The sequence below is a fragment of the Anticarsia gemmatalis genome, chromosome W (assembly GCF_050436995.1).
Source record: "Anticarsia gemmatalis isolate Benzon Research Colony breed Stoneville strain chromosome W, ilAntGemm2 primary, whole genome shotgun sequence".
NCBI classification, from domain to species: Eukaryota; Metazoa; Arthropoda; class Insecta; order Lepidoptera; family Erebidae; genus Anticarsia; species Anticarsia gemmatalis.
In genome coordinates this window covers 12,082,950-12,155,038 of record NC_134775.1, presented here as the reverse complement: position 1 = coordinate 12,155,038, position 72,089 = coordinate 12,082,950, and positions in this window count along the sequence as shown.

Here is a 72,089-nt window from a genome sequence, read left to right as displayed (position 1 = left end):
ATGTAGTGTAATCTCAACATTAAACACCACCTGCCAGTTATACATCTGCACTCAACAAAATCTGCAAGTCACATCACAAAATGTCTCAACTTAGTGACATACAACTAACACAGACAAAGCTGGAGGAGAACTTTAACAAGAGGATGGCGGAGCTGGAGGCACAGTTGCAGACTGGTGCAGCCAAGGACACGGTAGCGAAGGTGGCTGAGGAGTTCCGGACCTTCCGGGAGCTTATGTTCAGTGTACTCAGCTTGCTTCGGCAGCAAATAGGCGAATGCTTGCGGTTGGTTGACTCCATGGAGACCAGACACCGGAGGAAGGATTTGCTGTTCCTGGGGATACCGGAGACCACCAAAGTGGACAGTCATTCTCTTGCCATTGACATCCTACACGGCAAGATGGGAATGACCAACATCGCGTCCACGTCAATCAGAGTCTGCCATCGGATTGGAGCTCCCGGAGGTAAACACCATCGTCCCGTCCTGGTACGTTTTGCAGATGCCGAAGTCCGGTCTTCAGTATGGAGAGCCAAGGCAAAACTGCGAGGGACGTCAGTATCCGTGAAGGAGTTCCTGACTAGGCCCCGCCAAATCACCTTTGCCAAGGCGCGGCAGCATTTTGGTATGCGAGATTGCTGGACGCAGGATGGCACAATTGTCGTCAAAGTGGCCGATGGAAGTCGACACAAAGTCACCACAATCGACGAGCTGAATGCCCTGATTTCTAGGCATCCAAAGGCGGCTGGTGCTATTCCATCCCAGGCTAAGACCGGTGGCAGCTCGAAATCGCGCAAGTGAGTGATGTACTGATTGCCATTGTGTTTGTGTCACCGTAAATCACCTCAATCTTGAGACTATAATGTGTGTTTGTTTAATGTTTACCCTCTTTATATTTTTGTTACTTGGCCGATTGACTGACAGACAGACTGACACATGACAGCTGTCAACTTGTGAGCGGACATTCTCGTTCGCAACGTTGACAGTGTTGCCATGTAAATTACGTTTTATTCTTGTTTGTTTTTTTTTCACTTTAATTGTGCTTGTATTTTTTTTTTTTTCTCTTTCTTTGTATCTTTTTTTTTTCTCTATAATGTGTACGTTGGCTGGCAGGTGGTGCAGAGATTTGCACTGCTACAATTATTTTTATTTCCTCCTTCTTATATTATTTTTGTTAAGTAGTTTTTTTTTATTTTTTTATTCTAGTATATATATATATATTTTTTTTTTTCTCCCATGCAAAGTGATGATGATAATTCATTTGTATCTGCTGGTAGCTCTTGCTCTTCCCCGAACGACAGCTTCTGCTCGGCAACAGGAACTCTGGGTGATTTTGTTCGGCAGACGTTTGATTTGTCGCTTGACAAACATCTGTTCAACGTCTGTCACTTAAACGCTCAGAGTATTCCTAGCCACCACAGTGAACTACAGGAAGCTTTCAGTAATAGCAACGTTCATGCCGTCCTGATTTCGGAGTCTTGGCTCAAACCTCACCTCTCTTCTTCTTCTTACCCTCTTCCTGGATTCACCCTCATTCGCAACGATCGTATTGACAGGAGGGGGGGTGGTGTCGCAATCTACGTTAGATGCGACCTTCCGTACAGAATCGTAAATTCTTCTTGTCCCAACTACTCTGCTTCCGCTGAATATCTGTTTCTTGAGGTTCGAGTCAAAGGAGCCAAAGTCCTTCTTGGCGTTGTGTACTGCCCACCGTCCATTGACTACTTCTCCAGCATCGATTCGGTGCTGGAATCTTTAGGGTCTAAATATTCCCACACCATCATCATGGGCGACTTCAACACTGATCTCCTTTCCCACGGTTCGCCTCGTTCCCGCAAGCTGCTCGAAATCATTAAGTCCGCCGGTCTCCATATATTACCTGTGCAAGCCACTCATCACAACACGCAAGGCGAAGACACCTGGCTGGATTTAATGCTCACCGCTACTCCCTCCTTCGTCTCAACCTTTGGCCAATACCCTGCTCCAGGTTTCTCCCACCACGACCTCATTTTCGCCTCCTACATCCTAAAGCTTCCTAAATCCTCCCCTAAGGTTCTGTATAGGCGTTGTTTCGGGCGGATGGACGTTGACAATTTACGTCTTGATGCAGCAAGGATAAACTGGGACCGACTAAAAGCTGCACCAACGATCGATGAGAAGGTTGCGCTTTTTAACGACGCTGTTATCGGTTTATACGACACACATGCACCTGTGAAAAAGGTGAAGCTTAAACGTCCACCCGCTCCCTGGATGACCAGAGGAGTTCGTATGGCTATGAGGCGTAGGAATAGGGCATTTATTACATTTAAGAAAGACCGTTGTGACGAACACTGGGTCCGGTTTAAGGTTGCAAGGAATCGGTGCAATCAGATGATACGTAATGCCAAACGCCAGCACATTCTCAATAATCTCTCTTCTTCTTCCCCAGCTGATATCTGGAGGTTCCTTGGAACGCTGGGTATTGGCAAACGGCAGGGCAACAACTCACAGTGCACAGTTGGTTTGGATGACCTTAATCAACATTTCTCCACCTCTTTACCACTGGATCACCAAACCAAGTGCGAGACTGTTCGTATGCTAAACAAATTGCCACGACCCAATCTTCATCCCTTCACCTTTTCCCAAGTGACTTCGGAAGATATTCAAAAGATAATCCTGTCAATTAAATCCAATGCGGTAGGCGCTGATAACGTCAGTCGACGCATGATCGTCGCCGTATTGGATTTTCTTCTCCCCGCCATTTCCCACATTATAAATTTTTCACTTGAATCTTGCTCCTTCCCATCCCAGTGGCGTAAAGCTCATGTTATCCCTCTACCCAAAAACTCTAACCCTACACTTCCTATTAACTTTCGGCCCATTTCTATTCTCCCATTCCTATCCAAAGTGCTGGAGGCCTGTGTACACAAGCAATTATTACAATTTGTACTCACAAATAATCTGCTCAATCCGATGCAATCGGGATTCAGACCAGGTCACAGCACTACAACTGCACTCCTCAAAGTGACTGGCGATATTAGGGCGGGCATGGAGGACACTAAGGTCACAGTGATGGCTTTGGTAGATTTCTCGAACGCCTTCAATACCGTCAGTCACGATATTCTCCTCTCCATCCTTTCCCATCTTAACATGTCTTCCGGAGTTCTAGATTGGTTTTCAAGTTATCTTCAAGGACGCCGGCAGTCGGTTCGTGTCGGTGAATCATCATCGATCTGGTGTGCACTCGACTCTGGCGTTCCTCAAGGCGGCATCCTCTCCCCTCTTTTATTTTCTTTTTTTATTAACCATGTAACTTACAACCTTCAGTGTTCGTATCATCTGTATGCCGACGACTTGCAGCTTTACTCACAAGGAACCGTGGACTCAATATCCACGACGATTGACTCGGTTAATACTGACCTTGATCACATCAGGAACTGGTCAGAGAGGTTTGGCCTAGTTGTTAATCCTGCCAAGTGCCAAGCCATTGTGGTAGGCAGTCCTAGGAGTATTAGCCGGTTAAAGGATGTGCAAATGCCTCCAATCTTGTTTAATGGCACCACAATACATGTATCTTCCCATGTTAAAAACCTTGGCCTCTACATCGATTCCACTCTTAGCTGGAGAGACCAAGTGGCAAATGTTTGTCGTAGGGTTACCTGTACTTTGCGAGCCCTATATCGCCTTAAGAACTTTCTGCCATCCAGGACAAAAACAATGCTTGTACAAACCTTGATTATCCCTTTAATCGACTATGGTGATGTGTGTTACTTTGACCTGAATGCAGATCTCCTCAATAAACTTGACCGGCTTCTTAACAATTGCATTCGATTTATCTTTAACCTTCGAAAGTATGATCATGTCTCTTCCTATCGCTCCCAACTCAGGTGGCTGCCAATCCGTGAGCGCCGTAACTTACGGGCTCTTACAACACTTTTCTCCCTTCTCGGCTCCCCCACCCCCCCAGCCTACCTGACTCCCCACTTTCAATACTTGTGCGATAACCACAATCGCCATCTCCGCTCTTCAAACAATCTTCTTCTTCTTTGCCCCTCCCACACCTCTGGTTTTGTTAACTCCTCCTTCCCTGTTCAGTCTATTCTATTATGGAATGCACTCCCCTTCGAAATCAGGGCGTCCACTAACCGTCTGGCATTCAAGGCCAAAGTTCGGGATCTCTTGCTGAACAAAGTCGCAGAATCATCACTTTTATCATAGTTTATTGGTATATATTTATGGTATTTATATAGGTTTCTATTATTTTACATGTTTTATAATTTATAATCCCTAATAATAATATGTATTATAACGTATTTATTTATGTACCTAGTATTATATTTTGTATGTATGTAGCTATGTGTATTTATCAATATTTATGTATTTTTGTATACTTCTTTCCATTTTAATCTTTCTTAACTATTTGTTTATTTTGCTCAACTCACTCCTTCACTTTTATTATACACCTACTTCTTCTTATCTCTGCATCACCCGTAGGTTGACTGGTAGAGAATGCCATTGGCATTAAGTCCGCCATTATACATTTTGTATATGAAGTTAATAAATAAAATAAAATAAATAAACATGTTCCAGCTCCTTCCCAACATGTTCAGGGTCACAGAGGTCATGAGCTCTGTTCTTCAGTGACGTCATAACGGACTGCAAGTGACGGGGATGGTGATGTGATGTAGCGTGCAGGTATCTATCTGTGTGTGTCGGTTTCCGGTAAACACAGTGTGATAAGGATCCATCGGGTTTCGCGGCAACCCTCACATCTAGGAATGACAACGACCTGTCCGTCTCCATTTCGTAGGTGAACCTCATCTTAGGGTGAATGGAGTTTAGGTGTTCTAGATATTGATCTACTTCCTGTTGACCTCCTTGGATAATGCAGAAGATGTCATCCACATATCTTTTCCAAAGCCGTGTGGTTTTTGGTCCGAGTGCCAATGCTTTCTCCTCAAAGTGCTCCATCCAGAGATTAGCCAGTGCAGGGGCAACGGGGCTGCCCATTGCGACGCCATCAATCTGAAGGTAATGTTGGCCTTGGAAAAGGAAGTAGTTGCCGTCCAAACAGTTTTTAAGAAGATCAATATAGTTAAACGGCATCTCGTTGTCCTCTAGCTTGGTCTTTACCTCGTCCAAACACTCCTTAATTGGAACATTGGTGAAGAGCGACTCGACGTCAAAACTCACCATGACATCGCCCGGTTCCAATCTAAGGTCCTTAATAATCTGGACGAAGTGCCGCGAATCTTTCACAAAAGACGGTGTATTTCCCACAAGTGGCTGCAATACTGACGCAACGTACTTTGCAAGGTCGTAAGTAGGAGAGGCGATTTGACTCACGATAGGCCGCAGTGGTACGTTGGACTTGTGTATTTTGGGCAGGCCATATAATTTCGGTGGTTGGTGCGACTTCGGTTTATACAGTCTTTCGTACTCGTCTTCCGTGAAAAGGTCCTTGTTGTCCTGTATCAGCGTCCGTATTCGTCGTGTTACTCTAGCCGTAGGGTTATATGATACCGGTTTATACACCTTGTTATCACATAACAAATCCCGAACTTTCTGTTGGTAATCAGTTGTATTCATCACTACAGTGGCGTTTCCCTTGTCGGCCTTAAGCACTAATATATCCCGGTTATCCCGAATAAGTTTCAGTGCTTGACGCTCTTCTGCAGTGGTATTACTCGCTGGAACCTTCGATTTTCGTAATATAACCGCAACGTCCTGTCGCAGGGTATCGGCGTCGCCGGGCGGTATTTTATTACGAGCAATCGTTTCCTCGACGCTACTGATTACACTTTCGAATGGAATTCGCTTAGGCGTTAGTGCGAAGTTCATGCCTTTGGCCAAGATGTTAATCGTAGGTTGGTCTAAACTCACATTTGAAAGGTTTACGACGGTTTTAGTCAGTGGATCGGGTACAGCCGGTGACGTATTTTTCTCGAAATACCTTCGGTTGTACTCCTTCGAGAACTTACGCTCATGGGTTTCACTACACAACTCGAAGGTCCGAGAAGCCTGAAGATAAGATAGAAGACCCTCATATTTTGATTTTTCCAACCGCCAACACACACTACACTAACCATGTCCCTATTCTGTGAGCTAACCGATTGCGAAACATAGCGAGGTTTTGTAACAGTAATCACTGGATTCCACGTCGCGGATAATTTCAAGCCGTCTTCCCGATTGAAATTTGGATGTTTCTTGATTTCGATCGCTTCACGAACAATCCTCGAGTAGAAATGTCGTTCAGTGGAGAGGACTTGAGGGCGATGGAACTCAATCCAGTGATTAGTTCCTGCTTCGAGTAGATGTTCCGCAATGGCTGACTTGCTGATTTGACGGTTCTTAACAGCGGCGATATGTTCCTTGACCCTTTCAGCTATCGACCGCTTAGTCTGGCCTATGTAGGAACTACCGCAGCTGCAGTTGATCTTGTAGACACCTGGTGTTTGAAACGGTAGTACATCCTTCGGTGTGCCCACCATGCTGCTGACTTTTGCCCCCGGCGTGAACACTGTGCTGATGCTGTATTGTTTCAATACATTCCCGATCTTATCAGTCACTCCTCTGACGTAGGGCAAGTAGGCGGGCTGTCTGTTGACCTCCGGAAATCCGCCTGCCCAAAATACACAAGTCCAACGTACCACTGCGGCCTATCGTGAGTCAAATCGCCTCTCCTACTTACGACCTTGCAAAGTACGTTGCGTCAGTATTGCAGCCACTCGTGGGAAATACACCGTCTTTTGTGAAGGATTCGCGGCACTTCGTCCAGATTATTAAGGACCTTAGATTGGAACCGAGCGATGTCATGGTGAGTTTTGACGTCGAGTCGCTCTTCACCAATGTTCCAATTAAGGAGTGTTTGGACGTGGTAAAGACCAAGCTAGAGGACAACGAAATGCCGTTAAACTATATTGATCTACTTAAAAACTGTTTGGACGGCAACTACTTCCTTTTCCAAGGCCAACATTACCTTCAGATTGATGGCGTCGCAATGGGCAGCCCCGTTGCCTCTGCACTGGCTAATCTCTGGATGGAGCACTTTGAGGAGAAAGCATTGGCACTCGGACCAAAAACCATACGGCTTTGGAAAAGATATGTGGACGACATCTTCTGCATTATCCAAGGAGGTCAACAGGAAGTAGATCAATATCTAGAACACCTAAACTCCATTCACCCTAAGATGAGGTTCACCTACGAAATGGAGACGGACAGGTCGTTGTCATTCCTAGATGTGAGGGTTGCCGCGAAACCCGATGGATCCTTATCACACTGTGTTTACCGGAAACCGACACACACAGATAGATACCTGCACGCTACATCACATCACCATCCCCGTCACTTGCAGTCCGTTATGACGTCACTGAAGAACAGAGCTCATGACCTCTGTGACCCTGAACATGTTGGGAAGGAGCTGGAACATGTTCAGGAGGTACTACGAATGAACGGATACCACGTAAGTCGACGAAGGAACAGGATCACGAAACGGAGTAAACATCCGGAGGTCAACAGACAGCCCGCCTACTTGCCCTACAATTTTTCAATTTCAATTTTCAATTTATTCAAATAAATTAATACATAAAGTTTAATATAAGTCTTATAGTTAGAATATTAGGTAGGTACATAATAAAAACATAGGGAGCCTGTATTAGGATAAATAAATCCTGTATCACAGGCTCTTAGATACGGCGAGCGTTATTGATAAAAACAAAAATTTACTTATACAATATTTAGATATTAAATAATAATAGTTAAAATTTCTGGCAAAGTAAAGTTTAGATAGCACTACAGAACTGTATCATACTCCAGACCAACAGGACATTATTCCCCAGCTCCCGTGCTAGGTTTGTACCTGTGTTACGGTGAGACAGAGAACAAGGCCGTCAGAGTCTTTGATAACACAATTATTGAAGTACTATGTTAATATAAAGATTATAATGGACCTATACACTATCATTATATAAAAATGACAAAATATGCTAATATGTAACTTAAGTAACGAAACATGTATATTGAAACAAAAATAAAAATCTAGGTCAAGCATTTAATAACGCAGTTCAGAAATTTGCTAACTAAGGAATCGAGTGTAAGTGGGTCAGTAGTGTTTGATGGAATGTTTACATTGATGAAAAATGAAGTAATATAATAATGAAGTACAAAGTTCACACACATAATTATTACGAAAAATAACTTAATTAAACGCCTATGCACCCTCATAATCAACAGAGTTGATGTATCTCTGTTCAGCAGCTTTTCTAGCGGGACACTCTGCTATTCCTGTTTGGTGTTTATTGGGCTTATTGTAACGTGTGCAAGTAGCGCATTTAGGCTCCATGGTATGCTTCATTATACAAGCGTCTATTTTATGTCCCGTAGCCGCACAGTGTCCACAAATGGTGTGACTTTCACGGCAAGATTTTGCCGCATGCCCGTACTGCTGGCACTTGTAGCATCTAGTTACAAGTGTGAAGTCCCTAACAGGACAAGAGGTCCAGTTTATGAATATACGAGTCTGAGTGATGAGAGCCTTGCGAATATTAGCAGGGACTTCAATTATATAATTACAGTTCGGGGCATCTTTCCTGCCGGATTTGTGGCTTAACTTGCATGTGGTCAAAAAGGTTTCTAGTGTCAAAGATGGAATTTTCTCGGCTATGTTTTGTTCGAATATGCAGGCAAAAACCTCTTTTTCGGGCATTGCGGAGGGAACCCCAACGATCACAATCCGAGGTTTGCGCTTTTGGGGTTCATCGGCTGTGAGTCCAAACGTAGATTGTTGCACGGCTTGTTTCAACTTTTCGGCATCATTTTTTGTCTCCGTGCTAATTATAACGCCTCCGTTTTTCGTTTTCTGCAGTCCGCGCACCTTCAACTTCATTTGTTCCGGACAAATTATTTTTTGTACAAGGTTTTTCGTCTCTTCGCTAGATTTCTGTTTATCCTTCGGGTATACGGCGACAGAGCTGAGGTTAGCGGGTCGAACAAAACTATTAGCTCCCTTTTTGACCATATCGGCAAACAAAACATTTCTAACGGTCGATGACTCCTGGACCGTCTGCTTGAGTGCAAGAATATGTTCTGTCAGGTCGCACTTTTCTTTCAGAGCTTCATTCTTACTTGATAAGTCCAGGGCTTGCTGCTTCAGCGACTGATACAGAACCGCCATTTCAGACGTTCCTTTCCCAACTTTGCGACATAAGTTTGAGATTTTTAGCTTTTGATCCGAGTTTAGTTTACCCTCGGTGGATATGGAGCACACTTCATTCAAATATGTCTCAATGGTCGTCATCCATCTCTGCAACTCTGCTGTAGACACCACTTCAAGAGACACGGAAGTGGAGTGTTGAGGCGACCTACTCGGGGTGCAGGGGCTGTTCTCCATTTTAGTATTTCTATCTATTATACACGTACACGTAACTTATAAACTCATAACTAACGATGGAATTTGCAAGCTTGCATTGTCAACGCACTACACAATTAAATTCTAAAGGAGGTCAATATATTATAAACTATATTAAATAATGCATAAGAGCACGTCTATATGCTTCAACGGTCAATGATCGCTACGTCAGAGGAGTGACTGATAAGATCGGGAATGTATTGAAACAATACAGCATCAGCACAGTGTTCACGCCGGGGGCAAAAGTCAGCAGCATGGTGGGCACACCGAAGGATGTACTACCGTTTCAAACACCAGGTGTCTACAAGATCAACTGCAGCTGCGGTAGTTCCTACATAGGCCAGACTAAGCGGTCGATAGCTGAAAGGGTCAAGGAACATATCGCCGCTGTTAAGAACCGTCAAATCAGCAAGTCAGCCATTGCGGAACATCTACTCGAAGCAGGAACTAATCACTGGATTGAGTTCCATCGCCCTCAAGTCCTCTCCACTGAACGACATTTCTACTCGAGGAATGTTCGTGAAGCGATCGAAATCAAGAAACATCCAAATTTCAATCGGGAAGACGGCTTGAAATTATCCGCGACGTGGAATCCAGTGATTACTGTTACAAAACCTCGCTATGTTTCGCAATCGGTTAGCTCACAGAATAGGGACACGGTTAGTGTAGTGTGTGTTGGCGGTTGGAAAAATCAAAATATGAGGGTGGATGGACATTCGTCCGCCTCATATAGACGAAGTCCTGTCATCGCTGCTCCAGTCAGCCTGGGACCACGGCGAGTGCAACCTGCGCCGAAACGTTAGGCATTTTAAGGTAAAATGCGTGTTCGCGTTAATTCCCGTATTCTATTATACATTAAACCGTCTAGGTATATTTCGCATTTACTCAAATAACTCAATATTTATTAAAGATAACACGCAACATGTACATATATATTTTTATAAAGCCCATTTATTTGACTATACTTCAGAATAGAAAAAAATACTTATTGCTTTGGATAAATAATTTTATACGCAAATAAAAAAAAAGTAAAATAATGGTAAAACTAACAATGAATGTTTTCCTCAAGAAAATGTGAAAAATAAGGAAAATTTATTGTTTTTTAAAAATGATGTCAAAAATCAGTAGTCTGCAAAGCCACCTAAACATTTTTAGCGGGCCTGTAGCGATTTTTCTTATTTTGGATTAAGTTATAAAAGGTATGGTGCGGTATATTGTCCCAGGTCCGCCTAAGATGCAAAAAAGTTGCTCTTCCGTCGCAATGTTTGCCGGGAAATTCCTCAAAGCCCTTCTTTGGAGCATGTCCCACGCGTGCTCTTTGAGGTTTGGGTCAGGTGATTCAGCAGGCCAGCCTAAGACCGATAAGTCGTGTTCCTGCAACTATCTCGTCACGGCTCTCGCTGAGTGCGGACGGGCGCTATCGTGCTAAGAATTCAAGCTCATGAATTCTTAGCCCATTCGTAGTCTATGGGGGTAGATTATCGGCACTAGCACCTCATTATGGTATTTTTCAGCCGTTATGGTGTTTCTGATCCAAACGCGGTGTGTTCTTCCACCGAGAAGAATTTCTACCCAAACCATAATTTTTCCCGCCGTGCTATGAATGGACTTCCTGAGGATATTGCAGATGGCTATCACGACCAGAGGCTCGCCAAACACGTACTCTACATAAATCGGAATGAAAACCGAACCGAAACTGATCGGTAAGCAGCATTGTAACAGTGAACACTCGCCGCGGACCGCAGACTGCTTCCATAGGCAGTTTTGCGTCGGCGCACACAAGTGCGTCACCAGCTGCTGATACCGCTGACGAAGCTTTGCTCGCCGCCGTCGTCGCATGCGCCTCTACACCGGCCACTGTGACATCACGCGTAGGTACAACGACCCCTGCACGTGCCTACGCCGGTATAGTCGCTAAGAACACACCTGCAACGCAGACAAAGCGACAAATTGTAAAAGGGGTTAAACAGAAGAGCTGCCTATTCACCCAGAAGGACAACAGGGAGCAACCGAAAGAACAGGCCGACAAGGATGGCTTCATCATGGTACCTACAGAAGAAGAAAAAGAAGCCAAGTGCGGCACTGGACCGACTGGACCGAATTACTTGCTGCGTCCCGCTCTACCAGCGACGCCGCTGTACGTGTCCAGACTGCATTACTCTACAAAGGTTGAAGAGATTGCAGAGTACATACAGACGAAAACGAAGTGGACTTTGAGAGTTCAGAGGTTGGAATCACGTCACAATGTGGGTTTCAATGCCTTCGTGGTGAGAGTGCAAACTGAGCATCTTGTAATGTAGATGTAAGTGTGTATAGTTGTAAGAGTATATAAATCAAATGCTTCCTAATAAATAAACAGTATAATTCAATCATTCGTTGTTTCCATTACTCTCTTCCCTACATGGCGACCCTGCCCGTAGCGGTCGAGCCGCGTGTCGAACTTCGAACCGTATCGCGTTAAGTATTTATTTCGTTGCAAAAAGTCGAAGTTTCGAACATGTGTCGGTCTTACCAATCAAAAGAAGACGTATTCCTGGTCCAGAATGCTGCTGGTGCTGGAGGAAACAATGCTCAATTGAAAGAAATTGGTCAGCATATGAGTACCCAGACCATAATCTCCGTGGTCATTATTTGCATTGTTGGAGCGGCTGTCCTGTTTTTCGGATTCAAAGCATACAAAAAATGCGATACTCGTTGGATGCGGCAGGAGATGAACCAACAGGCCTTTAGGGGTTTGAGATGGTCGGGACGTCGTCGGAGCATCGTTCATCAGAATACCTGTGAATGTGCGCGTCAAAGTGTACCAATAAATATGTAAATCGTAATTTTGAAACGGAAAAGTGTAATTGCGTTGCGTTTATATACGAGTGCAAACAATGAGTGGTATATGGCTGAAGAACTAAATAAAATATACAAAGACTTACGTAAAATAAGACAATATTTAGTTAAAATTGGTCCTAAGCGGAGACAAGAATCTAAGGTATGTTATAAGAAATTAAGCGAATCAAGATATACGTATATATTCATGTTTTGAAAAAATTATACAAGAAATTCAAGGTAAAGTTAAAGATTTCAAAAGTGAAGAATTAAATTTAATTAATGAATTTCGTATTAAAATTAACTGATTGTATTTAGAGATAAGAGAATTATGTGAAGAAGTAAACAGTAGTCATAGCTCTGATTTTGAAAGTTTAAGTGAGGAAGTAAATTTGTCAAAAATGGCTAAATTTGAGCTTAAAATTGCACTTAACTTAATTCCTGTTCTTAGTAATAGTGAAGAATCTACTATCAAACAAATGATTGATAGCATAGATTATTACAGCACTATGTTAGACGAAGAATCGAAAAAGCTATTAATTACATTTGTGCTAAAAAGTCGCTTGTCTCAGGCTGCAAAATTAAAACTGTGTCCTTCCTATGACTCAGTGGATGAACTGCTTAAGGATATGAAATGCCAACTTTTGCCGACTAAGTCTTCCGCGGCATTGCAATCTAAGTTACACAATTTGTCCCAAAATAATATGTCAATTGATGACTATGGTAAAGCTATAACTGAGTTGTTTGTAGATTTGACCATTTCGCAATCAGAAGGGAAACCAGAAACATATAAAATTTTAAAGACTATTAATGAGAAACAAGCTGTAAAGCAATTTGCCGACGGATTGCGAAACCGTCGATTGAGTACTATTGTTACAGCCCGAAATTTTAACTCCGTCAAGGATGCCATCCAGATGGCTGTAGAGCAGGAGGTTTCGACGCCTTCTACGTCGCATGGTGATATTAGAACGTTACACAAATATAATCAAAATTACAGGCAAGCTAGGGGTAACTACTTTCAGCGTAGTCGGACTTTCAGGGGACACACCAACAGAGGTCACGTGCCGTTGAGACAGTACGTGAATAAACAGGGAGCCGGCCGAGGTCAACAATCACGAGGTTCGTGGCGCAACACATCAAATAATCGACCCAATCGAGGTAGCTGTTCTTTTCGTTTTAATGATCGAAACAAGTGGACACAAAATTCAGGCTCTATGCGTGTCATGACTGACGAAAATGCGTCTAAAAGCCCAAATCAGTTTTTTCGTGAATAAAGACGTAAAAACAATTTTTTCATGTAATAATAACACGACCATATTACTATCCGTAAATGATGATATAACTGCCTCTGTGGCGCGGTCGGTAGTATATGCGGCTACCGTGCGAGAGGTCTCGGGTTCGAATCCTGGGTCGGGCCAAAAAGTCTTTTCTGAGATTTTCTGTTAAGAATTTCTTAGAGATTGCCCGGAGTTGGGAAGTTGAGGTCGAAGACCTCCGTGCCTCGGAGAGCACGTAAAGCCGTCGGTCCTGCGCCTGACCTCTCACTGGTCGTGTCGGTTATCCGTCCCACCAAACTATGAGAGTGATGGAATAGAGAGTGTACCTGTGTATTGTGCACACACTTGGACACTATAAACAAAGTCCTGCACAGATGGCCAGTTTCAATGAAACTGACCGCCGTAGCCGTATATCGGCTAGGAGGACATTAGGTATCCGTAAATGGTTGCCCATATCGTTGGTTACTTGATTCCGGTGCGTCAATTTCGGCCATCAAGCATAAACATCTTGTTGAACAAAACATTCCCTTTTACGCTAAAATTACAGACATAAATGGACTTGGGGGCAAAGTACAGGCCATAGGATATGTGTATTTAGATTTAGTTACAAATGATGTCACCTTTAGTCACAGATTCTATGTTTTTAAAACATTGCCATGTTCGAATAACGGAATCATTGGAGATGATTTCTTACGAAAGCATAAATCATTATTAGATTACAATAACAACAGCCTAACTTTGCATCACTTAGATGGAAACATTATAACATTACCTATTAGTACGAATGATAATAATTATGCGAACTCTTTTATTATACCACCGAGGTCAGAGTCGATTCACTTTATACAAACAAATTGGTTGAAGAATGCGTAATTTGTTCGTCTGAGTTACGCGAAGGCGTGTATATAGCTAGCTCGGTAGTCAAACCTACAGATGGGAAGATACCTTTACAGATTTTAAATACTACCGAGAAAGAGTTGGTAATAAATAGATTACAACCTATTATACATAGCGCCTCCGATTACAATGTTTGTAGTTTTGATAAGTGTGACAAAACGACTGATCGAGTAAAGAGGATATTTTCGTCGTTGAATCTTAGTCATTTAAATAAAGAGGAACAGATGTCTATCGAAAGTATTTGTGCCAAGTATCCCGACATTTTCTTTTTGCCAGGGGATAAATTAACGACTACACACATATATCAACATTCCATTCGTTTGAAGCCTAATGCAGAACCGGTATTTGTTAAACCCTATAGATTACCTCATTCACAAAAGGCTGAAGTGAAAAAACAACTTGATAGCATGTTATCAGATGGTATAATAGAACAATGCACAAGCGATTGGTCCAGTCCGATATTATTAGTTCCCAAAAAGATAGACGCGAGTGGCGAGAAAAAATGGAGATTGGTTATCGATTACCGAAAACTCAATAATGTCATCGAAAATGATAAATTCCCACTGCCCAACATAACAGAGATATTAGATTCTCTATCAGGGTGTATTTATTTTAGCCATTTGGACCTTCATCAAGCATTTTATAATATAGAATTAGATCCAGAAAGTAGAAAATATACATCTTTTTGTTATGGCCAGTATCAAATGACTAGGATGCCTATGGGTCTGAAAACTAGTCCTAGTTCATTTTCCAGAATGATGACCATAGCAATGGCGGGTCTGAACTATGAAAAATGCCTCGTGTATCAAGACGATTTGGCCGTATATGGAAATTCTTTATTTCAACATAATAAAAATTTAATAGATATTTTTGAACGCCTTCGGAAAGTAAACTTAAAACTAAATGCATCTAAATGCGTGTTTTTAAAGAAAGATATGCTATATTTAGGCCATGTAATTTCAGATAAAGGTATTCTGCCGGAACCCGAAAAAATTAATACAATTAAAAATTATCCAGTTCCGCAGACAGTAGATGAGGTGAAACGTTTTGTCGCGTTTTCGAATTACTATAGAAAGTTTATCACAAACTTTGCGCAGATAGCGCATCCTTTAAATAATTTATGTCGGAAGAATATAAAATTTAAATGGGATAAAGAGTGTCAAATTAGCTTTGAAAAATTAAGAGAGTCTTTAATATCACCTCCATTACTACAATATCCTGATTTTAGCGAAGATAATATGTTCACCTTACAAACAGATGCATCAGGGTATGCCTTAGGCGCCGTATTGTCTAACAAGGACGGTCGACCGGTTGCTTATGCTAGCCGAAGTTTAAATAAAGCCGAAAAGAATTACCCAACTATAGAGAAAGAGCTATTAGCTATAGTATGGGGAGTAAAACATTTTCGACCTTACTTATACGGGCGTAAGTTTAAGATTTATACTGACCATAAGCCATTAGTATATCTGATCTGATTAGTTGATCGATCACTTGATTGCGCGGACGTGTTTTTCTATTGTCTTGAAATGAATTTATAAATACAATTACTAATCTAGATCAAACTATTTGCCGCGTCGTAAAAATTTTAAGTGGGACACGAGTGAATACGTAGAGACTAGTGGATTTATTGTGAGATTATGTACTAAGTTTCCGAATATATATATACAAATGAAAAAGTGTTCCTGTGGTAGACATGTCTAACGCAGGATCTAGCCCGTGCAGGACTCACCCAATTGACCCAAGACCATCGAACTCAGAGGAGCTACCTGTGGAAGTCATACCCACACAAGAAGTTCAAAAATGGCTCGGATCTATAGATTCATGTATAAGAGAAGTGTGTTCTATAGTATCCGACGGCAAAATGAACTCAGACCAAAAGTTACGTGTCACTAATCTTTGCCGTAATGTTACCCAGGGGACGGGTCAGATGGCTGTCCTTTACCAAGCCCTTAAACAGAAGACCATCCAAGCGTACTCTACCATTGAACGTTTACGGGAGCAGCAGAAGGTCTCCAGCACTTTGGAACAAATCCAGGCGGCTGTTGAAGACAAGTTGAAGCCTGTTGAAATGAGCTCGTACGCAAATATGGTCAAAAAAGGTACCAATAACTTCATCCGCCCTGCAAATTTAAGCTCTGTAGTCATTTATCCTAATGATACGACCAAAACAAGTAATGACACTAAGACCCTTGTTCAGAAAATAATTTCTCCAGAGGAACTTAAGCTGCAAGTCCGGGAGGTGCGAAAAGTAAAGAACGGTGGAGTCCTTATAAGCACTGAAAATAAAGGCGATATAGAAAAGTTGCGACATTCGGACAAACTTGTATCTTCGGGACTAAAGGTCGAGGAAGCTACAAAGCGTCGACCAAGGATTGTCGTTATTGGTGTACCTGTAGCACTTACAGAGAAGGAGGTATTTGAGTGCATATATGAGCAGAACCTGTATGAGAAGCTGCCGAATATTACCCGTGATTCATTTTTATCTACAATAAAATTGAGTCATAAATCGGGTAAGAAAAACCTAGCCAGCTGTAATTATGTTTTGGAAGTGCCCGCAAATATAAGAAAAATACTAATAACTCAAGGACGCATTTTCATTAACTGGACATCTTGCCCCGTGAGAGATTTCACCATAGTAACTAGGTGCTTCAATTGTCAGCAGTACGGCCATGCAGCTAAGTATTGCCGTGAAACTTGCCCTACTTGCAGCCACTGTGGAGACTCTGGGCATACTTCTAAGGATTGCAGCAAGAAATCTTCTTCCCCCAAGTGTGCGACGTGTAATCGTTTTAAAAGGAAATGTGACCATTCAACAGGTGACGTAAATTGCCCAGCACGTAAATACTCAGAGGACAAATATATTAATTCAATAGATTATGAAGGCGCCTAAGAGCGCTACCTTTAAGATAATTTTAATTCGCACATACTTAAACCGTTAAGTTTATTTAATTTTTTCATTTGTTACTAAATTCCATGACTCATCAACTACTTAGTGACCTAGATAATTTTTCTGTGTCTGAAACTAAAGTTTGTAATGTTGACGAGTGCAAACGTACTAACATGCCGCTTACTAATCATAACATTTACGCACATACTTGCTCGCTAACAAACGCCGACGCTGCATGCACCTGTCCCACATTAGCTGTAACTAACAATATAAAATATCTAGGTGTCACGATTGACACAAATTTAAACTTCCGTAAACAGATTGATTTACTGTGCACGAGAGTGCGTAAATTGATATATATTTTCAAGAGTTTACGTAACATTGCTGATTATAAATTAATTAGACAAGTATATTTGGCTTTGTGTCAGTCCATACTTACGTACTGTATTACGTCCTGGGGTGGTGCTGCTAAATCTATCCAACTCCCACTAGAACGCTCACAAAGAGCAGTTCTAAAGGTAGCTACTTTCCGCCCTTTTAGGTTCCCTACACACCAGCTTTACTCAGCATGTAATGTATTAACTGTACGACAATTATTTATAGTAAACACTATTCTTCATCAGCATTCTCTACTTCCTTTTGACCCTGGTCTTGCAGACAAAACGAGGTCAGACATTGTTTGCACTCGTCCCCAAACAAAGCATGCTTTCGTATCCAGATTTTACATTTTTTTGGGGCCATATCTATATAATAAGTTAAATAAGGAACTACACATTTATAACTTTACATCTAAAAAAGTTAGAAAAATTTTGTCTGAATACTTAGGACAATACGACTACTCAGATACAGAAAAATTACTAGACATTGTACAGTAAAACCATTGAATACTGTTAGTTTTAAAATCTACACCTAGTTTATAGTTTACCACTGTATATAACTAACTTTTTGTATTGTAATCTAGGCAAATAACCAAAATAATGTCGAATAAAATTTCTTTCAAAGTCGCGTCAAGTGAAGTCCTGTAACACAGGTTTTTTTAAAACCTAGCTCAGGTCGGTCACAATTAATTATATTTAGAATTAATAATATTGTATCTCTAGCGCATGTTATAAGTATAATTATTCCGTTCACTAACAATTAAAATAGTCTTTCTTACTAACTCTCTTATATACTGTATAAAACTCAAATGTAGCATTATACTATGTAACATTATAATAAGTTTGGAGCCAATAAATAAATTTATTATTATTATTATTTAATCTTAGAGATCCCTCAAGTAGATTATTAAAGTTTAGACTAATTTTGGATGAATATGATTATGAAATAAATTATGTGCCTGGGAAAGTTAATGCGGCTGCAGACGCATTATCAAGAGTATGTTTGTCGTCAAAAGAATTGAAAGAGATGCATGAATGTGTTATAAACGTAATGACGAGAGGACAAAAAAGGAAATTGCTAGAAAACATTCCTTCGCACGATATGGTTTCTACTGATAATTGGTCTGATCACCCAAAAGTCGTGGAAACGCATAGTAAGCCAAAAGAATGTATAGAAATGAGATTCATTAGTAGGTCTCAGTGGAATAAATTACTTATTGATAATGATAACACGCGATTAAGTAGCGTAGGTACATTTTGTTATGTGTCGTCTCAAATGACATTGTTTATAAACCCGGCAGCCCGATTACAATTGACGCCAGCCGCATATGTAAGGGAGCTCGGGGAATATTGTAACTCATATGATATTGATAAGATTTATTTTATTAAAAATAATACAAATAATGTATTTATAGGAAAAGTTATCAAAGAAATAAAGAATGATTTAATGTGGTCCGGACCGCGAATTTGTGTTTTAAAAGATGTCAAAAGAATTATCGATAAAGATGATATAAAAGTTATTATCAATGACTTTCATTTATTATCCACGAGTGGCCACGCGGGTATTAGAAGAATGTTAAATACTATTAAACAATATTATTTCTGGCCCAATATGGAGCGAGATGTACAAGATTTTGTCAAAAAGTGTCACAAGTGTCAGACACAGAAACATAGTACTTATACCAAAGAGCCGATGGTTGTAACTAGCACAGCACATACGGCCTTTGAAAAAATATATTTAGATATTGTAGGACCATTAGATAAGGATAGATATAATTATTCATATATATTAACTATGCAATGTGAGCTATCAAAATTTATATTAGCATGTCCACTCGTTTCGAAAAGTTCTAACGAAATTGCAAAAGCTTTCGTAGACAATTGTATTCTTAAGCATGGTGTTCCTACAAGTATTGCGACCGACAGAGGAGCGGAATTCATCAACACAACAATGTCAGAGGTTTGTAAATTGTTAAATATAAATAAACTAAATTCCACAGCGTATCATCATGAGAGTATTGGAGCCTTGGAAAATGCTCACAAAAATTTGGGGGCATTTTTGAGAATACAGTGCGATACTTATCCTGAAACGTGGAGCACGTGGTTACCCTACTGGTGCTTCTCGTATAACACTTCAGTGCATAGTGCTACTAATTATACTCCATTTGAACTGGTATACGGAAAGAAATGTAATCTGCCGAGTAATTTATCAGCATCTGTTGAACCACTTTATAACCATGACAATTATCCACTAGAGTTAAAATATAGGTTACAAGTTTCTCAGAATAAAGCCCGTAAAACATTATAACAGCAAAAGGTCAATAGAAAAATGAAATATGATTTAAATATAAAACCTATAATTTATAAGCCTAATGACCAGATTTTGTTAAAAGAGGAAACAGGAAATAAGTTGAGTCCAATATATTCTGGTCCATATGTAGTTGTAAGAGATTTGTCACCTAATGTAGAAATAATAAAAAAAGGTAAAATAGATTTAGTTCATAAGAATAGGACGAAATTATATTATAGTAGCATTTAATTGTAACTAATTTGTTTTGTTTCTAAATAGTTAGTAAACTTATAATGTAATAGTATGCCAGTATACTTATAATATTATTTTTAGTTCATCGTATGATTGTCTTGATAATAAGTTGAATAAATGAATAATAATTTAAATGTAACGAAGCTTTGTTATTAATAGTATGTAGTACCTAAGAATGTTCAGAAAAAAAAATGTTTTTTTTATATGGGAGATGTAATGTAGATGTAAGTGTGTATAGTTGTAAGAGTATATAAATCAAATGCTTCCTAATAAATAAACAGTATTATTCAATCATTCGTTGTTTCCATTACTCTCTTCCCTACAATCTCATAAAGTTCATGGATCCAGAATTTTGGCCGAAAGGTGTTGTTTTCCGGCGATTCCGTGGCCGGATACCCGATACCGCGCGATACACGACGCCTACGCTATAGTAGTAAAATAAAATAAAAAATAAATAAATTTTACCCATTAATGTCCCACTGCTGGGCAAGGGTCTCCTCCCGTAATGAGGGAGGGGTTAGGCCTTGAGTCCACCACGCTGGCCAAGTGCGGGTTGGGGACTTTGCATGCCCTCAATAAATGTTTTAAACAAATTTTAGGCATGCAAGGTTTCCTCACGATGTTTTCCTTCACCGTTGGAGCATGTGATAATTATTTCTAATACACGCATAACTTCTAAAAGTCATTGGTGTGTTGCCTCGGGTTCGAACCTGCGACCACTTGCGTGGGAGGTGTCAACTTATACCACTCGGCTATCACTGCTCTACAATAGTAGTAATCGTGTATAATTTATAAGTTATATGAATTATGTATGTATTAGTATATTTATAAATTTAAGCTGTTATTTGTTTATTGTATTTTCTATGGGCCTCAGTTGCCTGAAATAAATGAATAAATAAATAAATAAAATTAAAATTACAGACAACTGGTTATCATTCCAGAGCAAATGTACACGAGCTAACTGTAGTCGTCGTCCGCGATTTCCTCGACAAAGTGCTGGAGTACGAAGCGGTCTGCGAGCATGAAGGTTAGCTTCATGCAGCCTTTTCCTCACAGTTTGGTCACTCACAAGCAACTGGGGCTCTGACTGGAGCCTCTGAACCAACTGCATGGCCGAAACATTTGGTTCTCTTCTCGCGGCAAGTTGCAAAAATCGGTCTGGTCGTTAAGTAATTATCGCCTGGATGTCTTTCAGCCACTTCACTAATTAATAGCACTGTAGCGTGACCATAACCAAGATATCACTTTTTGTCTTGTCTCCATCGTATCGTATCTTATCTCCTCAGCAATACTCTGTCGAGTAACCCCAGCTTGGAGCGTGCCTACTGCCCTTAGCATTTCTTCTCTCGTTAAATGGCGCCGCTGCATGATGCACACAATAGGTTTAACTCGAAATTTGCGAATAACTTGTTATAAAACTTAAATTTGACACAAAAAAATATCCCGATGCAACAGTAGTTCAACGAAACTTTCGGACTCCGCTATCATTATGCCGCGTAAATATTCTGTTTTTATTTATTTTTTATAAATTAAAATTTAGAATCGGCCAAAAAGGTAGTTAGTAGTAAAACAGTATTTTATCAAAAGACTACAACTAGCCAGTACATTTTAAGTATAAGAACTTTATTCAAAACTAGCTGACCCGGCAAACGTTGTTTGGCCATGTAAATTAAAAAAATATGTTGTCACTTAGGGGTATGAAAAATAGATGTTGGCTGATTCTCAGACCTACTCAATTTTTTTTTCTTTTTTTTTTGTAGCCTGCAACTTAGCAATCTGTTTTTCCAATCTAATCGTTTGTCAGGTTTCCCTCGTCAAATTGTCCTTAGCTGAGTTTTGCATCCAGTGATGCTGGTCTCATCATTTGTCTGCGAGTCCTATCTCAATTCCACTATGCTTTTTCTCTTAAGGCGAGCGTATTTCAAACTGCCTTCTCTCCGTAAGTCAGCAGCCAATATGTTTATATGTTGGTCCAATTTTGCTTGATAATTCTTACTGTATGATTCAATTTCTTGTTTAACTGTTCGCAGGTTGAAGTCTAGGTTCACATATTTGTTGCATATGTTTTGTGGGATATTGAAGCTAGCTCGCATAGTTTTGCTTTGAAATCTTTCCAGTATTTCTATATTGCTACTGCTAGCTGAACCCCAGAGCTGAATGCCGTATATCCATACGGGCTTCAGTATGGATTTGTATATGGTCATTTTACTGGCGTCTGTCAGCTGTGATTTACGTCCGATGAGCCAGTACATGCTGCGGAGTTTGAGGTCTAATTGTTTTCTTTTAGTCCAGATATGTTTGCGCCAGGTGAGACGGCGATCTAGGTGTATACCTAGGTATTTGGCGTCTTCTTGTTGAGGGACGTCTTTATTGTGTAGTTTCACAGGTGGACAGGTTTTTCTTCTGAGTGCAAACGTAACCTGGACCGACTTGTCTGTGTTGGCTTTAATGCGCCATTGATCGAACCATGCTTCGATAAGGGTCAGATGTGATTGGAGGTTTTCAGATGCAGCATCGTGATTTTCGTGAACCGAGAGGACTGCGGTATCATCTGCGTATGTCGCTGTGGTGGTGTGGCTAGCGGTGGGTAGGTCCGCTGTGAAAATAAGATAGAGGACCGGTCCCAAAATACTACCCTGTGGAACACCTGACTTGATCTCGTACATTTGTGACGTGTCGGAATTTTGTCTCACTTCGTAGCATCTTTCTCTAGGTAAGATTTTAGAATTAGAAAAAAGGAGTGAGGTAGGATGTTTTTGATTTTATAGAGTAGCCCTTTATGCCATACTTTGTCGAATGCCTGACTAATATCCAAGAAAATTGCGCAGCAATATTTTTTGTTTTCCAGTGCCCTGCCAATGACGTCTACTAACCGGTGCACTTGCTCAATAGTCCCGTGGCCTTCTCTAAATCCGAACTGGTGACTTGGTATTACTTCCCTTAGGTGTTCCTGCATTCTATTCAATATCATTCTTTCCATTAACTTTCCAAGTACGGGTAGAAGGCTTATCGGTCTGTATGAAGACGCTTCTTGAACTTACCTGGCTTCAGAATCATCACTACCTGTGCAATCTTCCATTGGCTGGGATAGTAAGAAAGTCTAAGACTTGCATTAAAAATGGCAAGTATAAGCAGAGCCCCTTTCTGTGGCAGATGTTTTAATAGGGTAGCGTCAATTTGATCGTAGCCTGGGCATTTTCCTTCTTGGGGTTTTCTTATTTCCTGTCTCAGTTCTTTCGGCGTGATATGTTTCAGTGGTAAACACATTTGTATAGGTGAGCTCAGATATTTCTCAATTTTACTGTCATGTTGTTGATTATTGCTAGGAAGTGGTTGGAAAACCTTTTGAAGGTGATGTGCAAAGGTGTTAGCTTTCTCACTATCGGACCGAGCCCAGTTGCCCTTCTGTGTTTTTAGTGGCATTGCTTGCTGCTTTGGACGCTTTAGGCTTTTGGTAGCCTTCCACAAGTAGTAATTTGTGTCACTAGTAGGAGACAGTTCTGCAAGGTAAGATTGTAGGTTCTCGTTTTTCATTTCCTTAATTGATGTTTTTAGTTTTTGGGAAGCTTTATTAAAGGCGGTCCTGTCTTTAAGGTAGTGCGTCTCATGCCAAACTCTCCGGAGTTGTCGTCTTTCCCTTATGCAGTCCTTAATCATAGCAGGATAGTTGTGTTGTTTTATGTATAATAGAATACGGGAATTAACGCGAACACGCATTTTACCTTAAAATGCCTAACGTTTCGGCGCAGGTTGCACTCGCCGTGGTCCCAGGCAGACTGGAGCAGCGATGACAGGACTTCGTGTATATGAGGCGGACGAATGTCCATCCACCCTCATATTTTGATTTTTCCAACCGCCACCACACACTACACTAACCGTGTCCCTATTCTGTGAGCTAACCGATTGCGAAACATAGCGAGGTTTTGTAACAGTAATCACTGGATTCCACGTCGCGGATAATTTGAAGCCGTCTTCCCGATTGAAATTTGAGTGTTTCTTGATTTCGATCGCTTCACGAACAATCCTCGAGTAGAAATGTCGTTCAGTGGAGAGGACTTGAGGGCGATGGAACTCAATCCAGTGATTAGTTCCTGCTTCGAGTAGATGTTCCGCAATGGCTGACTTGCTGATTTGACGGTTCTTAACAGCGGCGATATGTTCCTTGACCCTTTCAGCTATCGACCGCTTAGTCTGGCCTATGTAGGAACTACCGCAGCTGCAGTTGATCTTGTAGACACCTGGTGTTTGAAACGGTAGTACATCCTTCGGTGTGCCCACCATGCTGCTGACTTTTGCCCCCGGCGTGAACACTGTGCTGATCCATCCAGAGATTAGCCAGTGCAGGGGCAACGGGGCTGCCCATTGCGACGCCCCTGCACTGGCTAATCTCTGGATGGAGCACTTTGAGGAGAAAGCATTGGCACTCGGACCAAAAACCATACGGCTTTGGAAAAGATATGTGGACGACATCTTCTGCATTATCCAAGGAGGTCAACAGGAAGTAGATCAATATCTAGAACACCTAAACTCCTTTCACCCTAACATGAGGTTCACCTACGAAATGGAGACGGACAGGTCGTTGTCATTCCTAGATGTGAGGGTTGCCGCGAAACCCGATGGATCCTTATCACACTGTGTTTACCGGAAACCGACACACACAGATAGATACCTGCACGCTACATCACATCACCATCCCCGTCACTTGCAGTCCGTTATGACGTCACTGAAGAACAGAGCTCATGACCTCTGTGACCCTGAACATGTTGGGAAGGAGCTGGAACATGTTTAGGAGGTACTACGAATGAACGGATACCACGCAAGTCGACGAAGGAACAGGATCACGAAACGGAGTAAACATCCGGAGGTCAACAGACAGCCCGCCTACTTGCCCTACGTCAGAGGAGTGACTGATAAGATCGGGAATGTATTGAAACAATACAGCATCAGCACAGTGTTCACGCCGGTGGCAAAAGTCAGCAGCATGGTGGGCACACCGAAGGATGTACTACCGTTTCAAACACCAGGTGTCTACAAGATCAACTGCAGCTGCGGTAGTTCCTACATAGGCCAGACTAAGCGGTCGATAGCTGAAAGGGTCAAGGAACATATCGCCGCTGTTAAGAACCGTCAAATCAGCAAGTCAGCCATTGCGGAACATCTACTCGAAGCAGGAACTAATCACTGGATTGAGTTCCATCGCCCTCAAGTCCTCTCCACTGAACGACATTTCTACTCGAGGATTGTTCGTGAAGCGATCGAAATCAAGAAACACTCAAATTTCAATCGGGAAGACGGCTTCAAATTATCCGCGACGTGGAATCCAGTGATTACTGTTACAAAACCTCGCTATGTTTCGCAATCGGTTAGCTCACAGAATAGGGACACGGTTAGTGTAGTGTGTGGTGGCGGTTGGAAAAATCAAAATATGAGGGTGAATGGACATTCGTCCGCCTCATATACACGAAGTCCTGTCATCGCTGCTCCAGTCTGCCTGGGACCACGGCGAGTGCAACCTGCGCCAAAACGTTAGGCATTTTAAGGTAAAATGCGTGTTCGCGTTAATTCCCGTATTCTATTATACATTAAACATGCAACGCGAGAGTTTAAAAGTTATGATTGTGTTGTTTTGCTATTTTCGTTTTGCGATGGGGTGTAGATCTGATCGCTGCATCATTTATTTATTTATTTATTAACTTCATATACAAAAGTTGTATAATGGCGGACTTAATGCCAATGGCATTCTCTACCAGTCAACCTACGGGTGATGCAGAGATAAGAAGAAGTAGGTGTATAATAGAAGTGAAGGAGTGAGTTGAAAAAGATAAACAAATAGTTAAGAAAGATTAAAATTAAAAGAAGTATACGAAAATACATAAATATTGATAAATACACATAGCTACATACATACAAAATATAATACTAGGTACATAAATAAATACGTTATAATACATATTAGGTATTATAAAACTAGTAAAATAATAAATACCAATAAACTATGATAATAGTCATGATTCTGCGACTTTGTTCAGCAAGAGATCCCGAACTTTGGCCTTGAATGCCAGACGGTTAGTGGACGCCCTGATTTCGAAGGGGAGTGCATTCCATAATAGAATAGACTGAACAGGGAAGGAAAAGTTAACAAAACCAGAGGTGTGGGAGGGGCAAAGAAGAAGAAGATTGTTTGAAGAGCGGAGATGGCGATTGTGGTTATCACACAAGTATTGAAAGTGGGGAGTCAGGTAGGCTGGGGGGGTGGAGGAGGTGAGAAGTGAGAAAAGTGTTGTAAGAGCACGTAAGTAACGGCGCTCACAGATTCGCAGCCACCTGAGTTGGGAGCGATAAGAAGAGACATGATCATATTTTCGAAGGTTTAAGATAAATCGAATGCAATTATTAAGAAGCCGGTCAAGTTTATTGAGGAGATCTGCATTCAGGTCAAAGTAACACACATCACCATAGTCGATCAAAGGGATAATCAAGGTTTGTACAAGCATTGTTTTTGTCCTGGATGGCAGAAAGTTCTTAAGGCGATATATGGCTCGCAAAGTACAAGTAACCCTACGACAAACATTTGCCACTTGGTCTCTCCAGCTAAGAGTGGAATCGATGTAAAGGCCAAGGTTTTAACATGGGAAGATGCATGTATTGTGGTGCCATTAAACAAGATTGGAGGCATTTGAACATCCTTTAACCGGCTAATACTCCTAGGACTGCCTACCACAACAGCTTGGCACTTGGCAGGATTAACAACCAGGCCAAACCTTTCTGACCAGTTCCTGATATGATCAAGGTCAGTATTAACCGTGTCTATCGTGGTGGATATTGAGTCCACGGTTCCTTGCGAGTAAAGCTGCAAGTCATCGGCATACAGATAATACGAACACTGAAGGTTGTGAGTTACATGGTTAATAAAAAAAGAAAACAAAAGAGGGGAGAGTATGCCGCCTTGGGGAACGCCAGAGTCGAGTTCACACCAGAGTCGAGTTCACACCAGATAGATGGTGATTCACCGACACGAACCAACTGCCGGCGTCCTTGAAAATAACTTGAAAATCAATCTAGAACTCCGGAAGACATGTTAAGATGGGAAAGGATGGAGAGGAGAATATCGTGACTGACGGTATTGAAGGCGTTCGAGAAATCTACCAAAGCCACCACTGTGACCTTAGTGTCCTCCATGCCCGCCCTTATATCGCCAGTCACTTTGAGGAGTGCAGTTGTAGTGTTGTGACCTGGTCTGAATCCCGATTGCATCGGATTGAGCAGATTATTTGTGAGTACAAATTGTAATAATTGCTTGTGTACACAGGCCTCCAGCACTTTGGATAGGAATGGGAGAATAGAAATGGGCCGAAAGTTAATAGGAAGAGTAGGGTTTGAGGTTTTGGGTAGAGGGATAACATGAGCTTTACGCCACTGGTATGGGAAGGAGCAAGATTAAAGTGAAAAATTTATAATGTGGGAAATGGTGGGGAGAAGAAAATCCAATACGGCGACGATCATGCGTCGACTGACGTTATCAGCGCCTACCGCATTGGATTTAACTGACAGGATTATCTAATGAATATCTTCCGAAGTTACTTGGGAAAAGGTGAAGGGATGAAGATTGGGTCGTGGCAATTTGTTTAGCATACGAACAGTCTCGCACTTGGTTTGGTGATCCAGTGGTAAAGAGGTGGAGAAATGTTGATTAAGGTCATCCAAATCAACTGTGCACTGTGAGTTGTTAACCTGCCGTTTGCCAATACCCAGGGTTCCAAGGAACCTCCAGATATCAGCTGGTGAAAAAGAAAAGAGATTATTGAGAATGTGCTGGCGTTTGGCATTACGTATCATCTGATTGCACCGATTACTTGCAACCTTAAACCGGACCCAGTGTTCGTCACAACGGTCTCTCTTCAATTTACTAAATGCCCTATTCCTACGCCTCATAGTCATACGAACTCCTCTGGTCATCCAGGGAGCGGGTGGACGTTTAAGCTTCACCTTTTTCACAGGTGCATGTGTGTCGTATAGACCGATAACAGCGTCGTTAAAAAGCGCGACCTTCTCATCGATCGTTGGTGCAGCTATTAGTCGGTCCCAGTTTATCCTTGCTGCATCAAGACGTAAATTGTCAACGTCCATCCGCCCGAAACAACGCCTATACAGAACCTTAGGGGAGGATTTAGGAAGCTTTAGGATGTAGGAGGCGAAAATGAGGTCGTGGTGGGAGAAACCTGGAGCAGGGTATTGGCCAAGGGTTGAGACGAAGGAGGGAGTAGCGGTGAGCATTAAATCCAGCCAGGTGTCTTCGCCTTGCGTGTTGTGATGAGTGGCTTCCACAGGTAATATATGGAGACCGGCGGACTTAATGAATTTTAAAATTAAATTTCGTGATCTTAATTAAATATGCTATGTGACCAACACACCGTGCCCCGACATCATAACTGGGATGTGAAGACCACGTACCACGTGCTATGGACATTCACGCAAAGCGTACTATGGACATCAACGAACGTGCTATGGACATCAACGAAACACGTGCTTCGAACGTTACCGCACCACGTGCTCCGAACCATGACAGTAGTGATGACATGCTTGTGCGTGCTATGAAGACATCAGACATCTTTGTCGGCTGAGCGACGACTACCCCATCTTGATTCCGATAAATCCGATGTGGATGCACGATCATGGTTTTCTACCGCGGCCCTGTGTATCAACGATGAACATGATCATGGTGCAAAGCTGATGGATGCTTTGAGCCGTGCTTTGAATGGACAAGCCCCCACGTGGCTGTCGACGATATCTTTTCCTGGAATGACGTGGAGTGACTTTAAGAAGCTCTTTATACAAAGATCTGCCTACGATTGACTCGGAGAAGTAAGAAACAGACGCAAGATCAAGTGAACCAATGAACGAACTGCGAGCAAGAACATCTACGTCATCGTCGGATCAAGACCCGCAACAACCAGCAGCCGTGGTGTACCATAAATATGCTGGCCACATAGCCGTCCGGTGCATGAGCGGCGCGGCGCGGCGGCGGCTGTGGCGACGGCCACGGTGACGGCGGTAGCAACGCTACCGCTGGTAGCGGCGGCGACGGCGACGGCGAAGGCGACGGCGACGGCGAAGGCGGCGGCCGGGTGACGACGGGAAGCGGAATGACCGGCGGTGGTAGCGGCAGTAGCGGCAGTAGCGGCAGTAGCGGCAGTAGCGGCAGTAGCGGCGGCGGCAGGCCAGGTGACGAGGGGAGCCGAGCGAGCGCTACGTCGATGTATGAGTCGTGAAACCATCATCGTGTACTTACGAACGTAAAGGTGAATCGTTACGCTTTGATTATGATTCTTGTGCTGAATGCTTGTTGGTAATACTTATAAAGTTTTCTTACGAAATATAGTAGTAAAGATTCTAATAATTTTGAATTGCAATTATTGGTATTGGCCAAAGACGAGTGTTCAGTACAGAACAGATTTTATGTTGTGTAGCGATTATGAGGATGATCCTCCCTTTATTAAACAAAAGTCTTGTGTGTTATTCGTTCAGTCATAGTTTGTAGCTTGTAGTATGCTTGATGCATTTCAATAAGATTTAACTTCTGTTGTGACTGACGTAACTGGAAAGTACAGGACTAGACTTTAACAAATGTTGAGCGCATTTTTAGTTTTTCATTACGGGTTAACGACATGTTTGACCACAGATGAACTAAAGATTATGTTGATTAAGTTGAGCATAGAATTATGCGCGAAATTCAAAGAGCCTTTTGAAATTATTGAGATTGTGGATAGATGTTGGTCAGACAGAGGTCATGTACCAGTCGATATAGATTTTGATGATAATGAGATTGATGAGTTTGTGGTGAAGGTATTCAAACGAGTGAAGGTTTCTTTCGACCGTATTGAGTGGTTCGACTTTGGAGAAAGTCGTGGTCTTGAGAGACCGTATTGAGTAGTTCGACTTTGGAGAAAGTCGTGGTCTGTGGAGACCGTAGTGTAGTCTAAGAGGGATGTACGTGTGAGCAATGTGATTGCTCGTCGGCTGGAGAGCCGTGGTGTTAGAAACTTTACTCGGGGATAACTGTCAACTAAGAATAGTTTTTGTACAGTGGTTTTAAAGATTGATTTGAACGGCTTTGGTACATGACTCAGGCTGATTGTTGTTAGTGAAACTATTTTGAATACAGTCCCAATGTTTGTTTCTAGAATGAGATTTAATTAAAAATCCAAGTGAAGCTCTTAGTAGAGTTATTGAGATGGACCCAGTAATTGTAGAGTTTGGGTCAGGAGTGGCCGAGTGTGACATTGTTCTGTCGTGAGATATTTTGTTCGCAGAGTAACCATCACACGAGGATGTGTGCAAGCAACCCTGGCCAAAGCCTGCTGTCACCTGTTTCCGCTGTCAAGGGCAAGCCACTACGCACCTGATTGCCCACAACTACGCAGTCACGAGGGAAGAAACAACGTAAGCAGTGGTCCCGTTGCAGCCAAGGAGGTACGGGTTGACCTGTGCATTATTGATGCACCTACTGGAATCCTACGCCATAACGGTGAGCAGCTTTCATTTCGTTGTTGTTCTGATACAGAATGTTCTTTAGTGAAGGAGTCATTAGCTTCCAAGCTTTGCGGTAAAAGATTTGATTACAATGTAGCTATGATAAGAATAGGTCAAACTTCTGTGCACTCTATGCTCTGACGACGAGTAACGGTAAGTAAGAAGCGTGAACACGAAGACAGCAGACAGCAGATTATTTCAGTGCTGACGAGTGAACCAGTACTAATGATATACGATCCGGATTTGGAAGCAGAGCTACACACAGATGCAAATGCAATTGGGTATGGTGCCGTCCTAATGCAAAAGTCAGAAGGTAAGTTACATGCTATCGCTTACTATAGCAAGCGTACAACAGCTGTGGAGTCTAGATACCACTACTACGAGTTGAAGACCCTAGCAGCTGTCAACGCAGTCAAGCACTTCAGACATTATCTTCATGGTTGCAAGTTATTGGTGGTAACGGACTACAGATGAAACGCAAGTAGCTAAATCTGACACCACGTGTCCACACAGATGGTGAGCCTTTTTAAGAGCTTCGACTTTGTTATTATTCATCGTATAGGTAAGCTTAATGTCTCATGCTGATACGGATCCGAAGCAGATACGTCTGAAAGACAGTGTTTCGCTATTCGGCGCACTAACGAGGGTTATCGCAGACCAGAGACGGTGTTTTGCTAGTGTCAAGACTTCAAAGATTACAGTGAGTCGGTAAATATAAAGCTCCACTTGATTGCGACTGGTGGCTCGAGAGCTAGCGGTCGGGTCGAGCGTACGGTGAGTACAATCGGGGGTCTACTTACGGCTGCTGAAACACGTAACCGTTCATGACAGGAAGCTCTACCTGATGTGCAGCTTGCGCTTAACTACACTCAGAACCGAGAGACAAGAGCCAGACCATTGGAGCTAAGCTTAATTGGTAAGGTTGCTTGACCATTAGACATTATGTTGGCTGGTGATGCTGAACCTGAGGTTGACATTGATCAGGTGAGGGCAGACGCCACACAGTATACGATTTCACAAATCTAGGTGGACAATAGGTATTTAAGTCACATGCTTAAAACTACGTTACTTACATCTTTTTGCACTTTGGGATACATATTTCAACTGATAAAACAAAAGAAATACTCCACAAGCGGGCCAAACCGGTTTTAACAAAAGACAAAGTTACTCGAACTTATTCAGGTACACGGCCGTCGGCTCAGTGTGACCGTTTTCGTTAACGTGTGTACATGTGCTGTTTTGATAAAAGTGATTTTAAGTGGCTTTTCGTGATGGAATCGACGAGTAGAGGTAATTATCTGTACATTAAGCTATTAAATCATGTTAATTTATATGATTACTAGTGTGTAACATCCATTCAAAAAATACATTACATAAAGTGTGTTTTTTATAAATTTTATTTTTATAGTTGGAAATTTACTATATAGTCAAGCGTAGTCAAGCTATAATAATAGTTTTAAAAGTTTCCTTGTTTAATGTACTTTAATGCTATAGTCGTTTTATTTTGCGATTTTTTGCGATTACTTATATATTACCATTTTTCTTTACAGATAACCGCATGCAGCGAAAATCTTTATTTGAGTTTTGGCGCTCCGTCCCGTCCAAGGGCCGATTAAATGAAGTGATCACCTATGTGAAGAGGAGTTTTGATGGTTTTATTATTACGGAAGGTCAAGACGAGCTACTGAAGGCGTTTTTGAAAAAAGAGTGCGAGAAAATTCGTTTAAAATGGGATCGGAAGCAAAGACGATTAGACTTGTTTTTAAAGGACTATGAACAATGGCTCAGCGAAGATATAACCTTTAACATGTTTGTGGAAGCAGATAATTCTTTAAGACCAAGTACAAGTGGCGGCAGACCCCAAAAATGTTTTATGGACAGTTCAAAAAAGTCGAAGAAGAGGAAAGTTCAACGCTTATTGGAAGATTATAGTAAAGATCAACTGACTTTCGCTACACAATTAAGTGTAAGAGCTAGCGGTAAGCGTGATGCTGCTACATTGATTGGAGAATTGTCTACAGCCTCTCCAAAGCGAGCAACTACATATAAAAAGGCTCGAAGAATTATTGATACTAGGAAAGAACAACGACCATACACTGCTGAAGAAGCCTTGGCCTTTTTCATTTCAAATAATTTCACAGTTCAGACATATAAAAATGTTCAACAAGAAGCAAAAGAAAGAGGATTCAATGTATACCCATGCTATGACCACGTGGCACAAGTGAAGAAGCAATGTTACCCACCCGTCGAAAATATTGTGGTAACTGATATATCAGCTGAAGTAAGATTGGATGCACTTTTGAACCATACCGCACTGAGAATATGCAAAAACATTCTTGGAGAGAATTTAGACACGAGTGTACTGAATTACACTTTAATATACAAATGGGGATGCGATGGCTCGTCAGGGCACAGTTTGTATAAGCAAACGTTTGAAAATGCCAATAGCACAGACGAATATATGTTTATTATTTCTTTAGTTCCAATAAGACTTGTAACTAATGAACAGAAAATTATCTGGGAAAATCCTCGGCCATCATCACCAAGATTCTGCAGAATCATTAAATTTTTATACAAAAAGGAGAGCGAAGCATTGGTTAAAGAAGAATGTCAAAGAATTGAAAAACAAATACAGGAATTGATACCAACTTTTGTAGAAATTAGAGGTGTAACCATTTCGATTACACATAAAATGATATTGTCAATGATTGACGGCAAAGTTTGTAATATTTTAACTGAAAATAAATCTACTCAGACATGCTACATTTGCAAAGCAACATCAAAAGAGATGAATTCAGTATCAATGGTTCGAGAGCCTATCGAAAATATGTACCAATTTGGAATCTCCAGTTTGCACGCGTATATTCGCTCAATGGAATGTCTTTTGAACATTAGCTACAGATTAAAAATTTGTCAATGGCAAGTTAGAGGAGAAAACAACAAACATGTTGTCAAAGTCACTAAAGAAGACATTAAAAAAGGGTTTAAGGAAATAGGTCTTCTCATCGACAAAGTAAAGCCAGGTTTTGGCACAAGCAATGACGGGAACACAGCCCGAGCATTTTTTTATAATTATGCCACCACAGCGAAGATTACTGGGCTGAACGAAGAACTCATACGTAGATTCAGTACGATTCTTGCAGCCATAGCTTCAGGCTATGAACTCGATCCGTCTAAATTTCATGTTTACTGTTCGGAGACCAAAAATATGTATTTAAATTTATACCCATGGTATAATATGCCAGCAACAGTGCACAAGATTTTGGTACACGGGGCAGCCATAATAAAAACATGCATTATACCAATAGGACAAATGTCTGAAGAGGCTTCTGAGGCAAAAAACAAAGAGATAAGGAGAGCTAGATTGGGGCACACGTTGAAGACATCAAGGTACAGAACCAATTATGATTTAATTAAGCATTTACTGGTGTCTTCAGACCCTTATATAACATTGTTACGAAAACTTCCTGTAAAACATATGAAACGTGACATAGATATAAGAGATTTGTTAAAAAAATAAAAAATATATGCAAAATAATGTGTTTTATTTGTTGTTAAGGTCCTACGCACTCATAACACATCAATAGTATTTGAATATTTAGCTTCCTAGGTTTTGTCCACCTAGATTGATCAAATCGTATACTGTGCGCCATTCAGAACAGCTGCAGAGTTCGACAAGGTTTGTTTCAATAGGATTAAAGCTAGTTTGAAGCCTTTCTCTGTTGGAGGTTACGTTCTTTAGCAAAACGTAGAACGTAATGCTTGCGATGTCCAGTCGTGTGAGATTCGCTCTGGCGAGAGGATCGACTTTGATGACGTGCCGTTGGCGAGTAAAGGTTTGTTGGTGGTAAGTATCTTGATATCTTTTAAGAGTTCCTTTACTAATGGTGTTCCTATTAAATGCGATGTAGAGTAACCTATGTACCCATGGACCACTATTCAACCAATTTAAATGAAAACTTTGCGTGATAACTGTGTTGAGATATCGTCACTTGGTGCAAGTGGCATGAGTTACTATCGCTCGATTTAGGTGGTGGTAACGACTGTGTGGGTTATCGTCAATTGTTGCAAGTGGCATGAGTCACTACCGCTCGATTTAGGTGGTAGTGACGCCCAGTTGTGAGATATCGTCGCTCAGTGGAGTGGCATGAGTCACTATCGCTCGATTTAGGTGATAGTGACGCCCAGTTGTGAGATATCGTCGCTCAGTGGAGTGGCATGAGTCACTATCGCTCGATTTAGGTGATGGTGACGTCCAGTTGTGAGATATCGTTGCTCAATAGAGTGGTATGAGTTACTTTTACTCGTTTAAGGTGATAGTAACGACTGAGGCCCGTGAATTGATGATGGGCGGTGATAGAGTTGATTTTAGCTTATAGAGTAATTGGTTTTCAAGTTTGGTTATGTATGGTGTGTGAATACTGGTGCATGGTCTGTGTATTGTTAGATGATAGTTTATTGTGATGTAAGATTAATCATGTGAGAAAAATGATTCGCCCTGTAAGATTTGTTTTGTGTGAAAACTGTTACTCAAGTGAGTTAATCAGGATAGGCCGAACGGAGATACTCTGGTATTGCAGATGACTTTACTTTTTCAGGAGCATCACACAGGAACGTGTGACATGTCAAGATGGCCGTGTCGGAGCGCTAGCATCGAGGCGTTACATTTTCGAAGGATCTAATTAAAATTAGCTTGATTTGATTGTTAAGAAATAATTTTATGTAACAGAAACGTCAAGTGTTAACACTTGGGTGTGGTCGGTACAATGTTGGCAACACAGGCAGATGACAGTTGGCATGTGACAATAGACAGCTGTCATTCAGAGGTATGATGGTTGTAACGTTAGTGTGGTTAGATTATTCAACATTCGAACTCAAGGGAAAACGGTCGTTGTCACGTTGTACCGAACTCACCGCGTTTCTGTCTTGCATCCAGCTAGATCGGTTAAATCCTAGTCTATTTTTGTAATGTGATCATTATAATGGACAAATACACCAGTGAGCTAAGTCTAGTGCGTATTATTTTGGACTATTCGCCATCACTGACCAACCTGATAGCGAGGTACCCCATGCCTTCGATATCAGAAGTGAAATATTTGAAAGGGCTATATTAGAGTAATTAGAGAGCCATTTCAGTTTGTATAATTTACTCCACAGCAAACAGTTTGGCTTTACAAAGGGTCGATCTACCATCGATGCAGGGGTCACACTTATTAGGCATATTTTCGATGCTTGGGAAGCGTTGCAGGATGCTATTGGGGTATTCTGCGATCTCTCCAAAGCGTTTGATTGTGTTGACCACAATACTCTTTTATACAGGTTGTCCCAAAACTCAACGATAATCCGAGACAGGATGAAAGGCCAAGTCATACCGGTTCTAGGAAAAAAAAAAATCCATATCACTTAGTTCAGCAATAATAGACATTTTACAAAAAAGTTGAAATTCCACACCCTTGGTCGCATTTTCAAGTCCTGTAATCACCAATGTCACAATTTCACTGTGTTTTTTTTAATTACCTAATCTTTATTAAATATGCTATTAATCGTAAAACAAATTTATGCACAAAACATTGTAAATTTACTAAAAAAAGTTAAGTTTTAGTGAGTCATGGGTCACAAAAATATCGTTAGTTAACTTTGACGCTTCATATTGGAAAAAAAATGTACTACACTACCCTTGGCAAGTTATTTCAAAAGTTGGCGCATTTAATCAAGATTACAAAATGGTGCAACACTTGCCACTTTTCTTGCCATTAAAAATGTTATTTTTATTTGAACGAAGCATGTCCTCACAGATGGATCGGACGCTGTGGTTGAATTTTATGGCCTCCTCGTTCCCCCGATCTAAATCCAAAGATATTTTTGACTGGGAATGCATAAAAGAGAAAGTCTATTCGAAATCAATACAAAATCTATCAGAACTTCGCCAGAAAATTGACACTGCGTCAGAAGAAATAAATACAAGAAATTTTGCACGACTGGTGAAAAGGTCTTTTGTAAGGTGTTGCAGAGTCTGTATTCGTGCCACATTCGTGCACTTGACCTACTTGCGTACTACTTGTCTGAGAGAGTACAGTATACAGATATCAATGGGTCAAGATCCACTGGATCTGCAGTTAGTTTAGGGGTACCGCAGGGCTCTATCCTTGGTCCTTTTCTTTTTCTGGTATATATTAATGATTTGCCACATCAGGTGCAGGATCTGTGTGATATTGTACTATTTGCTGATGATACGTCGCTCATATTTAAAGTAGATCGTAAGAAAACAGATTTTGACGATGTAAATGGTGCTCTTACACAGGTTCTCGATTGGTTTTTGCAGCCAACAATTTATTGTTAAATTCTAAGAAAACGAAATGCATTAGGTTTGCCATGCCCAACGCTAGGAATCTAGGTACGATGAAGTTCTAAATGGTGAGGTGTTAGACATGGTCAACTCCGCAACCTTCCTAGGTGTAGACTTAGATAATAAGCTTCAATGGGGCACCCAAATAACAAAGCTCGCGGGCAGGCTCAGCGCCGCAGCCTATGCGATAAGAAAAGTAAGACAGTTTGCTGGTGTAGATGCGGCAAGACTGGTTTACTTTGGTTATTTTCACAGCGTATTGTCCTACGGTATTCTACTTTGAGGCAGAGCTGCTGATATAGACACAATTTTCGTTATTCAAAAAAGAGCAATTCGCGCTATTTACGGCTTAGGAACGCGGGACTCTCTGCGGGAGGTATTTGAGAAAATAGGTATACTGACGGTGGCATCACAGTATATTTTTGCGAATTTGATGTTCATCAAACAAAACATCAGTTCGTTTGCTAAGAATAGTGACATTCGTAACATTAATACCAGAAATAAGCACAAATTAGTAGGTCCCTGCAATAGATTGCAAAAAGTACACAACTCATTTGCAGGTCTTGGTGTTCGGTTGTATAACAAACTTCCCAGCAGTGTTATGGATTTACCCCAACAAAAATTCAAATTAGTTGTTAAAGATCATCTTATTAAAAGGGGTTATTATAAGATCGACGATTATATAATGGACAAGAAATCATGGGATTAGTTGCTCGTTATCATGTATATATTTATCTTTGCATTGTATAAATATTAATCAGTAGTATTTTAACTCTGTAACAGAGAGGTATAACACGAGCCTCAGTGGCACTCGTTTTCTTTTATTGATAGATATGGTGGGCTCCCACATGCCAGGGTTCGTCATACACCTACAAGTTAAAGTGTGAAAGACCTTATAGAGTCGTATTGTGAGGCCTTCACAGTTCAGAGGATACATCAGAAATCGCACAGACACTCAAACAACATGGACATGAAGTTAGACAAGTGGTCAATGTACGCCACCGAATTTCAAAAGAACCTCTACCCATATTTTATGTAGATCTTGAGCAAAAACCAAACAACAAAGACATCTTTAAATTAAAAAGTTTAAATCAAATGAAAGTTACTTTTGAAGCACCATACAAAAAAAAGAGATACTACAATGTAAAAGGTGCCAAAGATTCGGACATTCCAAGAATCAATGCTACAGACCATTTAGATGTGTCAAATGTGGATTCGACCATCCGACCACTAGCTGCACCAAAACTAGAGATACAGAAGCTACTTGTGCCAATTGCCAAGAAAAACACCTAGTAAACTACCGAGGTTGCTTGAAGTACAAACAATATAAGGAACGCATACTGAAAATACAACCGAAAATTCTACCTAACAAACAACCTAATCTCACTGCCGAAGACGACAAACAGCAACCAAGAGAATCAAACATTCTTAACAAGAGTACCGTAACCTACGCTGAAGTGACAAAAAACAAAACGGGCAACATCAATAGTCCTAATCAACCTCTTGAAATTCAACACCTCGGTGAAATTATAGAACAAAATATGTTCAACAGATTACAAACCATGATGCTCAACATGGTAGACAACATGATGAATCGTTTTGTCCAGTTAGTAAGCAGCCAAACAAAAATTCAAACCCAACCTTAGAATAATCACTTGGAACGCCAACGGGTTGGTCGAACGACGATTGGAGCTCGAAATCTTCCTAAATACTGAAAAAATTGACGTGATACTAATATCGGAAACCAGGTTTACGAACAAAATCTTTTCCTCAATTAGAGTGTATGCAACTTACTACACTAACCACCCATCAGGAAATGCACACGGAGGCACGGCAATACTTATAAAAACACATATAAGACACCATCCACTTGAACCTTTCGTAACAGAAAAGATGCAAGCCACAGCAATTAAAATTAATGATGTGAATTCGGATATCACACTCGCCGCAGTCTACTGTTACCTCCCAAACATCAAATATCAAGGGAAGACTTTAAACACTTTTTCACCACACTCGGAAATCGCTTTATAAGTGGAGGTGACTGGAACGCAAAACATAAGTTCTGGGGCTCCAGGCTAATCACGACCCGCGGCAGACAACTCTATAAAGTTGTGGAAGATCTTAACCTCGATTGTACATATATTCACCGGCGAACCCACCTACTGACCGATTGATCCCCAAAAAATTCCTGATCTGCTGGACTTCTTTGTCTCCAAAAATATCGCATTCAGTAATATCAGTATTGACTCTAATTTCAACCTGATCTCGGACCACTCTGCTGCGCTTCTTAACGTACACAGAAAAATCATACTAACAGAAATACCATATAAAATTTACAGTAAACACACAGACTGGGAAAAATATCAAGATATCATCGCCACAGAGACGCAGCTCAAAATATCCCTAAAGATAGCCGATGAAATAGAGCAGGAACGATTAAATTTTCTAATCTATGATTTTTTTTGGGCGGTAGGTGTCAAAAAAAGTAGACACATAAAAGTTAGTCCATATATTTTAATTTAATTTAATTTTATTTATTCGTTTAATTTTCAATTTTTCAACTTAACACGTTAAACGCCGATAGGAAAAAATAAAAATCGTAAAAATACTTTTGGTCGTAATTTGTTTATGTTACGATACGTATCTATAGAAAATAAGTTTTATTCAATTCTGTACATGGGTTACATAGTTACAGTCAAATACATAGCTGAGGTCACCGGTGCACCCCATGGCGCACAAATACAGAAAATATATTTTCCGGTACCCGGCGCCGCGCCGGCCACCCCGCCGGCCACCCGCTACACCAGTAGTGCGCTCGCGCTTACGGTGATAGAACGTGTGTTACTAGATCAATTACGTTCCTACTATTTTAACTGTCATCATTTTCTTATTGAATAGTTATGTGCGAGCCTTTAGATATGGATTTAGCTATGGAGGAATTCGAATTTACGCAGGATGAATGGAAGCAAATCAACGCGTTAGAAATTTCTTTTTCGATCGCTTCTATAAACAATGACGCTCTCGTAGAATCGGATAGTGAACCCATTCAATTACCGAAAAAGAAAAGACGTTTGGTTATCGCAAGTGATAGTGATAGTGACAGTGAGTCGGCTGAAAATTTTGTTGCCGCCAATATATCGCAAAATGACCGTATTTCCTCAAAATGGTCGAGGCCAAAAAGACGACAGCCATCAGTGATTCCTTTCACCGAGTTCGAGGGTATGAAACCTCCATATTCTAATTTGCTGAAAGAAGCTGGCCCTGACCAGTATTATGATCTATTCGTGCCTGAAGAAATTCTTGAAATGATTGCTGAGCAGACAAATTTGTTCGCAAGTCAAAACATCACAGCCAGGCAAACAAAGCCTGGATCAAGGTCTCATTCATGGAAGCCAACAAACAAGACAGAAATAAAACAGTTTCTTGGGCTGGTCTTGTTTATGGGCGTAGTAAAGCTGCCGAAATTAGCTTATTATTAGAGCAAAGACAAGATACTTGGACAAACTTTTCCAGCCACCGTTATGAGTAGGAACCGCTTCGAGTTACTACTGCAATACCTACACTTAGGTTAGGTTAGGTTGTTTGGGCTTAATTAACCTGGCGGACTTGGGCATTGGCCCCAACGACGTCAGGTTCAGGGTTGCTGCCACTGGGGCTCGGATGTTCGAGCTCCCAGGAGCGTCCGGAGCCGAAAAAGCGGATGCCTTCGCCTCCAAACTTCGCGAGGTCCTCGAGGAGGACATCGTCCGCGTGTCTAGGCCCACAAAAACCGCCGAATTACGGATCACGGGCCTGGACGACTCTGCCTCTCCGGAGGAAATAAAAGCCGCTCTCTCCAGGGTCGGCGAGTGCCCAGCGGACTCCGTCCGGCTGGGTCAGATCCGCCTCGGCCCTCATGGCGGAGGATCTATCTGGGCCTGCTGCCCAGTTGCGGCGGCCAAAAAACTCGTCGATGGCCGCCGTCTCTTGATCGGATGGGTGTCGGCGCGGGTGGAGCTTCTCCCACCGCGCGAGCGCCGTTGTTATCGGTGCCTCGAAGGAGGCCATGTCTGTGCGCGGTGCACGTCAGAGGTTGACCGAAGCGGCACGTGCTTCCGGTGGGGCCAGCCGGGCCACATTGCCCAGTCGTGCTCGGAAGCACCGAACTGTGCCGTTTGCGCCGCGGCAGGCAAGCCGGCGGCGCATATAGTTGGGAGCAAAACCTGCGCCCCACCAAAGGGTCAGAGGTCGAGAAGCCAGGGGGAAAACCCCAAAAAGGGTAAGAAGAAGAAGACGACTGCGAAGAAGGCCAAGGCCGCTTCGCAGGCATCAGACCGGCCCGCGGCTTCTAACGCCGCTGATGTGTCGGCAGACGTGGTGGAGATGGAGACCCAACATTAATGGCTCTCCATCTCCTCCAAACCAACTTGAACCACTGTGCCAGGGCCCAGGATCTTTTCTCCCAAAGCCTGGCACAGTGGTCCATAAAGTTAGCAGTGGCAGCAGAGCCGTACTTTGTTCCGCCCAGGGATGACTGGGCGGGTGATTTGGACGGCGTAGTAGCCATACCCAACTAGCACACAAGCTGCTTATACAGTCGTTATACATATACATTTAGCCGTTACACATATAGCCTGATAGTTGCATAAGAGTCGTTCATAATGCTGTATAAGTTGTATACTAGCTATTTAAAAAACCCTTTAACAGCTAGGCGGGACAGTAGCCGTTTAGTAGGAAACTAATGACTTATAGTGATATATGAGCATGTAATTGCATCGCTAGACAGCCTAGGGAAGTATAACTGAGTTAATGGAATCTTGAAATAAAATAAAATAAAATAAAATAAAATAAAATAAAATAAAATAAAATAAAATAAAATAAAATAAAATAAAATAAAATAAAATAAAATAAAATAAAATAAAATAAAATAAAATAAAATAAAATAAAATAAAATAAAATAAAATAAAATAAAATAAAATAAAATAAAATAAAATAAAATAAAATAAAATAAAATAAAATAAAATAAAATAAAATAAAATAAAATAAAATAAAATAAAATAAAATAAAATAAAATAAAATAAAATAAAATAAAATAAAATAAAATAAAATAAAATAAAATAAAATAAAATAAAATAAAATAAAATAAAATAAATAAATATAAAAAAAAATGATTTTCAAACTATTTTAATATTCAACGACTGACCCCTGAAAGTACGAGTAAAATGCTGGTGTGCGACCAAAACAATAGAGCCTTTGTACAGCTTAAGCCGCTGGAGCAGATGTAACCAACTCTGAGAGGTGCTTGATCGAGACGCCATTACAGCATTTGGTAAACATATTTTTTGAGGTTATTACGATCTTTTGAAGATCATATAAATCTATAGCCTGGTAACGTTAACATAATTAAAATCATTTTTTATTACCTATAACCCTAATTAAACTATCTGTAACCCTCAAAGTCTTATTTATGTTCAAAATACAATTTCCAAATCCACATATCTATATAATTTTTGCATTTAAAACTGAATATTTTGAGGGCGCATGAAAATATTGACGATAATATACATATATATTGACAGCAAACTGGAACTCGCACTTTCATATCACGTACACAAACAAGTAAAAGCGATAGACTACTTGTTATTTTCATAATCCAATCCGTAAAAATAAAATGTCTCCTCATTTGTCTCTGATAAGCTGGACAGTATGGGCCTATTTGACGCTACAAGAGATCTGTAGCCGCTTATAGAACCACTATACTTCTTACTAAGGAGCCTAAGGCGTTATAAAAATCGTTTAACCGGCCATTGTGCAGCTTGTTATAGCGCTTGTGTGCTAGTTGGGTAGTCTCCCCGGCCGCTGTCGGAGTTCCGCCCCTCGTACCCACAGCGAGGGGCCATGGTTATGTGGCGGTCACATGGGGAGACATAGTCGTCGTCGGCATCTACTTCTCGTCAAACCGGAGCCTGGCCGAATTCGAGGCGTTTCTCGCGCGGATCGGCACCGTGGTCGGCCGTGATAGGTCTCGCCCCGCCTTGGTCCTCGGGGACTTCAATGCCAAATCCACGGCTTGGGGTTCCCCGTCTACGGACGCGCGGGGCGAGGAAGCGGAAGATTGGTTGGCGGCCACGGGTCTTGTTGTCCTTAACCGGGGTGCCGTGCACACGTGCGTGCGCCAGCGGGGTGGGTCCATAGTCGACCTCACATTCGCCAGCCCCGCACTTGCATCTCGTGTCCAGTCCTGGAGGGTCCTTGAGGGGGTTGAGACACTATCTGACCACAAGTACATTAGGTTCAGCATCTCCCCGGTCACCTCGAGGGCCTTGCATACCCAGGAAACCCCGGTTGAAGTAGGACCGCGCTGGTCCCTGAAGCGCCTCGATAAAGATTTATTTATAGAAGCCTCCATCGTTGACGCCTGGACTTCGCAGGCGTCGGGAGAACAGCCCACCAACGTGGAGGCGGAAGCGGACAGGCTCCGGGCAGACATGACCCACGTCTGTGATGTAGCGATGCCCCGCGTCCGGTTCTGTCCCGGACGGCGGAAGGTTTATTGGTGGTCGGCGGAAATCGCGCAAATGCGCCAGAATTGTGAAATACCCCCGGTGACCCGGGTAGACCTGAGGGTGGCGGTGCAACGCTTCGCGGCAAAGAACACCGCCCCAGGGTCCGACGGCATTCCTGGCAGAGCGTGGGTCCTGGCTCGCGAGGCCCTCGAGCCCCGACTGTTAGGGCTCTTTAACGCGTGCATAGAAAGGGGCGAGTTCCCGGCACTCTGGAAGACCGGGAAGCTCGTCCTGTTGAAGAAGGAGGGGCGCCCCGCGGACTCGCCGTCCGCGTACCGGCCCATTGCTAGGCGAGTTGGGCAAGCTCTTCGAGCGCATACTTGCAGACCGCCTCGTCACGCACCTAAGTTGTGTTGGGCCGGACCTAGCGGACCAACAATTCGGGTTCCGCAAAGGGCGCTCCACGATTGACGCGATCGCACGCGTTAGGGCCCTGGCGGAGGACGCAGTAGCCCAGGGAGAGGTCGTCTTGGCGGTGTCACTCGACATCGCCAACGCCTTCAACACCCTCCCCTGGAACAGCATACGAGTGGCACTCGAATATCACCGAGTGCCACCTTACCTCCGCCGTATCATCGGGGCCTATTTGGAGGAAAGATCGATTATCTACCCGGGTCAAAATGGCTGGTCACGCCAAGTGGTGTGTTGTGGGGTTCCACAGGGGTCGGTTCTAGGCCCTCTCCTGTGGAACATTGGTTATAATTACGTTCTGCGCGGTGCGCTCCCACCGGGCGTCGGCATATTCTGCTATGCCGACGACACACTGGTTACAGCCCGGGGGAAGACGCACCGCGACGCGGAGGTGCTGGCCACAGCTGGGGTCGCACAGGTCGTCGCTCGCATCCGGCGGCTGGGTCTGGAGGTGGCACTTGAAAAGTCGGAGGCCCTATTTTTTCATAGGCCCCGACGCCGCCCGCCTCCAGGATCCAGCATCATCGTAGGCGGAGTCCACATCGGCATTGCATCGTCGATGAGGTACCTTGGTCTAACTCTCGACGGCCGATAGGACTTCACAGCCCATTTCAGTCGGCTGGCCCCCAGACTCGTAGGTGCGGCGGGCGCTCTTTCACGACTGCTGCCGAACCTCGGGGGGCCAAACAACACCTGTCGACGGCTGTACGCCGGGATCGTGCGGTCAATGGCCCTATATGGCTCACCCATTTGGGCCAATGCCCTGTCGGCCAAAAACATCGCCGCGCTGCGACGTCCGCAGCGCGTGATGGCCGTCAGGGCCGTGAGAGGCTACCGCACGATCTCATTCGAAGCGGCGTGCCTACTGGCCGGAACGCCGCCGTGGGACCTGGACGCGAAGGCCCTCGCGTCACTCTATACATGGCGCGAGGAGGCCCGAGGCGGAGGCTCACTGCCAGCGCCTCAAGAAGTGGAGGCGCGGAGAGCAGAGCTCCGCCAAGATGTCCTGGCGGTGTGGAAGCGGCGACTGGAGAACCCCAGCGCCTGCCTCGTTACCATCGAGGCCGTGCGGCCGGCGGTCACGGAGTGGCTGGAGAGAGGGCACGGCGCGCTCACTTATCGGCTGACGCAGGTCTTGACCGAACACGGTTGTTTCGGCAAGTACCTGTGTCGCATAGGCCGTGAGCAGACGCCCAGGTGCCATCATTGTGGTGACTGCCCCGATACGGCGCTGCATACGCTGGCACACTGCCAGGCGTGGTCGTCGCAGCGCCGTCAATTGACCGGGGTAGTCGGGAGCGACCTCTCGCTCTCGGCCGTGGTTCTGTCCATGGTCGGGAGCGAGGCAGCGTGGTCGGCCGTCGCCTCGTTCTGCGAGGAAGTTATATCCGCAAAAGAGGCGGCGGAACGGGAGCGGGTAATCAACGCTCTCTCCCTTCCCGCGCAAGACGCACTGGGCGTCGTAGGCGCCGGGATGATCTCCGGCCCCCGTGACGCGGACCTGTGGGCGGCGGAGGCGGAACGCTCCGTCGCCTGGACAGGGAACAGGTCCGAGAGGTGGGGAGTGTGCTGTGTGTTCCTGGCACACCCCCTTGTAGTGGAGAGCTAGGGGGGGGGGGGGCAATCCTCGTGCCTGCCCCCGCTCGAAGTAGGGCCCGCATGCAAAGCGGGCCGTCACCGGCTGGGACGCGGAGTATCCGATCGGAGGTACCGCGTCCTGGCCACGTTATGGTGACCGCAGAAGGAACACCGTCAGGTTTTTAGTCGGTATGCCCAAGGCAGCCGGAACGCCTTGCGGGCGGGAGAGCCCGACAGACCCCCGCTTTGCAGTAATGCATTTTCCTGACGAAAAAAAAAAAAAAAAAGGTTGTCTGGGCTTTTTCCGCACTTAGCCTCCTGATTGGGTCTTTGTGCGTGTAGCTACCCTCTTACATTGATTCACCCTCACTCTAACCATCCTAGTTCCTCCCAGAACGTCAGAAGCTTTTTCAAGTTGCTGCAGGCTGCCTGGAGTGTTGTTGGCAATATTTTAGTTCGCGCTCGTTGATCCGCCACGCTGTTGCATTCCACAAGTATATGTTGTGGTGTTTCCTCTGCCTCCATGCATCCTCTGCACAGAGGGCTGTCCGTCACACCTATTGTTTGTTTAGGGGACAATGGCCGGTTAGGATTCCTATTACCTTGCGTATTTTGTCCCTTTTTAAACTGATAAGGTTGCGGGCAAGATTTTTAGGTGCCACCGGGACTGCAGCCTTAATTTGCCTGCAACCTTTACTGTTGTTCCATTATTTTAGATGTTTCACTTCGGTGTTTCTGTTCAGCCAACATTTAATTTGTGCTTGGGGGATTGGCAGTAGTGGTTCCGGTCCAAATACTGTTCCCTTTGATCCCCTTTTAGCTAGTTCATCAGCTGCATCGTTTCCCATTGAGTTACTGTGCCTTTTGATCCATTGCAGGGTAACCGTGTTCGTACGTGCAATTGATTGAAGCGCATTGTGGCATTCCAGAACAAGGGCAGATGTTATAACGTTGTTATCTAAGGCTTGTAGCATGGATGCACTGTCCGAGACAATTTTTATTTTAAAGTCTCTGACATCTCTGGCTGCGACTGCTTGTGCTGCCTTAGTGATTCCTATACATTCTGCTTGAAAGATTGTATTTAGTTTATCTAGGGTGGCTGATATTTTGATATTGAGATAGTTCGAGAAGACACCGGCTCCTGTACCTAGTGCGGTTTTGGATCCGTCAGTGTATATCCTAACTTCGTTGATGCCAGAGTCATCTTTAGATTCCTCTTTAAGTTGGATATTGTATCTTCGGTCGAAAACGTGATGACACGGCGTTCTGTCTATAGGTGCATCGAGAAGTGGTATTTCCTTCAGGATACCCTGCAGAATTTTGGTGTGTGTTGTTTCTGGGTTCTGTTTCCATAGCCCGTTTGCTCTTAGTCTTAAGGCAGCCGCCTGAGCCTCCTCCTGTATGACCAAATCTAAGGGTCTAAGATTCAGGAGATACTCAAGTGCATTTGATGGAGTGGTTTTCATGCATCCAGTGGTGGCTACACATGCTAAGCGTTGTGTGCTCTGGAGTTTTGTTTTTACCGTTGTCAGTTGTGTTCTGGGCCACCATACAACTGATCCGTAGGTGATAGAAGGTCTGATAACTGATGTGTATAGCCAGAGTGTTATTTTTGGGTTGAGACCCCATTTGTTATCAACCATTCTTCTACACTGGTCGAAAGCTATACAGGCCTTCCTAGTTTTGCTTCAATATGACTCGCCCAATTCAGTTTGTTGTCAAGAACCATGCCCAGATATTTCACTTGAGTTGACAGGGTGAGTTTGGTGTTAAATAGTATTGGTAGTTGAAGGTCTGGTAACTTCCTTTTGTTGGTGAAAAGGATTAGTTCTGTTTTTTTGGGATTTACTGATAGTTGGTGTTCTTCACACCATTTTTCTATAATCTGAAAAGCTGAGCGCATTATTTTACATAGTACATTTTCAGCGTTCCCATTTATCAGTATTGCTAGGTCATCTGCATATCCAATAGTAGTGTAACCTTTTTTATTTAAACTAGCTAGGAGGCTATCAACTACTATGTTCCATAGAAGTGGTGAAAGGACGCCTCCCTGGGGGCATCCTCTGACCACTTTTGCTCTCATTGTGGTGTTTGCCACTATCTGTACCGCCCTTTTGCTGACTAGTTCAGTAATCCATCCAGTTAGGACTGGTTCTACTTTAAGTCTTTGTAGGGCATGTTTAATGCTGTTGTGCATGGTTTTGTCAAAAGCTCCTTCTATATCTATGAAGGAAGCGAGTGTTGAGGCTTTATTTGTGAAGGCCGATTCTATTTTGTGCACAACCTTGTGCAGTGCCGACTCTGTTGATTTGCCTTTTCTATACGCATGTTGTTGGAGATGTAGTGGATTGTTCTTTAGTACTCCATCCCTTAAGTATATGTCCACAAGTCTTTCCAATGTTTTTAAAAGGAATGATGTAAGACTAATTGGCCTGAAAGCTTTAGCGTGAGTGTAGTCCTCCTTACCAGGTTTGGGGAGGAAAACTACCTTTGCTTCTCTCCATAATTTGGGTATGTATTTGAAAGCTATACAGGCTCTGTAGATTAGTAATAGGTGTTTTATCGACTCGTCTTTTTGCCATTGTAGTAGCGCCGGCAAAATCATGTCTAACCCTGCTGATTTGAATGGTTGGAAGCCCATGGCCTGCAGCCCATTTATGGCCCATGCCATCCTTTTCGCAGTTACTATTTTGTTAGCGACTTCCCAGTCTTGGGTTGTTGGTGTGTTGTGGTGCTCGTCTGACCAATCAAAACCTGATGTCATCAGACAGCCTGGAAAGTGTGTTTCCAGCAATATTTCACACGTTTCTTTGTCAGTACTTGTGTAGGTGCCGTCTACTTTCTTAAGAGTGCCCAAAAGATTCAGGTTCCCTTTGGAAAGTATTTTCTTTATTCTTGCGGCTTGGTTTGTCGAGTCTATGTTGCTACAGAAGTTATGCCAAGACTCCGTTCTTCGAATTCTGATGCGTTTCTTGTAGTGTTTTTGTGCAATTTTATATTTGTCCCAGGCCTCAATGGTTCTGGTGTTTTTTGCATGGTTAAAAAGTGTCCTGAGACCCTTACGAAGGCGTTCAAGTTCCGGCCCCCACCACGAACTTTTCCCGGGGTCTTTGGATATTGAAGTGGGGCATGCTGAATGATAGCTATTCAACATGCTTTTGGTTAGAAGTGTTACGTTTAAGTCTATATTATTAGTACTAAGAGTGACTTGAGCTTACAAAAGTGGGTTCAGTACCCCTGTTTATAATGTTTAGGTTTGTTTGAAATAGGTTTTCGGCTAGTGACTTACCTCTTTTGTTGGTATCCTTACTTCCCCACAGAGGATGGTGTGCATTACAGTCTGCAGCGATGATCAGCTCCCAGTCTTGTGTTTCGCAGTGCTGTACAAGTTCGGCCAGTTCTCTCGTTGGAGTTTCGCCGTCGCTCGGCATGTACACTGAGGCTAAGACTAGGGTTGTGTTATTTTCTGTGAGGATTGTCACTGCAGTGAGGTCTCTAGAACAGAATTGATTTAGTAACGTGGTTGTTATGGTGTTGGGCATGAAAATGCAAGTTCTCGGTTTGTCGACTGAGGTTTTTACCAGTAACTTACCGCAAATATTGCTTAGACCGCAGATTTTGTTGTTTCTGATCCACGGCTCCTGGATCAGGGCGACGGTCTTGTTGTTTCCCTCCAGTGCTCTGCGTAGAGTGGCCGCCGCTATTTGTTTATGCTGGAGGTTGGTTTGTATGATATTTAGGGGACTACGGGCTACGCAGGACATCATCTTCGTCACTGGTAGTCCCCTTGTTCTGCAGCAGCGGATGTGTCTCCATCTCGCTCGAACCCTGTTGGGGAGCAGAGGTGGACGGTTCGGGACTAGATGTGGCCCTCACCGTTGACTCCTCCGTCGCCGTTTGTTTGCTGCCGGTCGTTGCTGGTTCCTCCGAGGAGAAGAACCGGATGTAGCCACTCCCAGACATGTGTGCTACTCGGCAGTCACGATCCAGGATGGTTTGTTTTTGGTCTTCAGGGATACCAAGGATAAGATGTAATATCTTCTCCTTGGAGTTTACCTCTTGTGGTTTGTCATCCACCGTCATGTCGTAACACTGCCAAGAGTCTACCTTGTACCATGTGTTCTGGGCACAAAGGACTCTCTGCAGCGTAGCAGCTTCGGTGATGCGGGTGTGAATAAGAAGCCCAGCTTTAAGCTTCTTTTTCATTTCTGACTGTTTAATTACAGCCAGAGTGGTTCCTGCGACTGGCGACGTGTGATGTTCCCAATTTCTTTTTTCAGCCAGTCGAGAGCGTTTGTGTCTTCACACCACATCGCTAAAGCCCCGTCCATGAGGAAGGGGCGGCCGCGGAAAGATGGAGCATGCACACTCGGAGATGGCGGAGACAGTACAGCTTGCAGGATGCTATCATCGATAGTCTCCCTCAGCTGATCTGCCTGGCTTTGCGAGAGGTCCCTCGGCGGGGCGGTGATAATCGCTACTCGCAGATGCGATTTGTTCGCATCCGCGTAGCTCATCGCCCGCTTCGGTTTCGCGTCGGTTTTCGCGCGTTTGGCTTCCCCTCTGGACGACTGAGTATCATCCAGACGAGACCGCTTCGAAGAAGCGCGCTCGTCCGGACCATCCCCAGTCCCAGACTGCTCCTTTTCAGGTGCAGTGGGAGCCGTCGCAGCGTTTCGCCGACCGCGAGTTCCTCTCGGTGTCCGTCTCTTTCTCGACTTGCTGGGTGGTGGTGGTGGTGGTGGTGGTGGTAGTGCTGATGGTGCCGTTGTAAGCTCTCCTGAAGTGGAGGGCTGAGGGTCGCGCTGCGTTGCCGCTGCTGCGGTTTCTGTCTCGGCTTGTTGTGTAGTTTTGGACTGTAGGGTTTCCCTTCTCGCGCGCCTGTTCGGGCGACGGCGTTCCGGTAGACCTTTCAGTCCTTCTTTGGATTTTGCAGGGGCGGTAGGTTCCCTTTTGCAAGGTCACTTATGAGCGGCTACCGTCCACTGCGAAACTGTTTCGTTTTCGGAAGAAGAAATGGCCTCAGCGAGGCCAGACAGGTCCAGTACGCGGGACGGACCGAGCTAGGCTCGGTGAGGGATTCTCCACTAACAGTGGTACCCTCCTGGGGTAGTTTTTGCTTGAACTGTGCTTGCATGGTGAAGTTGTTTTGGGCGAATTTGGCATAGGATGCCAGAAGAAGAGAAGAGAAAAGAACTCACACTACCCGCCCTAGGTAAGTGTGGTACAACTTTTAGGGGGTATTTGGTGCCCCAAGGCTCTGTGTGCCTGAGAGGTTATTGCGCCGCCACGGTTCGGCTCTGCGGGATTGGTTTAGGGATATCTGGGATAGGAAAAGGTTTGGATATAGAGTACCGGCCAGAGGTTTTTGTTATGCCAATTACAGAGGGTAATTGGCCAATAACAGGCAGCAACCTCGAGAAGGACAGTCCACTGGCCTTGTTTAGGGGATCTTTGCGACTTGCGCTACTCCCTAAACCATTTGCTAGACCCGGCATCGGACAGATGTCGGGAATAGGAGAATCATCAGGCATTGTGTCAATGCTTGACCATTCCCCCGCCCAATAACCTAATACCTACACTTTAGCGACAATTTATCTGTCGACAGAAACGATCGTATTGCCAAAATAAGACCTTAATCGATGCTCTCAATGCTACTTTCCAGAAATATTATTCGCCTAAAGAAGATGTTTGTGTGGATGAAAGCCAAGTACCTTTCAGAGGTCGAATAATATTCAGGCAATACAATAAAAGTAAGCGACATAAGTATGGCATGAAGCTATTTAAGTTATGTACTGTTCCCGGATATACTTGCAAACTTAATTTGTATAGTGGGAAAAACATTGACGCAATAAATACTACGCCAACAAATGTGGTGATGGCACTATGTGAAAATATATTTGACAAAGGACACACGCTAGCAACTGATAATTGGTACACTAGCTTGCAACTGGCTTATCGGTTATTGAAGAAGCAAACCCATTTAATGTGCACATTGCGAAAAAACAGAAGAGGATTGCTTAAGGCTGTTGTTGATTCGAAACTGCAAAAAGGTGAAACAATGGCTATGGAGAATGAAGATGGAGTAACAGTGCTTAAATGGAAAGATAAGAGGGACGTGCTTATGCTGTCGACAAAGCATTCCGACAAAATTGCTGTGATGGTGAAAAAAGGCAAACAGATTCGTAAACCAAAAGTTATTTTGGATTATAATAAATCGAAAGGGTTTGTAGACATGAGTGACCAGATGGGTGCCTATTCTTCGCCATTGCGGAAAACCGTAAAATGGTATAGAAAATTGGCAATAGAACTACTTCTAAATGCGGCAGTTGTAAATGCTTGGGTCATGTACAATGAAAATAATCAGAGCAAGTCTTCAATTGTCGACTATAGGAGGACTCTCATAAATTATTTGACTCGGCCAGCTGTAATAACATGTGGGACTTAAGGTGTTGTTTCAATCAAACATGTCTTACTCTTCAGTGTGCTTTATTGAATTGCCAATCAAACATATAAATACAAATTACAACAATATGCTTAACTATGCAATACCTAAATATAAAGTGTATTCGATGCAATATTCGTACACGTAAGTTTTTACTTATTGCTAAATTAAAAGCATAATATCATATTACACTACAACTCCCCCGAAAAAGGCCTAGGCTGCTACCCTTCCCCTTTTAAGGAGAGAGAAAAAAAAATTACAAACTATTACAAAACTTTAAATACAATTATACTTTTTTTTTAAAGAGAAAAACTAAACAACATAACTTTTACTTTAAGCATAGGTATAAGAATAAAATGAAAATACTTAATATTAACTAAAATAATTCTTAGTATTATTCTTATGTATAAGATATTCTTTATTATCTTTTAAAATCTTAACATTAGGTGAAACTTCCTCAATAACTTCATAGGGGCATATATATAGATGTTTTGTAGTTTATTTCCAGTTTGATTTTTTATAAGGATAAGGTCACCCTTTTTGTAAGTTACGGAGTAAGTTTTCTTGTCATACATTTATTTTCTTTTTAATTTACTTTGTAACAAATTTTGCTTGGCATCGTACTGTGCTCGCTGTAAACGATATTTCATTTCTTTTGGGTAATCATTATAATTGTACAAAGGTTCAACTGAATTTCCAAAATCTGAGGGCAATTTACAACTTTTGCCAAATACTAATTCAAAAGGTGAGTATTTTGTTTCTGAATGCACTGTAGTATTGTACGAGAATGACCAGAAAGGTAACCAGTCACTCCAATCGATATTATTTCTATCACACTGAATTCTAAGATATGATCCTAAATGCTTATGACTATTTTCCAATGATCCTATCGTTGCATGGTGATAAGGTGTGGAATTTAAACGTTTTATTTTTAATATTTTACACGCATTTTCACTAAAAATTATAATTATTAAAAAATAAATTCTGAACGAAATTACTGTTCAAAGTGCAAAATTCTCAGCATCCTGGAGTGTCCCTCGAACCATTTTTAGTCCAAAGTGTGTCGTGATTTAATTACTTTAACACAAAGATCACAATTGAAACCCAAATTGATATTTTTATAACTTTATCTCGCTCGGGAGAGTATAATAGTAAATAAATAGGACAAAAATGATTTACAAAATCTTGTTTACATTTTGTCCCCACCAATTCATATCAGGATCCTGTTCGAGGGGAAATTAGCAAATATCCTATAATTTATTTGTCGTACACTGTTGCCGTTCAGCCGACAAAATAGTACGTACAAAAGAGACGAAGTATATCATCTATCTGTTCGCACCTAGCGCGTTCTTTAGTCACGCGGCGTCAGTCGGCAAGAGGTGTGGTGTCGAAATCAGTGAAGCTCACAGTATTCTGGTAAGTAATTTTTTTACGAAATAAATAAATATTATGCGTGATAATAGTATTTTTGTGCGTAAATTGATGACACGAAGCCTTAGTAAGACTTATTTTTTGTTGAATGTTATAGTTCATGTGTTTCTTTTTCATATTAAACAAAAATCTCAGGAACCTGGTCTCAGGGTCCTGTCCTATTTAGACCCAGGATACTGAGAAATATATATAATCATTCCGTCTTCTGACTGAGTACAGTGTGGACGTGTGTTAACTGTTTAAAGGTGTTAATTTGTGATTGGCTAATTTGAGTTAAATCCATTTCTTGCTTACTCTTGAAGTGTTTGTATGGACTAATCCCGCCCAAGGGGCTGTCCTAGAGAGGGATATTTAACTACCTCGACATCGTTGGAGCCCCTCCTGGTTTCGAACCGGCGACGCTTGGATTTGTAGCGGTCGCCCTACCACCCGCGCCACCAAGGTTAGTCTTTGCACATCGAAACAAGCGCTCACGCTCCCCACCTCGCTCGGCTACGTCATTGCGCTTCGCTTCGCCGTATCATAACGCCTATACTATTATTCATAGCAATAGTTCGCTTTGCTGCGGACTGCGTACTGCTGCTACCAGTACTTTATATACTGCATAATGTTTGGTACCAAGCGAACGCCCCCAAAACCTACACTAAGTCCGGAGCAATCCATATCTGAGCCGGACCTAGCTAAAATCACACCAGAAATGGAAATGAATGTCATGACACGCAAACGTAAGCAGCCGGAGTGCGATCATGCTGCCCAAATGACGTCTATGCACGCCGACCTGAAAAAAACTCTTGGTGAATGGAAAATAAGCCTGGATGCTAATTTATCATCTATTAACGATAATATTAAAAGTATAAGAAGTGATTTGGAGACATATATGAAGGAAACAAAAAAGGAAATGGACAGTCTTCGAACTGAAAACGTCAAAATTAAAACAGCTTTTGCTGAGTTGTCAGAGGATGTCATTGAGACTAAAACCACTGCCCAATTCATCTCAAATCAATATGATGATTTTCAAAAACAATTTGATAACCTGAAGGAACGGACATCGGACCAAAACGCAATACGAAATCTCGAAACCAAAATAGATTACCTCGAGCAACAAGCCAGACAGTGTAATTTGGAGTTATCTAATATACCGGAACGTCGAGAGGAGAATCTACTTAGTCTACTGGAAGTTATTGGCAAAGAAATCGGCATAGCTATCCCACGGGACGAGATATCCATTATACATCGTGTCCCCCATGCGTCGTCCAACGATAGACCCAAGAATATAATAGCTAAGTTCAAATCTCGTTCCCTCAGGGATAACATAATAAGCGCATATCGCCTTAAAAAAGGACTCACCTCAGCTGACTTAGGAATCAGTGGTTTGCCTCGTGTTATCTATATTAACGAGCACTTAACTCTACTTAAGAAGCAACTGTTACGTGAAACTCGTGAAGTGGCCAGGAAATATAATTACAAATTTGTTTGGATTAAACACTCCACAATACTTGTTAAACGAAGCGAAACCTCTCCTACAATAGCTATAAAGTCAAAACATGATCTATGTAAAATTGCAACTAATAATAATTCGAATTAAATACCAATTATATTGGTTAATACTTTTAGTTCTAATAACAGTCACAATGTCAACTAGTACCGATTTCAGTATTTATTATCAAAATAGTAGAGGCATACGCACTAAATTGAATACTGTATATATGAACATTCTATCCAACTGTTATGATATTGTTATTTTAACCGAAACATGGTTAACTCCTACAGTAAATAACAGCGAATTTATTGATGATCGTTACGTAGTTTTTCGTTGTGATCGTAACAGAACTGCAACTAACAAGTGTGATGGGGGTGGTGTGTTGGTAGCTGTATTACGTAAATATAATCCCGTTAATATATCATCGCAGTTGCAATATACTTTTGATAAACATTTTGAACAAGTTATTGTAGCTATTCCAAGTAATAACGCCGCCTCACAGACCCTCATTAGTGCAGTATATATTTGTAATAATTCGCCGCTTGCAATATATAACTTACATTTTGACCTATTAGACAATATAATTAACTCAAACAATTATGACAATTTATTGTTCTTAGGTGATTATAATATACCGAATCTTAACTGGATGCTAACTCAACCTGCTACTAACGCTCTTACAGGCACAGGTAATTCAGGTATCTCTGAGCGATTAAAAAGTTTCATGACCGTCCATGATGTACACCAATATAACCATATAACTAACTCGAATGGAAGAATCTTGGACTTATTAATGTCAAATACCAACTGTAGTGTATATAAACCAAATCAAGATATATTATTAGCTGATAGCCATCATCCTCCATTTTACACTCTTCTCTCTTTGAATCTTAAACTAACTCCAATGCGACCTTTATCCACACCTAAACACAACTTCCGTAAGGCTGACTATACTCTGATCAACAAAGATATTAACAATATTGACTGGGATAGTCTGTTAGCTGGTAAATATCCTGACGAAAATGTAAATATATTTTACGATTTACTTTACGGTATCATTAAAAAAAGAGTACCGTTTTCTAAGCCCAGAAACACCAACTTTCCTGTGTGGTTCTCCAAAGCTCTTATACATATCTTCCAATATAAAAAGAAAGCCTGGCATAAATGGAAAAAGTACAAAAACCTGTCTGACTACGAAGTGTTCTCCCTATACAGAGCTCGCTTTAAAAAAGAGTCCTTAAAATGCTACCGATCCTATATTGAAAATGTTGAGGATAGTATACCAAAAAATGTCAACACCTTTTGGAAATACATTGCTAGCCGCAAGGAAAAGTCGGGTATCCCTTCATGCATGCATTACGAGGGTGATCATTCTAGTGACCCAATTTCAATATGTAACTACTTTTCAACCTTTTTCCAGTCTGTTTACGAACCATCAAGCTTAACATCTAATTGGAGCCCAGCCCTGTATCAACCAAATGGGAATATATCATCTCTCTGTACTATAAAATTGAGCCTTCAGCTAATACGTAAACAATTAAAACTGCTTGACATAAATAAAGGTCCGGGGCATGATGGGATACCTCCCTGCTTTTTAAAATGGACAGCAGATACATTATGCAAACCTTTACATAAAATATATAATCAATGTATCTGCAAAGGCTGTTTCCCCGCGGTCTGGAAAAACACTAATATAATTCCCGTCTACAAAGGTGGTTCAAAACAAAACATCGAAAATTATAGGCCTATTTCCATTCTATGTACGCTAGCTAAATTGTTTGAAAAGCTGGTTCACTGCGAGATATATCCAATTATTCGGTATTGTATCATCCCGGAGCAGCATGGTTTTGTAAAACAGAAATCTACTGTCACCAACCTAATGCTTTTTACTTCCCACTTATTTAGTAATATGGATAATGGTGCACAAACTGATACAATATATACTGACTTTAAAAAGGCGTTCGATAGAGTGGATCATAGGATTCTTTTATTCAAAATTTCGTTTAATGGCATCAGAGGTGACCTACTGCGCTGGTTTCAATCCTATATTAGTAATCGTAGTCAAACTGTCGTATGTAACGGGTACCATTCTAACACGTTTATTGCGACCTCTGGAGTCCCCCAAGGATCCATTCTTGGTCCGTTGTTGTTTGTTATTTACATAAATGATATAGGCAGCTGCTTTCGTTACAGTAAATTCTTACTATATGCCGACGATCTTAAAATCTTCAGGAGGATCGCATCAATTGAAGACTGCCATCTTCTTCAAGATGATTTAAATAGATTATCAGTTTACTGTACCGAAAATAGACTTAAACTGAGTGTCTCTAAATGTAAATACATAAACTTTACCAAAAATAAATAACTTTATTGACTACGGCTACTGTCTTTGTGACAAACTTCTACTTAAAGAAACACATATTTGTGACTTGGGTGTCATTCTTGATTCAAAACTTCACTTTAATTTACATATTGACAAGGTAGTAGCTAAAGCTTTTCAAATGTACAACCTAGTTATGAGATTATCTACCGATTTCAAACGTACAGTCACTTACCTACATCTATTCAAATCTTTAATACGGCCTCAAGTAGAGTATGCGTGTATGATATGGGACCCCTACTATGCTAAATATGAACAAGCGTTAGAAACGGTGCAGCGTAAATTCTTAAAAACATTCCAGTTCAAATGTCATCTGTCCCCTCTAGCGTATGAACAAGCACTGCAGAAATTCAATTTATTAACACTTCGGTTCAGACGTCTGTTGCTCCAAGCCATGATGCTCCATGGATTAATACACAATCAATTTGATTGCCCTGATCTTGTCAACAAAATATCCTACATAGTACCCAGAACTATAAGAAAACGAGGAACTCGCTCTTACCCGCTCTTTGCTACTACTACCAGTCGAACAAACGCTGGTGAGCGAGCGCCTCTCCATAGATTAGTCAAAATTTATAACCAATACTTTGATAAAATAGATATTTTTTTGTTACCTAAAAATAAATTTAGAAAAGATTTAACTAACATACTTTTAAAGATTAATTAGCCCAATATTTGATTAAAAAATTGCCTAACCATTCGTCCATACTGTATGTAAATAATTAATCTAGTAGTAATATGTGGAAACGTTGTTGATTGTACCTTTAACAACTCTGATGTAAATGATCCTAGATGAAAGACACATTGTACAATTGTGTTGGGGACGCTATTTAAGCTGCTAGTTGATGCTAAATTAAACACTGGGAGAACAGTTAAAGCGTTTATTGCTAAAACACTGTTTGTTACTATGCTAAGATATGGATAAATGCTAATGAACGATAGATGCTTTGCTAATAATGACGAGTACAAATGCACGCGGTTTGGTGTCTGAATATGCACTGAAGTCGCCGCGTACATAATGTATCGTATTTAGTTGCTGGATCAGCAAAACGTGTTCGGTTGCAAATATTGCATCGAACATGCTCCCGAGAGGAGAAGATGAGATGATTAAATGAACGGATACAAACGTGTGCGGAAGTTACGATGTTATGAATTATGCTAATGTTTGTTAGGACAATGCTATACGATGATCAATGGTTTACACGATGAAAATTGATACAATATTTTTGTTTTACTAACTAGTTACAAGTCTGAACTCAGACGGCTGAGTCAGAAATTGAAAATACAGCTTGTCTTTTCGCGATTGGCGATGTTGATGTATCGCGACTCTTTAGGCGTAAACTAGACCACTTTTTTGAAAAGTTATTTTCCCGCACACTAGGTTCCTGAACGTGGCGGATTGAATCTCGCGCACTATCACTTACACTAAACACTTGATCGGTATGGGTCGAACCACGCGCACTTACACTTAAACCTTGGTCTGCCTGATTAAGACACACACTTACACTCGCGGGCACGCTCTCCGTGTGTGCTGCTGGGGGTGCAGTGCCAGTGCGCCTGCACCTTCTCCACAGGAACCAGAAAACCGCCGCGACTGCTGCTGCTAATAGCCCGTATGAAATGGTGTATTGATGAACATCATGTACACTTAGACTTTCCGTCTGCTGCGCTAATCCTTTCAGAGATTGTATTTGATCACCGAGATGTTTTAGAGATTCATTGATATGCGAATTCTCAGTATCGAAATCGTCAAAATTTTGGATGGATAGCGTAGAGTTATTGATTATTCGATTGATGGGTGCTAGTTTCGGATCAAGTACATTTGGCTTAAGCTGAATCGTATGTTCTAATTGCTGATGAGAGTATAACGTTACGTCACGACCTTTTATCATACATTGTTTAGTAAGCTGAATCAACCCGGCCTTGCTGACATGGTGCGATTGCAATTCATCGTCGCATATAACTTTCAAAGAGTATGTATCACAGCAGAAGTATAAATAGGTAGAAAAGTCATGCAATAAAATCCACTTATTTATGCAGCTGGACTTGTTTATTTTGCAGGTTGACAAGTCTGACTTTTGACAGAATCTTTCGTCTAGACTTAAGCTCATGATAGGTCTTTTCAAGTGACAGAAGTATATTTCTTCTTGATATTCACAGCTCTGAAGTTCGTTGATGCTAGCTAACAGATATGCATCTCTTTTGAGATTGATCGCTACATATTCTGCAATTGGATTTGTATAAATCATGCTCCGATTAATTTGCTTTGGTATTGAAATCAAATTATATAATTGGAATGTGTCTCTACTAATTAGAGGTAGGCTGATTTCAAATATAAAATAATCCTCAGTCATCCTGGCTTTAATTTTCAGTAACCTGTATATCTTATACAGGTCAAGCTGAATGTTATCGACTGGCAATGCTAATTCTCTCGAGAGTTGACTTGAAACTATTTGTAGCTCGGCTCGAAGTTGGTTCGGTGATAAGATATGTAAGTTGACCTGGCCATGATAGATTTCGGTGAGTGTATCTAAAAACGCATCTTGCATTCGCTTTAAGTTCTGAATCATGTTGATTGTCGCTACAGCTGCTACTGTAAAGTCTTGTTGAATTGATATTGCATCCATCTCCTTTCGTAATGTGTTTGTAGCGTTGTCTAGATAATTCAGATGCCTGTTTATTAACTTATGTTGTTTCTGGATTGTCTCCTCTATTCTTTTTACTATATTGTACTGCACCTCTATGATGGAAGTCTGATTTCTATACATCTGTGTGAGATGGTTCATGTTACTACGTACAAGGTCAATGTCACGCTTATATTTTTCTGCGAAGTCCTGATCGAGTATACCAAACAATGAATTAGATATGGCACCTACGGCGTTTATAAGTCCGCGTCGAGTTCTCGATCGTCCAAAGTGCTGAGTTAACAACAGCTGATTATAGTGTTGTAGTTCATTGTATTCGTGCTGTATTTGTATAATGATTATATCGCAATGATTCTGTACGTTTATTCTATCGCATGTTTGTTTCAGATATTTCAGAGATTTTGACACCGCGTCAGACCCCTGCCAAAAAGGCGTCATGTCATAATACGTGATGATTTTCCACTCGTCACGTATTAAATGTATTTTTCCTAGAGGATCAAAATAGAGAGACTGACTGCTATTTAAAGGTGTTAATTTGTACGATGCTTCTGTAACGGTTACGAGATTCATGAAGAATATCATAATTGACAAAGCTAAACTAAATAAAGTAGTACAACTTCTGCGGCTATTTGTGTTGGCCTTTTGCTGCTTTTTCTCCTCGCTATTTTGGACATCATGCTTTTTAATTGATGATTCTTTCTCTGCTATAGGTAAGATAGATAATTTTATAACTGGACGTTTTATGTAACCACTTTTGGTCTTCAGGGTTACCACCCTAACGACGCCATCGTTTCCAGGATGGACTTCGACCACCCTACCGACTGGCCATTTACCGGCGGGCATGTTGTCGTCATGAATAGTTACCAGATCGCCTACTTGGATATTTTCTTGTGCTTTTAACCATTTGCTCCGCACCGATAGTTGGGTAAGATATTCCGCCTTCCACCGCTTCCATAAGTCTTGAAACATTTTATTCACCATGTACCATCTTGTCCTAGCATCTTGTGCTGTTTCTATAACTGTAAGACCAGCACGAGTTGTCAAAAAATGCGCTGGAGTGAGAAAATCTATATCATCGATGTCCTCAGATATTGCACACAAGGGTCGCGAATTCAGGCTTGATTCGATTTGAGCTAATAACGTACTATATTCCTCAAATGTTAGAGCTTGCTCACCGATAACTCTTTTAAGATGCTGCTTTAAGCTTCGGATAGACCGTTCCCATATCCCTCCAGCGCTTGGCCAAGAAGGACAGTTCCAATGCCATTGTATATTCATTTCAACTATTTCTTTGTGAAATGTGTCATTAAAGAGTTGCTCTAGCTGTTGCTGATCTTCTTGCAATATTTTATTAGCACCCACAAAATTCGTCCCATTATCCGAATATATGTGTTTCGGGGTACCTCTTCTTGCTGCCATGCGACGTAAAGCTGATATGAAAGATAAGCTGCTAAGATCCGAGACTACTTCTATATGGACCGCCTTCGTAACCATGCACACAAATAAGGAAATATATCCTTTCGTGGTTTTAACACCTCGACCTTTGTTGGATTTCACTCGAATAAAGCCGGTGAAATCTACTCCGGTGTGATAAAAGGGCGGCGCAGGATTAGATCGAAAATCGGGTAAATGTCCCATTGTTTGTTGTTGTTTACTAGGTTCTTGTTTCTTGCAGGTAACGCAGTTTCTAAGCTGTTTTTTGGTTGCTCGATTTCCTTTAATTATCCAATAATTCTGTCTTAAGATTGATAGTGTAAGTCGTGAACCACCATGGAAGGTAAGTTCGTGCGCTTGCTGTATTAAGAGTTCAGTTAAATTGCTGCTGTATGGGATGATTATCGGGTATTTCATATCCGCGCTAATGTTGGCATTTTTGAGACGGCCTCCGACTCTTAATATGCCGTTCTCGTCTAAAAATGGATTTAGATTTAATATTTTACTATTTGAACTAATTTTCTTGTGGTTTAATAAATTATCTATTTCTGATTCGAATTCCATACGTTGTACGTGTTTGATTATAATATATTTTGCTTGCCGCATCTCATGTAACGTGAGGTATGACGGCCTTTGTTTACATGCCGGTGCACGTGCACGTAATAACCAAGCTACAATTCGATTGATTCTTATGAAAGAACTGTGTTTATTTAATAAATCGTTTATGATGTTTGTTTTATGATCATACTTTTGAATATTTAAGGCTTGTTTTCGGATTTCTTCATCGGTTGTATACTTTCGCTGCTCTTGCTTAGGTTCAAAGTCAGGAGACGATAACCAAGTTGGTCCTTTCCACCACAAATCATTTGCTTTTAGCTGGGACATAGATAAACCTCTGCTCGCTGCATCTGCTGGATTTTCTTTGGTAGGAACATGAAACCAAACTTTTGGTGCTAATATGCTTGTGATTTTCTTTACTCTATTAGACACAAAGGGCTTCCACCTGTCCGGGTTGCCTTGTATCCAACTAAGGGCGACGGTTGAGTCACTCCAAGCGTAGCTATTGTAATGAGCGCTGCTTCCTATACTCGCAGTGACCTTTGATAACAGTTTTGATAATAATTCTGCTGCGCACAGCTCCAATCTGGGCAATGATACTGATTTGTTATTGGCCAACCTTGACTTTGCCGCAACTAGTACTACTGTCGCGGTATTTCTTCTCACAATTCGGGCGTATATGACACATGCATATGCTTTGAGAGATGCATCGCAGAATCCGTGGAATTGGATGACATCGCCTTCTTCGCTCTTCAACCATCTTGGGATGCTGATTTCGTTTATCAAACTCAAATCTTCAGTTAATTTTTTCCATTCATTTTTAATGTCCGCTGAAACTTCGTCGCTCCATTGAATCTTTGGATCTTACCATACATTTCTAAACAATAATTTTAAAGTTAAAGTTAGGGGGGCTAGCCAACCCAAAGGGTCGAATAGTCTTGATATTTCAGAAAGTAAGGCTCTTTTTGTCAGTTTAATAGTATGTTCTTCCGATACAGTATATTGGAAATTGAACTCATCTTTAATAGAATCCCATCTCAAGCCTAACGTTTTGGCAGTATTTTCAGTTTTAAAAATGAAGGATGTGCTGCTGTATTGCTGAGATAAGTTTACATTTTCTAAGATACTTTTGTCATTTGATGACCACTTCCTCAAAGAAAATCCACCGCTGCTGAGACACGAAATTATTTCTGCTATTTGGCTCTTTCCTTGTTCAATACTATGGGAACCAGAAACATAGTCATCCATGTAAAAATCTTCTCTTAAAGATTTAGCTGCTTGAGGAAATCTTTATTCTTCATCCGACGCTAACTGTCGAAGTGACATCATAGCTAAGAACGGAGCCGATTTGGTGCCGTATGTAACTGTTGTTAATTGATATGATTTAAGTGGTTTGTTCGATTGTTCCCGCCAAATGATTTGTTGAAGCTTTTGATCTTCTTTCGCGACATAGATTTGGCGGTACATTTTTTCGATATCTGCTGTGTACGCATATCGGTATATTCTCCATTTGAGCAAAAGTTCTTGGAGATCTTTTTGCAAATTTGGACCATTGTGCATAAGGTCGTTCAGACTATAGCCAGAGGAGGTCCTGTTGGACGCGTTAAATACCACACGAAGCTTGGTAGTAGTAGAGTCCGCTCGTTGAACCGAATGATGAGGTAGAAAGCATTCTGTAGTTATAATATTCGAAGTAGATTGTACCATATGGCCTAAATGTTCGTACTCGCTCATAAATTCCTTGTACTGCTGTGCTAAATTTTGGTGGTTGCTGAATTTCTTTTCTACGTTACGAAATTGTGCTATGGCTATTTCCTTGGACGATCCTAGTTTACTGCTGAAGCCTTCTTTCATGGGCATTCGAACCTCATAGTGACCGCTTTCCAAACGTTTAGTCGTTGACGTATAATATTCAACACTCAGTTTATCTTCAGTGGACATCTCCTTTTGCTCCTGGATGTCTTCAATCTGCCAGAACTGTTGAATATCGGCTAAGTTGTTGATGATGACGTTACATTGGAAAGTTTGTATACCACCGCAAAGGATCCATCCAAGCTGGGTTTGCTGAGCTAAAGGTGATGCTGTATTTGAGCCTCTTATCGTGCCATCTAACATGATAAGGGCGTAAACGTCTGCACCGAGTAATAAATCTACCGGACGGCTCGTAAAGAATTCCGGATCGACTAAGTTAATATGCTCTAAATGCGACCACGAAGGCTTATTAAAAGACTTATTAGGTAAGTTTTTTATAAGATTTTTCATTATTAAAACATCGGTATTAAATTGATAGTTTGTGTACATCGATTGACAAATAATATTGGCCTTGCCCTTACAGTCGCTGTCTTTTTCCCCGATGCCAAACACTACTCCGCTAAATTGTTCCCGTTTCAATCCTAATTGTTGGGCTGCTCTCTCCGTTATCAACGATATTTGCGAGCCTTGGTCGATAAGGGCGCGTAGTACAATCTGCGTGCTGTCAGCGGATGTAACTCGTACTAACGCTGTCGCTAGGAGGATTTCGTTACAATCATGTTGAGATGCAAGTACGTTTCCTGTATTTTGTTGTTTATTTTCAGTGGATTTGTTCCATATTTGCTTTTTTACACCGGATGTCGGTTTTTGTTGCGTAAAACATTCGTGTAATATGGTATGATGATTACCCGAACATTTGTGGCATCTTTTTGCTGAATGGCATTTATTTCCATTGTGATCGTAAATGCAATTAATACAATATTTTAAATTATTTACCGTTTTAAGTTTCGCTTCAATTGGCATTGCAAGAAATTTTTCGCAATGAAGCAAACTGTGTTCTTCGAAACAATGTGCGCATTTGTTAGCTGACACGTGCAATGATTTCGCAATCGGTTTATGAGGTTTCCAATAGGTATCATTTGATTTATTATAAGGAAATTTTCTATTATTAGAAAATGACGTCGAGGGACTACCTTGCGTATTAGATGGTGGTTGAGATTTAGGGGTTACATCTTGTCGTCGACGGGCGGTTTCAAGGCTGGTAAATTTATTTTCTAAGAAATTGAAGAAATCCTGCAGTAAAGGTAGTTCCCGTGAGTTTTTCAACGACTCGATATATTCCGAATACGATTCACTATCCAACTTTTGCGATAGAAGATGTACTAACAGAGGGTCCCAGGTACTTATGTCTACGCCTAAGTTTTTAATGGCGTGAAGACTCTCTTGGGACACGTCATGTAGTTTTTTAATTGATGAAAATGATTGCTGCTGAATATTAGGCAAATTAAGAAATACATTGACGTGCGATGTGAAGATAAGCTTTTTATTATCGAATCGATGATTTAATATTTCCCAACAGACAATGTAGTTGTCAGAACTTATGGGCAGGTGTTGAATCAATCGTTCTGCTTCGCCTTTTACTTTGCTTTTTAAGAACTGCATCTTGGGCGTTCGATAGTGCTGTGTTCTTATGTATCGCCTCATTGAATAAATCCTTGAATGAGACCCACTGATGATAATTACCCGTAAACACAGGGATGTCCATTTTGGGTGTAGATTTAGCATGATGCGTTGTAGCCCACATTTTGGAGTTGATAGATTTTTTCATACTAATAAAAGTTCGTTCATGCTTCGTGAAATGGGTTTCATATGCTTCGTTTTCTTCTGATTCGCCAACAATTTCCCAGTGAAGGCTGTCGATCGCATTCCAACGATTTTGTAAGATTTGAAGAGCATCTTCAAATTCCCATTTGTCGGTGAGTGACTCCAACTCAATATTCTCGATGGCTCTAAGAAATGCTTTGAAATTGACGGCTTGCTTGTGGAGCATATCGTCGAGTTTGCTGGATGATCCCCTTGACACGCGAGTAGCGGTTGCTGCTGCTGGTGGCTCCTGCGTGGTCTGACGTTTCGATCTGCTCAGTTGTTCTCCTTGCTCATAGTCTTGACTTCGTTGACTAAGTTCTTCTCGTCGCTCGCTTAAAAGTCGTTTTAATGTCAAGTAAAGCTGCTTAGTACTTTCGTATTCAGAATTGACGAAGTAAATATGATTCGTCATTTCATAAGGAATCATTTTTTCATGGTTGTTATTGAATTCTAGCCAGTACTTTTCTAATGTCTCTATTTTACGCTTACAATAATCAATAGACTTACGCTCTACGCTATCCTTTTTAAAATTAATAAGGAGCTTCTTAATGCTCTCTGCAATCTCTGTTTGAGACAAATACAGGCTTTCGATCTTACTGCTTTAAAGAATGAAATAAAAGAACGATCTCACTTGTTTGCTGCTGGACCGACGACGACGGGAAGTTTCTCCTCGTCTCTCTGTGGCTGTCGATGAGTTGGATGCTCGCTAGATCTGCTGTACTGAGTGTCTCGACTCAATACCTGCTGCACAACAGTGAACACTGCTTGCTAGCTCACTGCTGGCTAAGTTGCTGCTAAATTCACAAACACTGCTTCCCAAAAAGACACTGATATTGTCCAAGTTCACTTCACTTATTGTCCGTACCGACCGCGAAGCCCTTGGATCCGGCTCGAAGGACCATAAAATGTTGGGGACGCTATTTAAGCTGCTAGTTGATGCTAAATTAAACACTGGGAGAACAGTTAAAGCGTTTATTGCTAAAACACTGTTTGTTACTATGCTAAGATATGGATAAATGCTAATGAACGATAGATGCTTTGCTAATAATGGCGAGTACAAATGCACGCGGTTTGGTGTCTGAATATGCACTGAAGTCGCCGCGTACATAATGTATCGTATTTAGTTGCTGGATCAGCAAAACGTGTTCGGTTGCAAATATTGCATCGAACAATAATTTTCCCAAATAAAGTAAAATAAAATAAAATAAAAATAAAAATATCCAGGATCCTGAGAAGTTCATATTAAAATATAATTTTATTGCACAATAATGAACAAAAACGATATAAATACATAAATAAATAATATAAGTATTGTTTGACTAGCTTCTGATAAATCAATTCACAGTTAATCTTAATAATTTGACCATCAGTTTCAACAAAAATCGTGATCATCATCATTAGGTACATTGCATTTGTTTTTGAGTTTTAAATATATACTTTGTTGCATAGATAAAATGGCAAAACCGAAGAAAAAACTGACTAGGGAAGAAATATTAGAAAAAAAAAGATAGCTGAAAAATTAAGATATAAAAAAATTAAAAACGATCCTCAGAGATTAGCGGCTGAAAAAGAAAAAAGAAAACTGAAGTACAAAAAATTGAGAGAATGTGGCAAAAAGAAACTTGTATCTGAAATGTCAGCACGTGAAAAAGGGCAAGCTCGCAAAAATTGGAGAGACTACTCGGACAAATCATACAAAAAGAAAAAGTTAAAGACTAATATGATAAACCAATTTATTAGAGAAAATACACCGTCTAGTTTGAACGATGAACCTGTGAGTCCCGGATTTCATAATCATGAACAAGCTCAGCAAGAAATTCTCAACATAGATGTTTCCCAACCACCAACGCCAAATCTAAGATTGCAATCGGCACGCAAACGATCTCGGCTTCAGCGTATTAATAGAAACCAGGAGATAAAACGTAAAAATGCATTAATTGTGAGCCTGAAACAAAAGCTAAATAAATATAAAAAGCGATGCCAAAGATTGAAAAAACAAAAGAAACAACTTGAGCTTACACCTAACTCGGCAATGACTAAACTTGCTGAAGATCCAAAGACGCGACCTGACGTAGTAAAGAAGGCTTTATTCGGTGATGCGCTTGAAAAGCAAATATCAGATAATATGCCTAATCTGAAGACTCGTCAAGAGAAGAAAGTGGCAAATAAATTACTTTTGGGTGATACTGTAAAAAATAGAAAGGTTTGGAAGTTAAAGAACAAGGTAATAACATATAAAAAAGTGTGGAGTCAGGGCAAACAAAAGAAGGCTGATAAGAAGAAAACAAGATGCCTGAAAACTATAGTACAAACTTTCTTAGAGGATGATAAGTACAGTAGACTGTGTGCAGGCAAGAAAGAATTTATGAGAAATAAAATAACCAAAGAAAAGGTACAAAGGCGCTATAGGTTAGATACATTAAAAAATCTCCACAAAGAATATTTAAAGTCAGGAAATGTAATTATGAGCTACAGCATGTTTGCGAAGCTAACGCCTGCCTGGATAGTCGCCCCGAAAATCACTGATAGAGATACTTGCTTGTGTACTGTTCACGCAAACTTTCAACTTGTTGTAACTGGACTTTATAATGCCAAAATAATGAAAATCCCAACCTATAAAACCTTTTAAATTTCATATGCTGTGACAGATTTAACGAAAAATGTTTGCAGAGAAAATGTCAAGATTGCGCAGGAAAATCTCTTCCTATCTCTGATTTTAACGCAGACATGCCGATTCATTACAATCACTGGCTAGCATCTAAAGAAACTATAATAGATATAAAAACTAAGAAAGAAAGGCAAGTTGTAAAACAAAAAAGAGAAAGTATCGCCACCACAGCTGGAGAACTCATTGAGAAATTGAAGAACGATTTATCTACAATTCTTCAGCACGAACGAAATATTGTTCACCAGTACCAAGCTATATCAAAAAAGAAGGATTCTTTGACTGAAAATGAAGCCATGATACATATGGATTTTTCCGAAAACTTCAGTGTGAAATATAACGAAGAAATACAATCTTTTCACTTTGGAGGATCTCGCACACAACTCTCACTTCACACAGTAGTTATGTATTTGAAGGGATCGAGAAGATCGTATTGCACTGTATCATCAGACTTGAGCCACAATGTTTATGCTATTTGGGCACACTTTAAGCCTGTGCTAGAGGAATTACCAAGACAAATAGACACCATCCACTTCTTGAGCGACGGTCCAGTGACACAATATCGGAACAAAATTATGTTCTTCACTCTAGCGACTAAAATACCCTATCTATTTCCTGGACTTATAAATTGGTACTGGAATTACCATGAAGCGGGTCATGGCAAAGGAGCCCCAGACGGCGTAGGTGCCGTGTGCAAAAGAACTGCAAACGATGTTGTAGCATGTGGAGGTGATGTTACTAACCTGACTGAGTTTTGTGGTGTCGTCCAAAGTCGTTGTCCTGGTGTGACAATTTTTATCGTTTCAAAAATTGAAATTGAAGAAATTGAAACATTGATTACGACTGATCAGCAGAGTTTGATTGCTTTTAACGGTACTCTCAAAGTCCACCAAGTACCAGGCAGTGCCTTCATGCCACGAAAGCTACAAATGAAATCCCTCAGCTGTTTTTGCGACGAAGGTATTATGTGTTCACATTACCGTATGGGTCTACTAGAGTATCCTGCAGAACGAAACCAAAATTTTGACGACGTATACGACAGGGAGGTTTCAGAGCCGATTAACTGTACAAATCCGGATATCATCAACACAATCACAAAGAATTTAACTGATCAGTCTGATGACATAAGTATTGCTAGCGATCTTACATTAAATTTGGAAAATCCAGAGGTTTTAGCTACCATGCCTGATTTGCAAATTGACCCAACTATTATTTTCCCAGACCTATCGAAAGAGACATTAAAACAGAAAAAAGATGAAAGTAATATGCAAAAACAAGAAAGAAAAGTTAAAGATACTGTTAAAGCACAACCAAAAAAGAAACATAAATTGATATCGAGAAAAGGTAAAGTGAAAAAGGCAACTAATTATAAAAGAGGAAGCTCTAAAGAGAATAGTAATTTTAAAAAAGGAAATGATACAAAGAAGTATGAGTTTAGTGATTGCGAGTGCCTTATTTGTGGCGTTCTCTACAGTGAAGATACTACAGGAAATGATTGGGTTCAGTGTCTGATATGTCATAATTGGGCACAAGAAGGCTGTATTAGAGGCGAATCTGCATTATTTACATGCTCTCACTGTTTAGCGGACTGTGATTACAAAATATGACTTTTAAAGAATTACGTTGACGATACTGCCAAATTTATCATTTCTACTACTAGATTTAAGCTTAATTAAGACTGAAGTGTCGGGTCTCAGACTTCGTACATTAATGTTGTTGATTTATGTTTAAAAGAGACTTTATATACTGTGATTTAGAAATACGTTAATAAATATACCTAATACTCATTAAAATTTGATGATTAAGTTTTTGTTCAAGACTGTTTAGGTATAAGTATCTAAGCCAAGTTTAAAGTTAAATATCTTAAAAAATTATATTCAGAAGATACTATGATAAATAAATGTTGATTTCAATACATTTTTGTGGTTTTACTCAGTTTCCTGGTAACATACTCAGTTTCCTGTGCTTTGATTTCCTTAAAACGTCCATAAATCTAAAACTATCAAATATTTTGACTGTTCCGCTTAGGATATACTAAAGGACGTTGTTCTCTTGTTATTGAACTGGATTCCACCACTTAAATGTATAAAAAATGTCAGGCCAAAATAAGACTCAGTTTCGTCCTTACTTTGTAGAATTACCCTGATAATTAATAATTACAATAAGACATAATTTCCTACTGGACATTTACTGAAAGCTTGGTAAGTGTATCTACGATTGCAGTGCATGTTTTGTGTACCTACTGTGTGCTTCACTTTGTATTTTTTCTATAATTATACTTTTTTATGGTTATGGACTAATAAATTAACGATGAATTTTAATCAGACCAATAAAGTAGGTAGGTACCTATTACACACCATGAATGCTTTGTTTTTTTAAACTTGGTTTTAGTTAGACAATAAAATAGTAAGTACGTACAAGTCAGTTATTAATATACGTAAAAGAAGTTACTGAGATTAAACCACTGAGCGGATTAAACCTTTAATAGCGGTCAGTGAATTAAACCAAAAGGCTTCATATTTTCACAGATTAGTGATAAATGTAATCTACGATACATCTACATGTTTTTTAAAATTTGTAAATTGTTGTAAAATGCACAATCCCGCCAAAAATTATGACATTAGTTTTTTTATTTTTTTAAATTATATTGGCAACTGGATATGACATTAGGTATTATAGTAGTGTAACCTCATCTAAAGTTTTATCCACAAAATGTGGATGAATTTTTGTCTTATACACCCACCAACCCAGTAACTTAACAAAATGTGTATAATATGTATGTAATGTACTGAGTAAAAATTATGGCGTTACATTATACGCATAACACTATGTTTGATTTTAATTTTCTTGAGTGATAATTTCTGAGAAAATACCAATATTTCAATTAATTCTAATTCTGTACCAATGATGATAAAAATAAAAAGTTATACTTAAACCTTAATGTTGACAATATCTTTCTTTGTTCGTTCTTTAACGTTCTTCTTGTCTCTTAAAGAGAAAAACGCTTCCGAGTCGAATTTGAGGTTCATCGCAAACGTGAATACGTTGACAGAAATTATTTACACGTATTGCATCAGGTATCTTACTTTCATACTAATAACGTGGTTGATTTATTCATTTTATTTGTTTGATTTCTTTTCATGACTTTGGTGTTGGTCTTGGCATGGTTTTAACTTAATCTACTAAAAATATACACTTAGTCTAAGCTAAGCAAATGGACAAATTCTTGATTTCTTCTAAGTCGTCGACTTCAAGGCAAGAGGAGAGGAGAGATATTAACAATGATTGCGATAGTAGGAGTACGATGCGTGAGGAACCTTTGCCAAAGAAACAAAAACAACACCGCGACTTCAATGAAAAGTGCCTAACATATATTAAATTTAAAAATTGGATTTCTAAGAGAGAGCAAGAATGTGGCATGATTACCGCTTATTGCAAAGTGTGCAATTGTACTGTTAATAATCATAAACCAGCACTAGTCAAGCACATGAATACGACGAAACATGTTCAAAATATTAGCTCAAAAAGCCAAACAACGCCTATTCAACAAATGCTGAAATCTAAACCAGAAGATGAATTTAAAAAAAGAGCAGAGCTTAAAATATGCGCTTTTCTTGCACAGAACAATTTATCATTTTCTTTGATGAATGATTTAATCCCATTTTTAAAAAATACGTTTACCGATTCTAACACAATCAAAACCATCAATTTAGGCAGGACGAAAGCAACGAATACTATAAAAACTGTCCTTGGCCCCATTTTAACCCAAGAACTCGTAGATAAGTTGAAGAAAACTCCTTTCAGTATTATAATGGACGAGACAACTGACATAAGTGTAAAAAAAC